General features: G+C 48.9%; 11 protein-coding genes across 11 annotated transcripts; 7 read left to right on the forward strand and 4 right to left on the reverse strand.

Annotated features, from left to right (window-relative positions):
• Positions 1-1,163: 1,163 nt before the first annotated feature.
• FTJAE_5242 (pre-mRNA-splicing factor SPP2) lies at positions 1,164-2,231 on the forward strand (the record flags this gene model as incomplete). Its single annotated transcript, XM_037351729.1, has 1 exon — positions 1,164-2,231. One exon carries the CDS (start codon positions 1,164-1,166, stop codon positions 2,229-2,231), a length of 1,068 nt encoding a protein of 355 aa, XP_037207655.1.
• Positions 2,232-2,574: 343 nt separating this feature from the next.
• Positions 2,575-6,036, reverse strand: FTJAE_5243 (sterol 3-beta-glucosyltransferase; the record flags this gene model as incomplete). The annotated part of the gene is made up of 1 exon (XM_037351730.1): positions 2,575-6,036. The coding sequence occupies one exon, from the start codon at positions 6,034-6,036 to the stop codon at positions 2,575-2,577; it is 3,462 nt and encodes a 1,153-aa protein (XP_037207656.1).
• A 1,499-nt stretch (positions 6,037-7,535) lies between these two features.
• On the reverse strand, positions 7,536-9,384 carry FTJAE_5244 (uncharacterized protein; the record flags this gene model as incomplete). The annotated part of the gene is made up of 2 exons (XM_037351731.1): positions 7,536-8,516; positions 8,566-9,384. 2 exons carry the CDS (start codon positions 9,382-9,384, stop codon positions 7,536-7,538), a joined length of 1,800 nt encoding a protein of 599 aa, XP_037207657.1.
• A 1,097-nt stretch (positions 9,385-10,481) lies between these two features.
• FTJAE_5245 (DNA polymerase gamma mitochondrial) lies at positions 10,482-13,951 on the reverse strand (the record flags this gene model as incomplete). The annotated part of the gene is made up of 2 exons (XM_037351732.1): positions 10,482-13,738; positions 13,789-13,951. 2 exons carry the CDS (start codon positions 13,949-13,951, stop codon positions 10,482-10,484), a joined length of 3,420 nt encoding a protein of 1,139 aa, XP_037207658.1.
• A 2,187-nt stretch (positions 13,952-16,138) lies between these two features.
• On the forward strand, positions 16,139-17,635 carry FTJAE_5246 (e3 ubiquitin ligase complex slx8-rfp subunit slx8; the record flags this gene model as incomplete). Its single annotated transcript, XM_037351733.1, has 2 exons — positions 16,139-17,378; positions 17,436-17,635. 2 exons carry the CDS (start codon positions 16,139-16,141, stop codon positions 17,633-17,635), a joined length of 1,440 nt encoding a protein of 479 aa, XP_037207659.1.
• A 901-nt stretch (positions 17,636-18,536) lies between these two features.
• On the reverse strand, positions 18,537-23,687 carry FTJAE_5247 (nucleoporin; the record flags this gene model as incomplete). Its single annotated transcript, XM_037351734.1, has 4 exons — positions 18,537-18,593; positions 18,649-19,070; positions 19,123-23,442; positions 23,498-23,687. 4 exons carry the CDS (start codon positions 23,685-23,687, stop codon positions 18,537-18,539), a joined length of 4,989 nt encoding a protein of 1,662 aa, XP_037207660.1.
• A 931-nt stretch (positions 23,688-24,618) lies between these two features.
• Positions 24,619-33,808, forward strand: FTJAE_5248 (serine threonine kinase TEL1; the record flags this gene model as incomplete). Its single annotated transcript, XM_037351735.1, has 9 exons — positions 24,619-24,658; positions 24,723-24,770; positions 24,826-24,868; positions 24,915-25,753; positions 25,808-26,339; positions 26,397-26,734; positions 26,780-31,244; positions 31,292-33,732; positions 33,789-33,808. 9 exons carry the CDS (start codon positions 24,619-24,621, stop codon positions 33,806-33,808), a joined length of 8,766 nt encoding a protein of 2,921 aa, XP_037207661.1.
• A 923-nt stretch (positions 33,809-34,731) lies between these two features.
• FTJAE_5249 (cullin 4A) lies at positions 34,732-37,225 on the forward strand (the record flags this gene model as incomplete). Its single annotated transcript, XM_037351736.1, has 3 exons — positions 34,732-35,151; positions 35,202-37,111; positions 37,168-37,225. 3 exons carry the CDS (start codon positions 34,732-34,734, stop codon positions 37,223-37,225), a joined length of 2,388 nt encoding a protein of 795 aa, XP_037207662.1.
• A 4,260-nt stretch (positions 37,226-41,485) lies between these two features.
• Positions 41,486-43,522, forward strand: FTJAE_5250 (uncharacterized protein; the record flags this gene model as incomplete). The annotated part of the gene is made up of 1 exon (XM_037351738.1): positions 41,486-43,522. One exon carries the CDS (start codon positions 41,486-41,488, stop codon positions 43,520-43,522), a length of 2,037 nt encoding a protein of 678 aa, XP_037207663.1.
• A 768-nt stretch (positions 43,523-44,290) lies between these two features.
• On the forward strand, positions 44,291-46,753 carry FTJAE_5251 (DNA repair and recombination pif1 mitochondrial; the record flags this gene model as incomplete). The annotated part of the gene is made up of 1 exon (XM_037351739.1): positions 44,291-46,753. The coding sequence occupies one exon, from the start codon at positions 44,291-44,293 to the stop codon at positions 46,751-46,753; it is 2,463 nt and encodes an 820-aa protein (XP_037207664.1).
• A 1,079-nt stretch (positions 46,754-47,832) lies between these two features.
• Positions 47,833-50,091, forward strand: FTJAE_5252 (uncharacterized protein; the record flags this gene model as incomplete). Its single annotated transcript, XM_037351740.1, has 3 exons — positions 47,833-47,950; positions 48,008-49,062; positions 49,132-50,091. The coding sequence occupies 3 exons, from the start codon at positions 47,833-47,835 to the stop codon at positions 50,089-50,091; spliced, it is 2,133 nt and encodes a 710-aa protein (XP_037207665.1).
• Between the last annotated feature and the right edge of the window lie 1,457 nt (positions 50,092-51,548).

The following is a 51,548-nucleotide window of genomic DNA, read 5'->3' on the forward strand; positions in this document are numbered from 1 at the left end:
GTGTCGGAGAGGGGGATATTGGTTAATGGTCCCGTCGGGCTTAGGGGGGGCAATCAAACAGGCGTCAGCGAATAGTGGGTGACGAGCCAGCGGTGGGTGGGAGAGGGAAGAGCAAGGTTTAGGATAAGGCCAAGATTAGAAAGAGGAGAGACAATTTGTTATCCCAGGAAATACCATGATTCGTGATCAATTGATAAGACTAATAACAGATTTCCTTACGCTTGCGGCGCCAACACGCTAGTGAGCATAACGCTAGTGAACAGAAAGGGGAATAGAATGGTAATGCACCCTTGTACATGAGGTGTGCAGTACCAACCCAACCCAGTTACGAGCCAACTACAGTACGAATAGAACCTAGCAGAAACCAGAGAGAGTGAGTGACGAGTCCTATACGTAACGAACCTACTACTCCGTACATGCTGCTCTTTATTATGTCTATGACAGTTATTTCATATAATAAAAATCCAAGTGTAAATGGAAGCGCAAACCTAGAGTCAGTTACACTTTGACACATCATTCTTCTCTTGTTAACATGATCACTCGGGGCTGAAATCTCTCCTCCTCTTCTTATTCAGTCACTGGTCTTGGACTTCGAATAAAAGGTGGCTATCCGACAAGTTCCGGAGGAGGAGGTCCTGGAAAGTCTCCTAATACGGCACTCTATTTGCAATGTGGAACACAAGTACCTTCAAAAAAACTTGAAGAATTGAAGACCTAGAAGTTTAAAACCAAAAGAAGTTTCTATATATACAAGACATCACTCATCCAGAAACATCTAATTCTCAATGATAATTATCTACGCTGTTTCCTGTTGGACGGGGTTATTGTATACATTGGTACAAATGATACACATGGTATGGAGAAAATGCAGAATTGTAGGTACAGGCTACGAGGAAAGAAAACTCAGGACCCCATTCTTGGTAGACAAAAATATCCCAGCGTCCCATTATTCAGATTGGGATACTTATTGCAAAGCTTATTTTGACATCCTACGTTAAGGTCTGCTGTTTTCTTACTCCCTTAGGTACTCCAGGGGCCGATCGGGCACCGCCACAAATATGGTGCGCCACAGTGTTGAGGGTGCCTGCGAGCTGACGTCTTTCAAAAATAATTCCGTCTCTTCAAATGAACTTACACATTCTCAAACAAAAACATCCGCCAAAATGTCCGAGCAGAGCAAACCTCCGGCTCCGCGCATAGCAATCAAGTTCGGCGCTACTTCGAGCAATAACAACTCGAAGAAAGCATCAAAACCAAATCCATCCTCGTCCCTAGGGAAGCGGCCACGGCCACACGCTTTGGGGGGCGCTTCCGACTCTGAGGATGATGATTATGAGCATCGAGGACGGCATGAGAAGATCACAGGCTTTGGGGTGGACGGAGCGGAGACGGAGCGCAAGGCCAAAGACTTGAGGACGGAAAAGAAGGAATATGTTTTGGCCAGGCAGCCAAATCACGACTGGAGATCAGAGGCCAGAGCCCAGAGGAAGAGCAAAAGTTCGCTACCCGAGGAGGCGAGAGCACAGCAAAACAACAGAACCATCGAGACGGAACCTGCAGATCAGGACAAGGGAATAAAATGGGGTCTGACGATCAAGGAAAAGGCTGAGGACGCCAACAAGGATGTTGGATCAGAGTCCAAGGAGAAGCCGATCTCCATTGATGACAACCTGAAAAAGCCACCGCCCAGACGAACAGCAGATGACGAAGCATTGGACGCTCTACTAGGCAACAAGGAAGACGACAAAAAGATCATCCATCCAACTGAAGAGGACGCCCACCGTCACGACATCCAAGGGGCAGGAGAGACTACGCTTGATGAATATGAAGCCATGCCAGTAGAAGAATTCGGCGCAGCTCTTCTCCGCGGTATGGGCTGGGACGGGAAAACTGGCGATAAAGTCAAGGAAGTAAAACGACGTCCGAACCGACTCGGTCTTGGTGGTACGGAGCTCAAAGGGGAAGAGGATCTCGGCGGATGGAATCAGGGCGGAAAGAAGAACAGACGACCACGCTTGGACGAGTATCGTCGAGAGGAGAGTAAACGAAAGGAGGGTCGCTCCCATGAGGACAGTTACAAGCGTGAGCGTGAGCGTGAGCGTGAACGCGAGAGGGATCGAGACAGCAGGCATGGACATCGTGACCGTGACCGTGACCGAGACCGCGACCGTGACCGGAACAGAGACTACGACCGGCATCGGAGTCATCGGGACTACGATCGACGACGGTAATTCAACCAGTCGCGACTTCGCTATGAAGGCTTACTACCGGCTTACCAAAACGACACAATAATACCTTTGCTATCTGGGAAAGGGATCAATTCTTTCCAGAGATGCATTTTTACGTAGACCAACAGTGATCCCAACTCAAAAGAAAACAAGAAGCAGGAGAAGAAGGACAAAGGAGATACTCAGACATTACAGACAAGTAAGAATGACGCTTTCATCACGAAATTATACAGTTCAATAAGCTTACAGTGTGACTATAGTCTAAAACAAAGATCCTTGGGTATAAGATATGCGTTCAAAGACCACAGCAACCCAACGCCGTGCACTTCCCCATGAGCAAACGATACTACCTTGCTGGCACGGTCAGTCTATCCATCTCAGCAGGTCCTTCATCTCCCCTGCCAGTCTTTGTGCTCTCCTCGGCATCAGCCAGCGATGTGAGGCGTTTTTCCTCCCTCGACTTCTTTGTCAAATTAAAGGATCTCCGGATCGACATGCTTCGGTTTCGCTCGGATTTTCCTCCATCACGACCTCGGTCTCGATCTGGGTCTACCACATCTTCTAGGGCCTTTCCCTGTTTGAGCGCTTCCAGAGATCTCTTGGCAACGTCCACGTCTTCGAAAATGACTTCCGTGTCAAGGAGAACTCGATCAATCTGTCCCGCTATGCCTCGTTGCTTCTCCAAATCCTGGATCTTCTCTCTCAACTCATCCATTATATGCCATCCCTCCATAACTTCCTTTTCTAACTGCTTTCGCTGGTCTTCTGGGAGCGCCTTATACTCCCTCTGCCCTTGGACAATGCGAGCCCGGCGGATGTATTTCTGAGGCGTCTTGGACCGCTCAGCCTGCTTCACAACGCCTTTGAGAGTGTATCCAATCGGGCCAACAATAGCAGAGAGGTTTTTGAGGACCAAGCCTGTCAATCCCATACCTGTGCCCTTGACGAATCCAATCGGTCCATTTTCTTTTGCTCCACGGAACGGCAGGCGAACTACTCCTGTGAAGCCATCGTAGACTCCATACGCAAACTCATGCCGGGCCGCCCGGAGGCCAGAATGGAAACCTGTCACTCGAATGGGACGTCGTACCGTATTGTCGCCATAGAGTCGAGGGGCATTGTGAAAACCTTGTGCGAGTGCCATCGAGAGGTCCACGGGCGCTTTGGCGATGGCAGTAGCTGTCCTTTCCACACCGCTCGCTATGTCGCCCACGTACTGACCTCCGGTGTCCCCAGCTGTCGTCTCAGTGTGCAACGAGGCAGCATCCACTGGGTCATCAGAGTCCGCCGGATTGTGTCGTGTTATGTTGTTGCCCGACTTCTTAGATTTCCTAGCATTCCTCTGATTCTTCTTCTTGCTGATCGTTCTTGTTCTTTTTGCCCAATGATAAGGAACGCTTGCAACGCCGTGAAATGCTTCACCGACTGTGCTAGCTATGGATCCGGCAATTCCTGTGACAGGTTCCCCGGGGCCTTCAAAGTCATTCCATTCCACATGCCTGAGAAGTCTCAGGCGCTTCCAGGTCAACAAGCCGTTGTCCACTAAGATGTCGGCAGCCAATGCACCCAGTTTAATATTGGTGTTTTTCAACTCCCAAACGGCTGTGTGATCTTTGAGGAGGGAGCATCGCAAGAGACTCGGGCTTCTTAAGTTCAGCTGCCTGTGAAACTCTTTGACGGCATTAACAGCGCCATCGCCCTCCTCTGCGATTCGTTTGGCGATTGCTCCAGCAGCATCCCTTGCCTTGTCAGTAAGACAAAATTCGATGCCTTCAGCAAGCTTTTCGGCATTCAGGTGCTTGTATGGCACTGGCTCCGGTCCAACATTTGCGTTGCTCACCATCTTACCCCAAAAGTTTTGGTCGCCGAAGAAGGGAACGATCATTGTAGGCTTGCCACATTTGAGCGCAATGGCTGTTGTTCCGGCGCCTCCGTGAATGACGCATGCTTTGACTCTCGGGAAAAGCCAGTCGTGAGGGGTGTTGTCGAGCATGAAGATATTCTCTGGAACATCGTCACCACCAAGTCCACCCCAGCCCTTAGATACCAGGGCACGAACTCCAGCCAGCTCGACAGCTTTGAAGATCATTTGTGTGAATTTGTCTGCATCATCAACAACAATCGATCCAAATCCAATATAGATTGGAGTCTCCCCAGCTGCTAGAAATTCCTCCAGTTCCTTCGGTGGCTCAAAGGTCGAAGCCAAGTCAAGAAATACGAAGCCAGCCACGTCAACCTCGCTTCCCCAGTCTTGTGGCTTCGGGACAAGACCCGGTGACCACAAGTATGTGAATGGCACATGCAGGCGATATGTTGCACCTGGAGCCCAGAGGGTCGAGACAGGATCTAGAGCTAAAGTCTTGACACGAAATTCGTTGACCAGATCTCCCAGACCTTGCCATACCATCATCTCGACTAGGGGATAAGAGATGAAGTTTGTATATCCAGGGTCCACATTGGAATTCTTGATGCTTGCCAAGGGATGAGGGAAAGCTTGTGTAGGTGTGTAAGGAAAGGTGAACATTAAATGAACAGGAATCCCAAGTGCTTCGGCGCAGTGAATATGTGCAAAGCTTGGAGGATTGGCAATAATGACGTCCGCGACAAAGGGGTCCTTTTCTCCCATCATCTTTAGGTTCTGGCGGTCCGATTCGTCGTCTGTGGCATTGATACATGCTCGCCAGAAACCATCAAACATGGTGGCCATTGCGGCTCGCCGTCTCCCAATATCTCCAGCCTTGACTGTCTCAAGTGTTGGGATCAGATCTGGATTCTTGACCATAAAAGCCATGAGCTCTGATGGATCACCCCCAACAGAGAAGAACTCAAGACCAGAATCTTTTTCGACAAATTCGCGAAACGCTGGGTGTGTAGCGATGCGTACTCGGTGCCCATAATCCTCTTTCAAAACCTTGCCTATCTTCAAGAAGGGTTGGGCATCTCCTCGTGAGCCAATGACCATGATCACAATGTTTAAGCGTGCTTGAGGTCTGGGATCCGCAACAGCTGTCGAAGAAGATGACCGGCGTGGGCTTTCGGGAATTTTGAGAGTTGACACCTTGTCCGCCTGTTCGGCCTTTGCGGGAGCGACCTTGTTGACAGCTGCACCCAAAGCCTTAGTTAAGTATCCAGTGCCTGCAGTCTCGTTGACCGTGATGCGCAAGCGACCATCCTTTTTGACCTTGCCGGATGTTTGGTAGTTCTGATTACCAATGTTGAAATGGCCGTATTTATCGTCATCATGGCTCGCCTTCCCGCCTGCTTTTTCGCCTGCTTTCTTCTTGTGCTCACTATAATGGGATTCCTGCTGGCTGGTTTGGAGTTCATCCTCGCCAGCTGATGCTACCGAACTATCACTTGAGCTGAGCCTCGGGTCCTCTGGTGCTTCCCAGATCGCCTTGTTCAAATATGATGTGCCAGCTCTGGCTGGGCCGGGACGAAAGTAGGAACGGTGGTGATGATCCCGCCGTGGTTGCTCAGTCTGCCAGGACTTGGTCGGTCTTGGTCGACTCTTTTGGGCTGGTGACTTCTTAGGTGAGACTGAATCGTTTGCGGATGGCAGATGTGCAGGCTCCGATTTGACTTGTGTTTGTTGAACACCGTCGCCAGGGTCGATGTTGTCCTGTGGGCTTCGCGGCGACTTGGGGCTTTCGGGGGACTGTACTGGGGGTGGGATAGGAGCAGGGTAGGCGACATCCCCATGTGTATCTGTGATTAGTGTTGTAGATTGCTGCCCATCGTCATTGCGATGGTGTTGCTCTGATACTTCAAGTTTGAGCCTGTTGGGGTCTTGTTGTTGAGAATCCATGGCGCTGTATGGGCAGTTCCTCCCGTCTTTCAAAGGTTTTGTGATGTATTTCTTGAGTTGTGCCAGAGGAAAAGTTGTTTGAATAGGGACAATTGAACGGTATATCGCGAAGTCTGCTGTGACGAACTGGCGTCGCTATCGTGTCACAGAAACGTAGAGTAGTGCGTCGTTGTTCGCAAACTTGGCGGTACGGTATGTTAGTTGCTACCGGAGTCGCGAATAACAGCCCATGATGTACAGGCATGCAGTGTAAAAAAGGGTGAAAGGGTAAAAGAAAGAAAGAAATGAAGAATCTATGATCAGGGCCAAGGCAGCGCGAAGTGTCATGAACAAATTTCCGAGCCGTCCCGTTCCATGAACTGAGGCGTCTCCCGTCGTCACGAGGTGACCTTACCTCACCTTATGGGCCTCTTTGATGTCCAATGTCAATGCTCCTTCCCCAAATTCTGGTTGAGAAGGATACAATGATGTCACTTGCCGTGTTATCCACAGCGGAACCCCTTGGCGTTCGGCGGTTTTAGGCCTTTTAGCTGCTTTTGCTCCGCAGGACTAAGGCTAAAAGAATTGATGGGGTCACACGAGGTCTCATTCAGAACAAGGAACAGGCGAAGAATCGTCGATGATGCACCGCTAATTTAGTCCTCTCGGGACAGATGCCGCGTTTCAAGCTTCAAAAGGGCTGCATTTATGCTTATGCGTTGCATCGCATCGCATCAATCGCATCGTCAAGTAGGTGTCTACAGGTAAGGTGCTTAGCTGGGTACGGTAATAACAAAGTCTTGTCTGCGTGCTCTGGCACCCAACCAGGTATGAATCGCCAACCAGCCAGCCTCTCTTGGTCGTGTGGCTCTAGCGAGTCAATGGCTTACACATCTCGATCTGGGCGTACAGCAACCAATGCTGTAACTTATCTTTCCGGTTCTAATAAACTCAACCAGTAGTGGCATGTTCACCTACCCAATAACCTGAACCAGCAATTGACCATCGTCATCCGACTACAGAGCACCTACCTACATCCCGTGGCGGCAGAACTAAAGACCCTCACTCAGTAGCAACATGGGCCAGAAACAAGGCTAATCTGCTTGTGCATCGTTGACCTGAGTCGTGGCTTGGCTTAGACGGACTATATGCTCCGGGCAGCTTAGCCTATTTTGCACTACCCTATAACTACATTTCTGAAACCCAAGATATCTTGTAAGACCTTGTAGAATTGAACTGAAGAGAACAGGTGATCTTTACTTTACCATACTAAGATAACTGTATTTATATGGATTTATATCAACTGAGTTTCTGAGTCACAACCCCAAAAAACCCAGACATGAAGAATATGCCGAGGCTGGTCATAGCGAAACGAAGTGCGCAATGTAAATAATGACATATTTACGTCTCTTGACCAGAAAAAACTACATACATCGCCATGTACTACGTATTTACAAATGCCGTACTCCAGTAGACCCGACCTCAGCTGCAACGCCCCTATAATCCATAGTCATCAAGCTCTACTGCAATGGGACACGCTCCAGGGTATCTGTTAGGATGCCAAGCTGCATCGAAACCTCTTCTTCTTGCCCTTGTCCATCAATCTCCTTCTTTTCTATTGCCTCTCTCAGGCGCTTGGAGGCTGCCAGTAAGGGACTTGCGTATCGATGCTCAACTGCTGAGGCCATTCCAGCAGGAACCAAGTGCTTGAAATCTTGACCACCAAACAAGAACAGAGCGAAGTTGGCAACCTGGAGGTGAAAGGGTGCGAACTGGACCCAAAACTCCCACAAGGCCTCCAAATCTGTCTCGGCGAGGGACTCGAGGTCCTCAAAAAGGGTATACTGAAGTGTGTCCAGGCAGTCTGGATCGGCAAAGCGGCCCGTTGAGCCAGCCTTGCGGGAGGCAATGATCTCTTCGCGTAGCCATGTCACTGCGCATGCTTTCAGTGACGAGAACATGCAGTTTTCCAACAAGTCTTCCAAAATACCCAATCTGTCTTCCTCGTGGGGATCTTCGTGAAGGATGTGACCCGCCAGCACAGTCGCTGCATTCCGTACCCGCAATGATGGATGGAAGACGGAAATGAGCGTAAGTAAATGATGGTATGACATAAAGGTTACGTCCTTGTCGTCGGTCCCTTTAGGTCCAATAATGCGCTTCTGGTCGTGGAGCCATAGTGCAATGACTAACAAGGCCTCGACGGTCCCAGGGTTGCTCTCTATCTGCGTCTGAGGGTCATCTCCGAGGAATCGTTTGAGCAAATTGTGATGCTCAGGAAAAATGTAAGCGTCAGGTTGTTCGTAGTCGGCATCAAAGATATCTGAAGCAAACATGCGATAAGCAGTCAAGCAAAGAAATCCACCAGTTGAGAGTTTGATGCCCTCGGGATTCTTAGGATCAGGCTCGACTTCAAGTGGATTCACTGCAAAAGGTGACTGCAAGGCCTTCTTGACCTCAGCTGACGGTAGCTTCGCTAGGCCCAGATCGCGAGCTACAGACTGAAAGAACATTAGTACCAAGATCTTCCCATTGGGGGTTGCCACTTACAACCAACTGTCCAACCAAAGCATCCTTAGCTTGGAGCTCGTCGACCTGCTTGAAAGCTTGCAACATAGTAGGTTTCCCCGGCACGATCCTCTCCGGATTGTAATACTCCAAGTGCCGTGCCGCCCACTCAAGCATATTTGAGTTGACATATGCTTCGAGGATACTCGTAACAAAAGACTGTAAGAGGCGCGATACTAGTTCATCCTCACCCTCGGCGGCCTGACCTGCATCAGCCTCAGGATCGGGTGCGCTCTTGGAGATGTCGCTGTCTTGAAACGGTGTTTCGAGCTTGGTGCTGGACTGGCGAGTGGGCAGCGGTGGTCGCTTTCTGCCAGAAAGAGACCGAGCGAGATCAATAACCGCGGCTGTAGTTTCGGCACCCTGGGGGTTGTATGCCCGGTAAACGGTCTGCAGTGTCGTATGTAGGAACCGTGATGGCGCCTTGACCTGCAGTCTTCTATGGAGGATGCCCAGCATGCCAACCAGAGTGATGAAACTTGCGCTCGCAGAGGCATCCCCGGCCTCAGAAGATTCGGCTTTGGAGTCAAGCACTTCAAGCACCTTGATAATGACCTCGCGGGGGTTCCCAAGGCGGGCAACGGTCTCGAGGCAACCTTGGCTACCAGGGACGGAGATTAGCATCTCCACGAGGTCCCAGCCAATATCGCGTGTAAGCTCAGCATCTTCGAGTATCTCCTCTAGAGTTGGAAGAACTTCGGGGGATAGATTCGTTTCGACTATGGTGAGGTATGTCAAGGCGTCTGTGGCGGGGGGCCGAGACTCCTTGAGCCTTTCAATAGCTTCGTCGACGGACACCATGATGCTGAATGAATAACAACTGTGCTTTGTTCTCTCCAGATGATTACTATATAGTGATCGATCGTATTCGTCTTGTGTATTGACTAGCTCGATCGAAACGGTCCGGGAGGTTTGACAAGCTATACCTAGTTACTGAGGGGTCGAATCGTTCGGCTCGTGACGGGTCTAGCGTGGTGAAGACAGCACAAGAAGTGAATGATGCTGGGGGCGCAAGAAAGATTGAGAAAAGCAAGTCAATGAGAGAAATAATCGAAAGGGGCAAACCTCCCCTGATCGATCCAAAGCTTCTTTGTGATCTCGTTGAAATGAGATTGATGAAGGAACACAGAAGGAAAGCCAAACATGCGATGAGGGATGACGAGGAGCCTTTAGTGGAGACCTTTCCCACTTAGCGCGGGACACTTTCGTCATCACACTTCTAGACATGAGCTTGTTTTCCACTCAATTTGGAGGCTCAAGACAGCAACATCACCACACACTCTCTGATTCAGGTGTATATGAATGAGGCCATTGTTTTTGACAATCATATCCAGACTGATGGATTTCTGAGAGAATTCAACTGGGAGTACGCCCAGTCCCTTTGTGCCTGGGTTAATCAAGCCAATACTAGTAATACACATCACTCAAAACGAGGCGCTTGATGTGCTACAGGGGTCAATCTTTGATCCTTCCATCGCCAAGCCTTCACCCGCTCACCTTATTAAAGTTTCATGTCGGCTTCCTTAGTCAGTGTCTACCTTCTGTAGCTTCGACATGAGTTGTCAGCAATCGATAAACATGGCGAAGCAACGTTCCAGTAAAGCAATCCATGGCATCAACCAATATGTCAATCAAAGGATAACACAAAGAGTTATTATATGGTTTGCAAATATACATAAGACAGCAGCCCCCGACCTTTTCGTTTTCGCTTTAACGCCCCCGAAACCCATCCCCAGACCCCCAACCAACACTAAACACCAGACCTAGATGCAATCATACATATTCATACAACGAAATAGACGTCTCCACGTGAGTAACTATAATACATCGCCAAACAAAGTGTACAAAAGAAATATACAACTACGCCCTCCTGAGTTGCCTTGAGGGCGTGGGTGGGTTTACATCCTCGAGTTTTGGCTCCAGCTCTTGCCGGAGTATTTCGGCCACGTCATTTTTCTGCTCTCGTAGGCATTGGGTTTGACTTTCAGGGCCTCAGATACAGAGACAGGCTCGTCCATGGGGACTAGTCTTGGGTATGCTCTGTAAGGCAACACGCTTTGCAATTCTCTCCTGCTCAACGGCTTGTCTTTCTTCGGCGCTGCAGCGAGTTTGGCTTTCTGGACGTCTTTGACAATCTCTCGAAGTTCCGTGTCGTCACTGACGATTTGGGCCTTGAGGAAGGGGATTGACTCTTGCGCTGACTCCTGAATACCCTGCATAATAGGCACTCGGGGGGTATAATCGATCTGATCTAGTTTGGGAGCATACTTTGCATCCGGAACGATATCAGGATCCAGCCTTGCAATTTCTCCCTTCTCCAGAAGTGTGCTAATATCGATACTTTCTCCAGGGGAAATAGGAGTTGGGTGGCTCGGTGTGACGCACTCCATGTCCACTTCTTTGCGCAACACATGGTCAATGTCCACAGCAGAAAAATAAGCACATGACTGAGGGAGGTCCTCAATGCCAACCTGCTGGGAGAACATGGCACGGGTCCACAGGTTGGCAACCTGTAGAGCAAGTGCAGTGCGGTATTTGTCCGTATCTTTGACCAAGTAGCGAATTTCGTCGTGGACTGTGATAGCAAGTCGAGCATCAATGTTGAACCTGCGGATCAGGTAGTCCATGGAAACGATGAGTAGATGGAGGTAGTCAACACCTGATGATTGGATAGCCCAGTTGATTCTCGATGTCAGATAACCACCTTTGCTGATGTATCGTCCCATAAGAGCTTCAGTGATGCCAGCTCCCAGTACTGGCGTTCTTGCCTTATCTTGCTCGGCGAATTCTTCCAGCTTGTTAAAGACAAATGATTCGGTGCCGCCTCTCCAAAAGGGTCGTTTGTAGAGCACCTTGCGGTTGGTCTTGGTGCCTTTAGTATTTGCGTATAGTTTCGAAGCCGTCTCCAATGTCTGTTTTTCCGACAGATTGGGGTTAAACTGCCGCAACAAAGTCGCTGCGAACTTCAAACCAGCGCCATAGATTCGACCATAATTGAAAACCTTGGCATCGTTTCTGGTAATGCCAAGAATCGATGCGGTTCGCGAATGAAGATCGGTGCCGGCAGCCTTTGTGCCTTCCAAGGTCATGAACCCAACAGCATTTCCGCCGTGAAGCTTGAAGGTTGCGTCGCCGACAAGGCTGGCAATCCAAAGCTCCTCCGAATCAACATCTGCCCCCACAAAGCAGTAGCCTTCAGGTGCCTTTACCATTGCCTTGAGCTCAGAGCCCACTCGATTCTTCTTGGCATTACTAGCAGTAAGCCAGGTATTCTCAACTGCTCTGCGAGTTATGGTACCCATTGGAATGATTTGTGGTAAGATAAAGCCGTTGGCGCTGGCCTCCCCGCCTTTGTGCCCAGTCTCAGCTTGTATGCCTTGATGCGAAAGGTCATCTTGATAGACAACCATTTGAGATTTGATGCGGTCCCTCGCACTGATCCAATAAGAACATGATGCGTTCATTTCCAAAGCCCCTTTGGCATATGAGTACTCAGAGGACAAAATACCGCTCTCAAAGTAAGCCAAATAGCCCTTTGCCATTGGATTCGCACAGCGAGCCGTCGGGCCATCCTTATGAGGGAGTTTGAAGTAGGTATGGGCATGGTCGTCGCGTAAATGGATCTCTTTCTCGTCGAATTTGCATTCGATCATTTGTTTGGCTGTATATTTCGAGGCTTCCGCTCGTGGTACGCGAAACGTCCAACCATATTTGTCAGACCAGAATAGCGGGTGCCCGTCCCAAGCTAGTCTTAGTAACAGAGGAGCGATTCGCGTTCGAACAGTGATGTTGATAGGGGCATTGTTGGTTTGGAAGAGGTCTTTGTACCATTTGGGCATACCAGGTTTCTTCTGCCTAGCTGCAGGTCTTGGGGGGTCGTCCTTCCGCTTGCCTTTGACCATTTTGACCATTTGTCCTGACCAGTCGAGTTGTTGCATCCAGGGGTCGTTTGTGTAGGCCTCAGGCTTATCCTTGATCTCCAACGCTTTATCAGTAAGACCAATAAGCCTTTCTTCAACGGCATCATTGAGCTTGTGGTATGTAGCTTCGGCATTGGTGATATACGCATCCCAGGACTTATCAACCGGAAGAATGACGGACGAAAGGTGCCGGAGGGCTGCGAAACTAACGGGGTGTGGGCATGTCTCTAGGAAGTTGGGGAGAACAATCTGGTAAATACGGTGAGTGACTGACACGTCGGCAGCACAATAGTCCAGAAGCTGGTCCAGCCTCTCCAGGATCTTTTCCCGGTCCAGTTCGCTAAAGTCGTCACGGAGAGCTTTATCAATCGAAATATTGAGGTGAAACTTGGCGACATCACGGAGAGAGTTGACGGAACTTCGTTCAACCCAGAGCTCTTCTTCATCATGCATGCCGCTGGTCATCAATACCGCTAAATCATTATCTGGGGTCTTGCTTGCAACTTGATCCCGTAGTTCTCGATTCTTTTTATGTCTCATCCAAGTAGGTCGCTGTTGAGAGCACATACCGTTCACAGCGACGTGGAGCGACATTGTGTCGATAAAGGCATTTCGAGTCTGCTTGACACTATACTCCTCCAACACCCGCGCTCGGTCGAAGCCAACGTTGTGTCCAACAATAATTTTGGCCTTATTCGGGTCGCCTAATGGAATCAATTGTCGATCATTGGTGGTCTCCATTAACAGCCACGGCGACAGCCACGCATACCAGGCAGTCGGACTGGAAGCGCAGGCCATCACAGCAAAAGGGCTGACTTTCCACATAACTTCAGTGTCAAATGACAACATTTCTTCATCAGGAGCCTCGACTTTTTCGGTCTGCCCATCGGGATAGTACTTCGTCCAACCGCTTTGATGTATCCATTTTCGAGGCTTTGGTGGTGGATTGGCGCGGGCGAACTCCTTTGCATATGCCAGATACGGCTCGGCGCAATCCACTCCGAGTTTGTGAAAATGTTCGTCAAGTGTGCGCCCTTGGAGAGGGGGAAGATCGAAAGCTATGGGTTCGGATTTATCGGTATTCTTTCCAAGCAAGTCATGGCGCCTTAGATGGTCTCTTGATAATTCGACCAGCTCTTGTGGCGGAGGTTTGACACCGTCAGGGAAAATCTGGTCAAATATGTGAGAGCTGAGTTGCTGGACGCCTATCTCGTTATATCGGGCTTCGGAGGGCACTGCGATAAAGTTAGTATGGTATGGTTGTGAATAATGCATCTTTTCTTACGCGCAAGTGTGCCCTTTGGGTTCGATTTGATGTTGTCGGCGACAGCAGCCAGCCATCGGACATGAGCGCGCAAAGCATGACGGCGAAAAGCCTGGTGTCGAGCAATTCGGATGAAGCTGGGCGTCGGACCGCGCAACGGCTGAGCAGCAGCCGATATGAGCATAATTAGGTGCAGCACGATAGCATCACGGCTTCTGATACTGTAGTTGATCCGCTAGGATGTATCGGTAATGTTTCGTCTATATCCGGGCTGTGGTTTGATAGAAGCAAGAGATAGCCCTAGATGATAGAGGCCAGGATGATGAATTTGGCATTTGAATGAATCTTGACCAAATTAGTGAGGTGACACCCCTGTTAAGTGGATGACGCCGTGCATTCTTGGTGGGTCTTTTCCCATGTGCTTCAGATAGGAGTGGGGAATGAGATGCAAAGGGTCTAAAAAGATGGAGGGGTATCGTAGTAGGGTTTGTAATAGAAGAGATAACTATGGCAGAATACATGATAACGTGTGGTATCTTGAAGTATGAGGCAGTGGCCAAAAAAGGGTGAGTTGCTACAAACGTCGTACATCTTGCAATCTTCAGTCCCCCAATCTACTAGGTAGGTACTGTAGTATGGGTAGTACGAAAAGTTATGCCTACTAATGTTAGACTTTAGTACTGGCTTCAATGTCCTTAAAGATACCTATTGGTCTTTATGTAAAGCCCGGAGTCGCTACTCAAGAGGGTTTGTCTGCTAATATGAGAGATCAATCTCGTGTGACGAATGCTTATAGGTATTTTCACGCTGTCTTGTAGTCAGACAATGCGGTGGTAAAACTCACATCAAGGCCCTCCACAAGACCTTGAAAGTGGCCTTTCAACCTACCCTTGTGTCCTCAAGATGATTGCTTAGCTTGAAAGCCAGGATTCGAAACTAAACACTAGAGGGAATCCCCGTTCATCCCTTGAAGGATTCCCTAGTTCAGCTAGCTATCCGTATAGGTTCCTGATGTTGGACAGAGTTTTGGTGGCGTCTGGACTCAGTCGTGTATCCCACTCCACGAAACAGATGGAAATTGCCATGAATACGGTTTGCACCACAGACCACCAGTTGTTATTGAGTTGTGTTGAATGGAAACATAGATTTGAGCAAACTCTGGTATTACTTGCGTATGGAATGTCTCGTCGAGGTCTATTGCGATATGCATCATGCAGGGACCCGAGCTTGTCCAAGGCAAACGCGAACGCCATCATCCGAGTGATGGTGGAATGATGACACTAGCAAAAAGTTGCATATCCGAGTCTCGATATCTAATGATATCACCATAGTCAGGTGCTGTGGCTGTCAACAGTTAATGGATTGCTACTATGCGGAGGTTGGGTTGAGTGGACAAAGAATAGAGGGAATGATGTTTGTTCTGTTACAGTTCATATACTCGGTAGGTAGACAACAGTGAATGGGCAAGATAAGGTAAAGTTAGGTAGGTACATACGTACCTCAGTAGGTATCAATTCAGGGTTGCTCAGCAGGCATGGGTTGGATGTTTTCTGGCAATAAGAGGCTTCCTGCTGGCAGAGCCGAGACCCCTCGTTGGCTCACACTCACTTCCATTCGCATCAATCAGCTCGGCTCAGCTCCCGCAGTCGGTTATTTGATTCCGAATGAGTTATTATGTGTTTATTGCTATATGAATGTTATTTCTCATACTGTCTGCATCCTTTTGGTGTCCCCGACTTCTTTACCCTTCCATACTCAGCCCTTTTGCGATACAAAGAGCCCTTGTTGCTCTCCCTGCTCTTGATATATCGCGCGTCTTTGTGTCGTTCTCAGTATTGACCTGGGCTGTTTCATCCCTTCTTCCACTCTCAACCAGCCAGGGCAAGCTTCTGGTTTCAACTCACATCCGATTCGTACAGCCCGAGTCCAAGCTCAAGTCAACCCTGCCCAAGACCAAGGCGGCCCGCCCAAAGCCAGGCCGGGTTCAGTGGGCTGTTTGGTTTAAAGAGTGGTGCATCTCCACGCTATTTGTACCATTTCTTCCCTTCCCGTGACATTTGACGCCCACCAACAATGGAGCAAGAATTCTTGTATATGGATTCTCTCCTCTCTTATATGTTGCAAGGTTAGAGATTCAAAATTTATCTTCACTTCTCTACCCGTATCTTGGACATTATTTCCTTGCCTTTGCCTTTGCCTTTGCCTTTGTCCCTTCTTGCTTCTGCCACGCTCTAGCCGAATCCAATGTCCCCACGTATTCCACGGTAGCAAGTCAACTCCTGACGTTCCTTTGTAACCGATTGAAATAGGCAACGCGGACTTGTTTTTGAACTCAGCAAGCGACTATTACTCTCCTCCGATAACAATCTCCATGTCAACCACCACGAGGATAGTGTCACCTCCTGATTTTGCTGGGACTGGAGCTCCACACTCAAATACACAACCGCGTTCGCGTGCTCAAAGGACAGTCGACTTGGAGATTGATGGAATCAGTGCCAGTGCCAGTGGCAGCAGTGGCAATAGCAGCAACAGCAGAAGCAGCAGCAGCAGTGGTGGTGGTGTGAGCCGCTCCCACATTCGCCAGACAACAACATCATCGTCTTTACCTCTCACGTACCTCTCTTTGCCACCATTGATTTCCAACTCTCGCCCCCGTCCTAACCGAACACCAAGCCCGTTAACAACCACCCAACGGCCGAGGCCATCCCACTCTCCTCCACCCCAGAATATCCAAACATCACTTTGGGGAGAACCAGCGAGCACATCATCAACACACTTTGAGCTTCCGCCAATAGGTTCCTGGGAAAATGATCATTCCGAGTCTTTGCATAACGCCGATTTAGAGAATTCACTGCTCGCTTCCGAAATCGAGGACGATTTCCTCGCCGACCTTGCTGATGGTGATTTTTCGTCGCCCTCATCGTACCCACCGTTCACGAACCCCGATTCACGGCCGAGTCAGTCCCATAGCGTAAGCCTTCAATCAACCGTTCAGGCTCCCACGCCGCATCGTGCATTCCGCAACACCACCGCATCCGCCAACGCCACCACAAATACAACGGCCCCAGAACTATCGTCCACCAACTGTATCCTCCACCCTTTTGGCCCTGAGCGAACAACAACACAGCTCTCCTCGGCTAGCAACTCTACTGGCGAATCTCAAGCATCGTTGCCTGTTTTCGACTCCCTCGAGGAGAACGACTTCTTCTTCGATAGTCCTGCAAGCTCCTTCTCCGAAGCTATGCCACCCGCAACTCGGCAGAGAACCACAGCTGCGGCTGCTCGAACTGGTTCAGTACACGCGAATAAACGACGAAGAACATCAACGACTGCTGCACCCGTGCCCCCCCCGCGGCCCCGGCCCACGTCGAGACAGAGAAAGTCACCCGCAACCAGCAAAGATATGAATGCTGAACTATTCGGCAAAAGCCCAACTCGGTCCCCTATCGACGTTGAAGCCAAAGCCGAATTCGACACCATCGATCTGACCGAGACCAACGAAGTGTTCGAGGAAGCTCGAAAGCCAGAAAAGGATGATCGTGTCAAGCTTGCTGCCTTTCAATGTGTCATCTGTATGGACGACTGCTCTAACCTCACAGTCACACATTGTGGTAAGTGATTCCGGTTCTGGGTTTGAAGATTCATGCCAGATTCTAACACAGCCCCAGGTCATCTATATTGCGCTTCCTGCTTGCATCAGTCTCTTAATGTCGATGTTACCAAGGGAAAATGTCCCATGTGCCGTCAAAGACTCGACCTGAAACCTCGAGAGAGCTATAACAGCAAGACCAAAGGATACTGGCCCCTTGAACTGAAGCTCATGACTGCCACACGGAAAGGAAAGCGCAAGGCCAATACACTGTCTTGATGTGATCGACAACCATCTACGATGGGCGACTGCTGCGATTCTCTGGACTCATAGCGCAGTTGAGCACTAGGTTCAGAGTTTGATGGCTGACTCTAATGCACCGTCGTTCTTGATACGTGGCACTCCGTTTAATCGACTTAATCGACATCTGCAGATACTTGCAACTCGTCACAGGTACGGGGTTGTGCTAGGCGCCACACGCCTCGTGGCTTATATAGTATTTTCTTCTTTAACGTTACGGTGGGCGGGTCACTTTGGGGCGTCAGATAAAGATACCCAGCATTTACATGGATAAGGGGAACATAGGACTGCATTGTGCATTGATTTAATACGCAACTACGGTTGTTGCGTCGCTCAGGAAATGGCGCACTCGGAGTAACTACTAAGGTAGGCGAGGGATATACGTATCATGCCGTACCCATGGAAAGGACACAGAGACTCACTCATCCATCGGGTTGACCGTTTGGTGTTTAGGCAACAGTATATGGCGCATAGACTTTAGACCTTTGATACAATTTGATTTGCTTTGTGCCGATCCCAGTTGTCGAATATTTGAAGCAGTGATTATGAACCGAGATGTAAAATGTCAAGAGTATGTGAAAGCATGCCCATCCCAATTGCGTACCACATGAAGAGTAGAAGACCCCGTGTTTCTCTTCTCACTATGGCCTCGAGCTCGCAACTGGTGAAATCAGCACGAGGGTCGCTTTCCATGCCTCGTCTTGGCACTAACGTGATTGATTATTTCACCTATACAGACTAAACCACACTCAACGCATGTTCCATTCCACGCTATCCTGCCAACGCCGCCTAACTCTACAGCTTATATCCCATCTTGACACGCATTCCTTCATGTCATTGCAAATTATATCTAGGTCATCTCTCCTTCTCTTAGACTGGCTTAGTGGAAGAGACCGTGGCTCTGCTGCTTCGGCTCAGGAAGGACTTCATTCTCGAACTGCAAGTTTGTTAGTTGCTTGGTTGTGTTATCTGAGGGAGTGAGCAAGCGTTACCTCTAGGAACCGTGTCGCCGCGATGATAACCATCAGCCCTTCAGCCAACTCTTCAATATTTTGATCCAGGCCTTCATCCGCGTTGCCGCTCCCGATACCTGCGCTTCGTTTAAGGGTATGCGTAACGAGCATCCGATGCTCGGTAAGGAATTTGCGGCCCTGCACCACGTTGTGGCTACCCCGAGCGACAAGGGCGGCACCGATAATGCGCACGACTTGAGCAAGAAGGCCATAATGTTGCTCAAGAGCACGAGGGTTGGTGTTGTTGATTTGAAGCTCGGGATCTGCTCCGAAGAGACCTGAATCCTCAAGTGACCGGAAAAGGTTGGAATGGATGATATACTTGGCTCCAGATCGTGTCTGCGCAAGCTCAAGGAGCAGAGCAAGGCGAGCATTCTGGTAATTCTGCTGCTCAGAGGTGCCTGAAAAAAAAGAGTCAGCAGTAGTTTGGCAAGGAAGCAAACAAAAACGTACCTGATGTGAAGACTTCATGCCACTCTTGCATGATATTTCGTAAAGAATCCACCATGATGCCAATGAAATTAAGTCGGTTGAGAGTCTCTACGACATGGTCATCGCTCTCCTGGCGACCTAGGCTGATGAGAGCGTTGAGTAGGATCAGTGCCGCTGTCTGGCATTGAGCTTCACCCCCATAGGCATCATCACAGATAACATTTATCAAGCGCTCACCATACACTTGGATCGTCTTGATAGTCTTGGGGCGATTCGAGATCAGAGATCCTTGATCAGCCATGCCAGTCAGGTACCGATAGCAGATACCATAGTAAACGGATCTCAACTCCGGGGTTCCAGCCCACTTGCCGATAGCTTGCAAGCAGATCTGGAAAAGTTGAAAGAGTTTGTCACTCACGAGATTGCCGATGGCCGAGCCTTTCTTGTCGTCTGCTGATGCTGAGAGGTCAAGCTTGAAGAGCAATACCTTGGCCAGCCGTGCAAGCTCGAAAGCCTCATCTGGCCGTTCAGAAGCAAATGCTTCTAAACTGGGTAGAATCGATTGTAGGGCCTGCAGAAAGAAAGAAGTTTGTGCTGAGCCCTTGAAATCATTCGACTCGATCATAACGAGTAAAAGTTTTGTCCATGTCTTCAGCACCTTGAGGCTCTGTGTCGTGAGCTGCTTCTGTCGATTTGAAGAGATAAGGTATTCTATTATCATGCCTTCTTCGCGTTCGATAGCGGCCAGATCTTGAGCTGCAACCAATGCCCCCGATCCTTGAGCCTCACCTCGTTTCAAAAGCAGAACTTCTTTGACTCGCTCGAGGTTGTAAATTGGGTTGGAGTCTGCGTCGTTCTCAAGACAGGCCGAGAGATCGATATTTTTATAGTATTGAAGAGGGGGCAATGGGATCTCCCAAAGGCCCTCTGGGAGGAGGAAGTCGTAGAGGTCGAAAATAGTTGGAATCGGTATAGGTGTGTTTCCCTCTCCAATAATCTGACCATTCAGAGCCTCAAAGATGCGACGCTTCACGCTGGGCATACGATTCTGAGCTATACTACAAAGCTCCATAGCAATGTATTCCAAGCCCATGCTTCGGAGAGACAAGAAATCGATTAAAGCCACAGCACCATCTGTCACAGGGAACTGCACCATGGCGACATTCTCACCTTCCCAAGGGAGGTCAGGATTGATGACTGTTTCGCGCAATAAAAGGTGAAAGAGGATCTCATTCTCACGAAGTTCCTCGACCACAACAGGTGCAGATAGGGGCGAACTCCAAAGGATGTGTAGAATGCGCATCACACGTGATTTGATAGCGATGAGCCACTGCCGCATTCCTTGGGCATCGCCAGAGGGAGCCTCCAGGAGTAGTCGTAATAATGTGTGGAAGAGGGAAGTTCTCGAAGCGAAAGCGCCCTTAGCATCCACTGACAGAGAGTCAATGCCGCACTTGAAGCCGAGGAGCAAGTGTGCAATCGTAGGCTTGCGGGGCGTCTCTTGTAGGCATTGATATAGGAAGTCGAGGATGTAAATTTTGGTGACATAAGCTGGGGAGTCTGCTTCACGCCCAGTTTCAAGAGGGGTTATCAGTTCCGAGACAAATGATCGGGATATGGCTTCGTGTTCACCGTTCGCCTCCAAGGCAACAATAGCCTTGTTGCGGTGCATTTGACGATTAGAGCCTGACCAGACAGCAGTAATTTTCGACGAAGAAGACATCTTCTCGAGCAACTTAAGGCATGCAAGAGTAAGGTCTGGGTGTCCGATGCCACAATAGTTGCCTAGATCGACAACAAGATTCAATCGAGTTACTAGGCCATCTTCAAATGAGGCAAACGCGGCGTTCGATACAGGAGGTCGGCGCTGGTTTGATTGGAGTTTGATGATGGGCCGAACAAGGTCGAGATAGGTGGCTTGGAGGTCAAGGACCATGCTAATAACCTCGACGGCACGTAAGATGCCAAGAATAAGGGGCGAGTCTGGTGCAGCATTCCCAACATCTACAGGCTCTTGATGAATCGTGTTGAATAGAGCGGCCATGACTTTGTCGTTAAACATCCATTCCATCACCCTGGCAAAAGGATGCATGCGGACATAGGTGGCTAGGTCGGTAGTTGCGATGACTCCATCGACGTTGATGTTTGTTTCATTAGCCATGATGATAAGATCCTCGTTGAATGTGTTGAGGCAGACCAAGATGAACTCTAGGCAGCTTAGGCGAAGAACGCGAGTTTGGTTTACATCTTGAAGGTCATTTGCCTTGGTAGCAAAAACCAGTCCCATCACGAAATCGACATAAACCTCGATACCAGGCATGCGGGAAGCTGAGCCGAGATTTTCAGGGAACGGCAATCCATCATTGAGGGGACTGCTATCGATGGCTGGAGATATAAGAGAAAGTATGAGTTGGATAAAAGACTCGGGGTCTTCAAAACCATTGCTAATTTCATCAAAGATACGGTCCATGGAGACAATCGGTGATTGCTGAGCTTGGCGAGTGATTGGATGAGAAGCGTACCCTCCTGTGATCCAGGTATCAAGGCAATTCCACATGAGAATGCCCTCCTGAAGCGACTTTCGTGCCATCAAAGCTCGTAGAGCCATAAAGGTACAGCCGCGTAAACGCGGGGGAATGGGACTGCTTGCGAGTTCATATAATGTTTCGACCAGGCTATAATTGGGATTGTGAAGGAGAAACTGTCTGGTTGTCTCGCTTTCGCTGGCCAGCTTTGACATTAATCGGAGGTAGCATTCAAGCATCATGGCCGACTCTGGTTCGGTCTCTGCCTGATCACTGCTCATCTTTTCATTTCGATAACGAATTGTCTGGGGCGGTGTTGGCTTCTGCCTGATCTTGGCAGAGAAGAAGTCGAGCTCCCTAAAGATTTGAGCCCATGTTAAAGACTGCGATTTTCTCATCTTCCCGGATGAATGATGGCCCTCATCCATCAAGAACTCGTGTGCAGCAGAAGCGCACTCCTCGTTCTCCGAAATAGCCTGGAGCATCTCGCAGAAAGCTGTTACCAGAGGCGTTGAGGCTCTACGAGAAGCCCAATGCATGAAGCCAGCCAGGTTACTGTCGGGATCGGACCAAAAATTCATAGCAGCATCGGGTCGGCCCTCATAAGCGTACGCGATGACCAACAAGAATCTTTCGAGATCAAGATCCTGCTCGTGAGTCTGGCTGGATTGACGTTGCTCATCCTCCTCAACCCGAAGTTTTCGTAGGACATCGGGAAGGTTAGAGATGAAGCCATCGACAAATACTTCAAGCTGGAGCATCAGAGTCAATTGAAAGAAGTCGGCGAACGGTATCGCATCTGGTGCTAATGCGGGAGACTTTCGCTGGAGCCATTTGCGCATGCCTGCTCTCACAGGATCGTGCCAGTCAGGAGACTTAACATCAGCAGCGATAGAAAGAAGAAAGTCAAAGGATCCGTCCTTCAAAGACTCCAGGAAAGCTTTTGATCGTTGTCGATCCTCCTCATCTAAGTCGGTGTTGGGGGGGATTGCAGCCTCCGGAGGATCATCCACATAAAAACCACTATACTCAGCGAGCCACCAAGCACGGAACGCAGCCTGTAGCTGAGACAAAGGCCACAGAGGACTATCTGCAGGAAAGAGTTTGCCATTCAGCTCACGAGCCTTGATGAGGTCATATCCTCCTTCCGCAGACCCGAACACCGAAATGTACGCTCCAATTGATGGTATAAGGTGAACCAGCAGAGCATCGTACCTATCAACTTTCTGGAGAACCGAAACGAAGTCAAGAAAGTCTTGTGTTGACCCTTGTCTCATTTCAATGCTCCGGCAGAGGATGACACCCAGTAGCTCGTGTTGTTGCATCAGGCTGACTCTGGAGAACTCGATCGTCTCCATCTGTTCAGAGATGCCCCCTGTTGTAGTTTGACCAAGAGTCTGGGCGGCAGCGATCTTGTCTCCTATCTTCTGAAGCCAGGCCTTAATCTCCTTCATGGAAGCCATGCACCTAGGTACTATCCGTTTTGTAGCATCTGCCCCCATGCTTGGCTGAAGCAAACGCTCTGCCACGTAGAGCTTGACGCTCTCGAGAGCTTCGGTGTCGGCAAGATCATCGTCGAGGCCTTCTAGCTCGAGGAGAAGTCTAACAATGTCCAACACGTATTTTCGCTGTTGGTGGAATCGGATAATGGCACATTCGAGAAGGGATCGGCCCAGCGTGTCGGGGTCTTCTTGGGATTCAAGTAAACACCGGGTAGATTCGAGCTCGTCGAGTTCTACCTCGTCAGAAAATGTGAGAACGTCTTGCTGGAAGTTGTCGTTTATTGAGTACTCGTCACCGTCAATGACGACCTTGCCTGTGTGATCAGTTAGATGAGAGAGAACCTTTAGTTGCGCCAACAAACTCCTTACCAGACTTGACAGCATTTCTATTGTCCCCTTTCCTTGCTGGTTTGTCCCACAACTTCCCTAATTCTGTCTCAAAGACTTGGACAAGAAATTCGTTGCCCAGTGCCTCTGCGCCCTCCACGCGACCTTCGCGTAATGATAGAAGCCCTTGATGGAAAGCTTGGAGGGCATCTAAAGCGGTGATCTCGGCCATTTTTATGGTTCAGTACTGTCGCATGTTGATCAAAGAGGCGACAGCGAGTGTAGGATACAAGCTGCGAGATTTGCACCGTGGTGCGTAACGTGTCGCAAATGTTGAATCTTTTTGTCGATGGTTGTTAGTGGTCGCGGTTTTGAGATTCTTCACTTTGAGCCTTGTTGACTTCCCCAGTAGGTGAGCTCATCGAGCTTTTTGATTGGTTGGCTTCTTAGTGGTTTAGGCGGTGAGAAGCTTTCTGCCGCCTGAAAGCTCCAGGAGCTCTCAGCCCAGGTATGCCGTAAAAAATAGGTACGCCTCAGGCCTGTTAATCTTCTGTCAATGATTTATGACCTCAAGTAAAAATAGCACAGAGTCGACATTAGAAAATTATATTGTCGTTTAAGAAGTTAAAGATAGGAATGCTATGTTTTGCTAGATTTACCACCAAGAAACCGAATTGACAGCTCTACATAAGCATAGAGCGTTTCTGAACCATGCATGTCCCTCTAACGTTAGCAACGGTGAGTTGGTATAAATCGTCCATGGGTACGATGCTGAAGGGTGCCTATTTTCTGTAGCTGCAGCTTATTCCGCGTTCACAGAAGTGCTCCTGTTTGCAGTCTTTTTGCGATTCTTCTCTCCATAGTCATTCACTACTTCGGTTTATCCTGTGATTTTGTTCTTCTTGTTCTACTCATACCTAAGTACCTTACCCAAGGTATTATACGGCCTCCACTGTCCCTTGGTTGTCGAGCAAACAAGCTCAGACCACGGATATTTGCATAATACCTACAGCAGGCACAATCTTCAGTCGCGCTTTCTGGCGGATTTGTGCATCACCTGTATATTTCACCTCATTCTTACCTACCTTAGCTCCGATGACGATTTGATATTTCAATGAAGGAACAGGAATTCTCTGTGGCGGTCATATTCAATCGCGCTCATTATGGCTTCGTCTCATGGATTCAATGTTATGAATCTAGCGCGTTCGTAACCCATGGATACTGATGCTTTCTGAATGGTTGCAACTACTAACACGTCCGATTCTAGGTGATGTGAAGGCCGGTGCAGTCAGAGATAGAGAAAAAGCTGTAGACGGTATGTCTGTCTGTCTTTGGTTTTTCTGGACTCGGAGAGCTTACATTCATCTTAGAACTGGCGCATCTTCTTAACCCACGGAATCGAGCTACAAATCTGTAAGCATAGAGCCAACCCTTCTTTCGACCACTCTAACAAGAAAAGCTCCGATCTCGGTGACAAGAGTTACCATGAGATCTTTGAAGCTATTTTCAGTTTCGTTCTTCGGGAGAAACCTATTTTCTATGACAAGAAGAAATCTCAAACAACAATAAATGCTACGACATCTCGGCTATCAAAATGTGCCGATGCTGTACGTATGACAGTGGGACGTGGCAACCCAAAGATTGGACGAAAGACACTGCTCGCTATCGTGGACCACATCACTCAAGTTCTTCCAGGGCCTAATGACGATTACGTGCCCCCTTTACTCCAGGACTACATCAAAGCTTTGACTGAGGTGCTTTCCAGGCCGGCTCACGTGGAGATTCTCGCCAGGAAGGAAGGCCACCCATGGGAGCTATGTGTTGGGTTCTTCCTCGGTGTTGCTCAGTTCTTGCTTCCCAACGAAGGAGATGTTTCGACCCTCGCATTGGCCCGAGCATCTCCAGCTTTGGTCCGATCATCACCAGCGCCAGGATCAGCAGGATATGGCCGATCTGGCGGACGATCAACTCCGTCGACCCAAAGTCAGAGACGAGCTGCCCCTGGCGAGGGTGGCTTACTGAAAGATGTCTTAGAAGGACTGTACTATCTTGTTGTTGGTGGAAATGCACCACTACTTCGGCAGTTCAAAGATATCACGCCAGTAGTTCTCAGAGTCTTGAGCCTCAAGCAAGTCAGCCTTGGCTCTTTGCAAACTCTGGCATTCGCTATCCTCAATGCTATTTTCTCTGCTACCCATGCTGATGATTTGGAGCACGCCAGCTCTCTGGTGCAAACACTGGTGCCGCTCATGAGCTACTGGTGGAGATCAGAGAAAGTATCTCAGGATGAAGTCATCCGTGCGTTAAGAATAGAGATCTCTAGAAGTATACTCTTGACACACCTCCACATAGAGCACTTGGCTCTCAGGTCATCTGATGAAACCATACGTCTGGACTTGGAAGATTTGGTAGAGAACATCTGGTCTGAATATTCGAGGCGTGGTGAAGCATTCCGCCTCCAAATGAGCGATATCACATTTGCCTTATCATCGTTGCCCGCATATGGCCTACAACTGGATATTTTTGGCCTCCGACCACATAATGTTTATGGCGAGGGACATTGGGCTATCGTCCAGAATTTGGCATTCCTCGAAGGTATCACGGCGCTGACTCGTCTGAAAAGACAAGGAGATGATAATGGTGAACAAGATGAGCAACCGCGCAAAAGACGGCGAACTCGTCAAGACAATTCAAGTCGCATCCGCCTCAAGCTGAAGGCTGTCGATGTCTCGATCTGCAGGACTGCCCTGCAGTTGATCCCTTTTCTTCTAGCTCATAATTTATTGAGCCGCGAAGAACTTCTCGACTTGCTACCGGATTTGATATCATTGGCGAATGATAAGAACCCAGTTACAGCTTCTTGGGCCCTCGTTGCTTCTGCAAGGTAAGATCACCCGTTCTCTGAACACTATCCGACAGCGCATAATGCTAACATCATCAGCTGTATTGCGTACTCGGAAGGGTGCCATGATCAGGTGGACATGTGGCATCAGCTCTGGCGGTTTGCCATACGATCTGTCAGTCTGCCAGGAACGAGCCGAGCAGCCGCTGTGCTTCTGCACCAGCTGCTCGAAGCAGACGTCCTGCCTTATCACACCATTTCGCAGGACATTAATAACATGGTGACAACTGCCGATGTCAGTGGACCTAGCACCTTGAGTGATGCCTCTATCAGCTTGATGTTCCATGTTCTTCATCTGCGGAACGCGAAGGTCCCGAGCGCAAGCCAAAGTACATGTCATCATATCATTCGATGGGTATTTCTAAGATGGAACCCAAGTGAGCTTCTTGTCCTCAACTCAAATACGTTTTAACACCCTATAGATGAATCTGCTTTCGCATCCTATAACTCGTTGCACGTTCAGCCAATTCACTTAGTGAACCTCATTCGAACATGTTGCGGAACAACAACTCTGGAGTTGACCTCCCACCCGGCAGCTCCAGGAGGCCCATTGACAGAGACCTGGAGTTCATTCAAAGAGATCGAGTCTTTCACGCGGTATATACTCCTTTCGGAAGATGCACCCAACAGTCCCGCAACAGCCGGGAGTTGCAGTTTTTCAAAGCCCACAAACTCATCACCATTGGCGGATGCCAACACACGTTATGCTTCTCAGAAACTCACCCTCGAACTCTTTTACCCTAAGTTGGGTGAACTGATGGAGCTTTGTACGTCGTGGACAAAGAAGATGAATGAAGGCGGTATACAAATCTCTTTTGATCGCTTCCAAAGTCTTGCCTCAGCCTGTTTGGCGGGCACATTGTTGCTACCATTGTTTATCGGTATTAACTCGACTCAGTCTTCGTCTGTTGAGTCAACCCTCAAAGAAATTCTAGAGAAAGGAATGAACTCTGCGTTGACATCCGTCGAGCCCAATGCATTTGTCGATTCAATCCTGCGAGCCGTCCGACCCATTATGCCTGATTTAAATACGACGAGTCTTAACAGGGCTCTTGCAAACAATCCTGCCCTTCTGCAACTCTTCTCTCGATTGTGGACCCTACTTGGAGAACAAAAGGATCAGACACATCATGACAACAGCATAGACCTAATGGACATTGACGAGGACTTTGACTCACAAAGTAGCAGAGCAAGTTCGATTCATGCGCCAACGGTAGTCCCACGCTTCGACATTCAGATGAAGTTGGATACGCAGGCTTTCTATACAGAAACGAGGACGCGGCTGCATTTTTTGTCTATAATAAATGACGACGTGGGGCAGATTGGCCTCATCCCTGATATCTACGTGGAACATCTCATCAACTTGCCGGACGATGATTTACTCATGTGCCAAGACTTGCTGTTAGACATTTTTACCTCTGATCTCGTTGTTACTCCAGACAACGCGCTCGCCATCATCGAAAGACTTGGGGAGTATATTGGCCAGCCTGATTATCAGTGTGCCGAAGTTGTGTTAAGCACCTGTATCGGAGTGATCGATGGACTTCACCCCATTTGGTTAAACGATAAACGACATCTTTCAGAACGAGTGGGCGATCTTTATTATCACTTCATCAAGGTCTGTCTCACATCGAACATATTCTCGCCAAGGGCCCAAACTTCAATGGTTCGATTATTGTTTACCCTACTCCGAACCAACACAGAGTATGGTAAAGATCAGGGGCTTGATTCACCTCGGACATGTTTACTTTACATCCTGAAGAAAGGCCCAATGTTGGTCAAATTCGCTATCTCCCAGAAGATCGCTAGTGTTTTCGATCTCTTTGTTCTCAAGCTTCATGATGAAGTTTTTGTGGATGTGCTGGACAGTTTACCAACCAACCCTCTCGATACTACTGGCATCGCATTCCGCTTGCTAGTCTTGTCAAATCTCGCGTGCCGATGGTCGACGTTGCTTCGGAGATGCACATATCACATCTTTGAAACCCCTGGAAAGATATTGGACTCAACTCAGTATGCAACTCGATGCTTGATCAATGTGTCAAATACGCTGAAATTGGAATCTCCAAAAGCCTTGTTCCGCCTGTTCTCCCGCCAACTCTTGTATACTTGGTTGGAATGCGATCCGATTGAGGATATCCCGTTCTCCATCTTTGGCTTCGCGACACTCGGAGATCTCCTCAAGTCAGCCCAGTCCGAAGCCATTGGCTTGACAGTAATGAGAGGACAAGACGACGCCTTTACAGAAGTGTGCCGCAACCTAGGAAGTTCTGAAAGCGACCTTGTTCGTCAAAATTTCACTACTGCCATTGCATATAGCATGATCTTTGGTGACTCCAATGGGGGCGAGGGCAAGGAGCGAGGCGAGGCACATATCAAAAAGTTGCTCGGAAGTCAAGTGTACATGGACTCTATTTATATCAACCTTGTTGATATAGCGGCCCTCTTCTTTGACCTCATTGACCAAGAAAATTCTCTAGAGAGGGTATTTGCCAGGTACAAACTTGACTACGCTGGCGAGATCATGGGTGCTGTAAAAGCCATTTCTCATTCGCCTGCTGAGCTACCAGCGAACCAACAGCCTATGTTCAAGGCTAAATATCTCATCCATGAACTTTACAGGCTCTGTCAAAACACGGAATTCCAATTTCACGACCTATGGACGCCACCCGTGGTTGTCTCGATCGCCCGGAAGCTTCTCAATACGGTACATCCGGCTTTAGGTCCCTTGCATGCATGCTCTGTTCTTCGAAAGGTTCGAGTCTTAATTTCCCTTGCTGGGCCAGTCGCTTGGGATTCTTATCCCCTGGAGATGCTCCTGAACGCAACCCGTAAGTTTATCACGGACTCAGAGTGTGCAGATGATGCACTTGGAATTAGCCAGTATCTCCTGGGTCAGGGTGCCAAGCATCTCAGCAACGTGCCATCGTTTCTCGCTGGTTATGCCCTGTCTACCCTCGCGTCGCTTCGAGTCTTCCTGGAATCAAGCCAGTCGAGCACTACCCAGGAGAGTCAGTTCAAAGCAACTATGAGCAAGGCAGAAAAGTTTCATGGATGGTTCAGCAAGTACCTCGAGGAGTATGACTCACCAGCGTTCAAGGATCTTGCGCAAAGAAATGCCTTCAAGTCCATAACACAATCTGCTGCTCGTATTCGAGCTTCTGGAAATGCTGAGAGAGGTACTGCAGAGAGCAAACTATTGCTGGATATCTTGGACGACGGTGGCGCAGATCACCAGCTTCTCAACGATTCTTCTCGACAGCTAGCTCTCGGTCTTCTTTGTGGCGACTTTTGCATTCCTGCGTTGATCAAGGACGACATTATCGAGTCTGATCATGATGCTGTACAGCATTCTACGGCTGTATGGAAGAGCTGCGATACAGAAAACCTGAGTGAAGAGTATCTAGCATGGGCAGGGCGAGTCGTTGGGCGAGCCTTTTCGGCTTCCGGGGAGATTCCAGTCAATGTTCTACGCGAATCACATCTTACTCGCTACCAACAAATAGCTCCAGGGTCAAATGGCTCAGAGATGGGAATACTTTACCTGCTTCAGGACCTCACTTCAAATCCCGATTCTGTCACGGCTGGTCTTGCCGAAGCTGCTCTACGGTCCATTGTCTCGGATGCCGCTATACTCGAAGATGAACCACTAACTGTAGCTTGTCAGAAGAGTCTAACGGAGTCTCTCTTAATAACTTCCCAATGGGGCTCGCACAGATCTCCCCCGTCTGACAAAGCCCCTATCACTCCTACTTCTTCACCAGACCAGCAGGACGTGTGGTCTATGGAAATCACTTCGAAAGAATGGCTCCCGAGCCTGAGCGCACACCTTGCCCAGTGTGTTCCAGAGTCGATCATTCTCTCAGTCTTGGCCCCTATTCTTGCTAGAGTTGAGCACTTTGCGGAGAGCGCGTTTCCCTTCGTTGCTCATCTAGCGCTCTACTTTCCGATAAACCAGCAACACTCCCCTAAGCGCCCATTTTCTGTGGCGATCAAGAGCTGGCTGAAATGCACTGATCCTGCAGCCAAAGAAAATCTAAAGCTGCTCATCAACATGCTTCTGTATCTCAGGACACAGCAGTACCCCAAAGAATCTTCAATAGCTGACCGATCTTATTGGCTCGAGGTGGATTCCGCGATGGTTGCATCAACGGCGTCGCGATGCGGAATGTATAAGACCGCTTTGCTTTTCGCTGAGTATGTTACTCCTGAAACCTCGCGGTCCTCAAGAAGGTCCTCAGCCGCAAAGGAGGTGGATATGAGCGACACTCTCCTTACAATCTTTGAGAACATTGATGATCCAGATGCATACTATGGTCTACCCGAAGAACCCAGCCTTTCTAATGTTGTTTCTCGCGTAGAATATGAGAATGATGGCCCCAGAAGTCTTGCATTCCGAGGCGCCATGTACGACAACCACATATTCTACGGAGATCCAATGACTCAGTCAGACGAACAAGCTTTAGTTAGAGCCCTAGGTACACTTGGCTTGTCAGGACTCTCGAACTCACTTCTTCAGACACAACAAAACATGGAGTCATCCCCGGCTGCTCTCGAGGATACTTTCAATACTGCTAGGAAATTAGGGATTTGGAACCTTCCTGCTCCCTCAAGTGATCATCATGCGGTCACAGTATACAAAGCGTATCAAAGTATTTCTCAGGCAGCCGATATTACGAATATCCGAACGGCTGTGCATGAGGGATTCAGTCGCACAATGAGGAGCTTGGCTGCCCTCGACCTGAATGCAACTTCATTGAGGAAACGACTTGGGGCGTTGGCATCCTTAACAGAACTTGATGACGTTATAGGAGTTTCTGACACCGCAGAGATGGATGGTCTCATCGAAAAATTTAAAACTCGAAGCGATTGGATGCGGAGCGGACTGTGAGTATCCGTCATAATTCTTAGAGCAAGCTACTAACCATCATCAGGTACGGTAGTGTCAGCCAGATTTTGTCTTGCCGTGCATCTACGATGAGTATGGTCAGTCAGCATAATACTCTTCGAACAAATATCAAGCTTTCCGCAGCTGCTGCACGGCATATGGAGGTAGAGGCAATGATCACCGCATCTCAGATCTATCGTTATCACCAAGCGACACAAGAGAGTCTCAGAATATCCACTGGGCTCACCAAGCTCATCCCAACATGCGCCGCCTTAGACATTCATGTTGACGCAGCGGTCAACATCGAGACAGCCAATTCTCTTTGGGATTATGGTCAGATGAGCACATCGATCCGCATGCTTCAAGGCATAGATAGAGATGCTTCCCTCAACAAACAAACTCTGCCGGTCAGCCGATCTGACTTGCTTTCGAAGATTGGGTATCAGGTCTCTGTCGCTCGCCTTGAAGAGCCACATGACATTCAGAAAAACTACCTGGAACCTGCACTCAAGGAACTCAAAGGCAAAGGCCAAGGGCGGCAAGCAGGTGCTGTATTCCACCAGTTTGCCATGTTCTGTGATCAACAACTGCAGGACCCAGATGGCCTGGAAGACTTGAAAAGACTTCAAAGTCTAAAGAAGGCCAAGGGCGATGAAGTGGCAGAACTGAAAACCCTAGTCAGCGGTACAAAGGATACTCAGCTGAAAACCAGATATTCACATGTCTTGAACAAGGAGAAGCAATGGCTAGATCTTGATGAGCAGGAACTGCGACGAGTCGAGCAGACTCGCAGTGAATTCGTTCGGCTGAGTCTCGAGAACTACCTCCTATCTCTTATTGCCTCTGATGAACACAACAACGACGCCCTTCGTTTCACGGCTCTTTGGCTAGAGCGATCAGAAGAGGAGACTACTAATAAGGCGGTTATGCGACATTTGTCCGACGTGCCGACGAGGAAATTTGCTGGTCTCACCAATCAACTGACATCCCGACTGCAAGACCAGGACACTTCATTCCAGAAATTGCTGCTGGAGCTGGTCTACAAAATCTGTGTAGACCATCCTTATCACGGGATGTATCAGATCTGGTCTGGAACCAAGGCAAAAGCACAGCAGAAGGACGACGTAGCTGTTCTTCGTGTCAGAGCAACAGATCGTATTGCGAAACGACTTGCTGAGACGCAATCTGTTGCCAACATTTGGCTCTCGATCGACAAGACAAGCAAATACTATCACGCTCTTGCTATGGACCGGAACCCAAATAGGTACAAGTCGGGTGCGAAGATCCCGCTCAAAGAGTCTTCGCCGGGGCACAACCTCATCAACTGCTTGATCAAATACCGAATTCCATCTCCAACTATGCACATCGAACTCTCCCATACAAAAGATTACTCAAAGGTCCCGATCATCTCCAAATTAGAACCCACCATGACCATTGCTTCGGGCGTCAGTGCTCCCAAAATCATTACTGCCATTGGAAGCGATGGTGTGCGATACAAACAGCTTGTCAAAGGAGGACACGACGACTTGCGACAGGATGCTATCATGGAACAGGTCTTTTCGGCCGTATCGTCTCTGCTGAAGCTTCATAGGACGACTCAGCAGCGCAACCTAGGAATCAGGACATACAAGGTATTACCACTCACTGCATCTTCGGGCTTGATTGAATTTGTCCCCAATACAATTCCACTTCACGAGTTCTTGATGCCCGCCCATGAAAGGCACTACCCAAGGGACTTGAAGGGCTCCCAATGTCGTAAGGAAATATTTGGGGTCCAAAATCGGACGGTGGAAACTCGAATCAGCACCTATCGCAAGGTCACGGAGAAATTCCATCCAGTCATGAGATACTTCTTTATGGAACACTTCATGGATCCAGATGAGTGGTTTCTGAAAAGACTAGCATACACAAGAAGCACTGCGGCTATATCGATGCTGGGACACGTTCTCGGTTTAGGAGACCGACATGGGCACAACATTCTCCTGGACCACAAGACAGGAGAAGTTGTCCACATTGACTTGGGTGTTGCATTTGAGGCTGGCCGTATTCTGCCAGTACCAGAGTTGGTCCCCTTCAGACTGACAAGAGACATTGTGGATGGAATGGGAATCACAAAGACAGAAGGCGTCTTCCGGAGATGCTGTGAGTTTACGCTAGATGCTCTAAGAGAAGAGCAGTACTCGATTATGACAATCTTGGATGTGTTGCGGTTTGATCCGCTGTATACGTGGTCGATCTCACCACTCCGACTTGCCAAACTCCAAAAGGCGAGACACAACGACGAAACCCCAATGGACGATGAACAAAGCGAGGCAGAGACGAAGAAGGGCAAAAAGGCTGCAGGCCATGTCAATGAACCATCTGAAGCTGACAGAGCTTTGGAGATTGTGAGGAAGAAGCTCTCGAAAACGTTGAGTGTGACTGCAACAGTAAACAAATTGATCAACCAAGCCACGGATGAGCGAAATTTGGCAGTGTTGTATTCTGGTAAGCTAATCGGATGTCGTCGACTTGATTCACAGCTAACATGCCTCTTTTCCTAGGATGGGCAGCATATGCCTAAGATGTCTGGCCAAGGCCGGCTTGGGGTGGAGGGATATGTAATACCTGATGATTATGTAGTTGGCTACATACGGAGGACTGATTCATAATAGACGGCACAGCGTAGGCATTCATACATAGGTAGCTCAAGGTTCAGCTCAGGGCGTCAATTGCATTTCAATGTTACCAGTGTATGGTTGGAGATACAGAGATCAATTAATAATGATATCATGAATGCTTGCTATCACGTAGGGAAGAAGACCAAGCGATCAACACGTACATGTAAGTCGGAAGTTGCTAATACCCAATGATTACCCTAAATAAGCTTGCAAAGTTCCTATACAGAATTAAAGCAAGAGCTCGGAGAGATGGAGTTGATTCAGAGAAGGCTTCAATGGAACTAGAATACCAATCTTGTGTTCTTCTTGTCTTGTAAGATTATTATGTGTAGGATGCAAGTTGTTGCTTTGTTTTTGTCATACAAACCGATGACGCTCTTTGAGCCGGAGATAGATGGTGGTAGCTCCAGTTTCTTATCTTATCATGGATTCAATCACCTTCAATCAATGAATCAATCAACACCCACCTCATAGTTATTCAGACTTGCCATCATCTTCGAAAGCATTGCCTTGACGTTTCTTCAAGTTTGTCCATTTACGTTTGATTCTAATCGCGAAATACTCTGTTACTTCACTTGCCATCTCCGTCTGCTCACCATCGAATACTGCAAACCAAACACCGGACAGTCCGAGAAACCGAGGCCTGCGCGACAGCTCTTTGTACGGTTGTTCCAGGCCTCGTTCTTTTGTTGATATATCGCCTGGGATACACTCCATGCAACCGTTGGCGTCGGAAACAACCTCTCCCTCCCGGCGAAGGCCGCGGTTAGATTCATCATCCTCAGCATCACCTCCCCTTGCCACCTCCAAGCGAGCGCGCTTCGAAATGACCACCGCTAAAGCGCGGGGCAAGCTCCCCGAGACCATCGACCTGACGCAGACACCTTCTGCGTTCAAGCCTTATTCTGGCTCCAAGAAGCTTGTTATCAAGAATCTGCGAGCGCCCACGAGCCGAGATACCCAGGTCGCCGAGTACTATAAACGGACCGAGAAGGAGCTCGAGGATTCCCTGGAGGCTGTCTTTGCGGGACGGGCACCCAACGTCCCCTTGGAGAGGCTGTACAGGGGGGTTGAGGATGTCTGTCGAAAGGGGGATCCCGCCAAGGTGTACCAAATGCTCAAAGAGAGAATTGACGTACACCTGCAACGGATTGTGCTACCCAGAATCCAGAAGAATGGGCATGCTTCGAACCTCGATACCGTGAAGAGCACACTAGCAGAATGGAAGACTTGGAATACACAAACGGTAGGCTGGATGTTTCTATATGGGCTTGAGATGCTAAGAACCACTTGCAGATATTGATCAGATCAACATTCAGCTACCTCGATCGAACGTATTTACTACAGAAGAACCTTGCGTCTATAAACGATATGGCGATTCAGCAGTTCAGAAAGATGGCATTCCCATCCCAGAGTCAAGCCTATAGAAACTCCGTCGGCGTGAAGCTGATCGCAGGTGTTTGCGATTTGGTTGAGCACGATCGAAGAGGCATCGACCAAATCGAACCTGCATTACTGAAAGACTCCATCATGATGCTCTATGTTTTGGAGGTCTATGTCAAGCACTTTGAGCCCTACTTCTTAGAGCAGTCTGAGAGATACTTTAAAGAATTTGGCGAAGCTTGGAGCACATCAAGTCTCAAGGACTACATTTTGGTTTGCGAGAAGTTACTGAAAAAGGAAGACTATCGCTGCATCCAATTCAACCTCGATAGTACGACAGAGAAGCAACTTATGGACTCTGCGCACGCCCATCTCATCACCAACTACTCAGAAAAGCTTCTCAACGGCGGTAACCTGGCGAAGCTGCTGGCTGATAGAGAAGTTGGGTCAATGAAGGCTTTGTATGACTTGCTTCGGTTATCAGGGATTCAAAAGAAGATGAAAGATCCATGGTGCGACTACATTCGATCAACTGGTTCGGCAATCATCAGCGACAAAGACAAGGGTGACCAAATGGTTTTGCGCTTATTAGAGCTGCGCCGATCACTCGACTTGATGATTCGAGACGCTTTCAATAAGGACGAAGACTTCCTTTGGGGCATGAGAGACTCTTTCGGCAAGTTCATGAACGACCGCAAAGCTGCCTCTTGCTGGGACACGGGAACATCCAAAATCGGTGAGATGATCGCCAAATACATCGACATGCTTCTGCGAGGCGGCTTGAAGTCACTACCAAAAGATCTTCTGTCAGATGTGAAAGATCGAGCGACAGCTGAGAAGGAAGGCCAAGCGAGCACAGGTGACGAAGATGCTGAGCTTGATAGACAGCTTGACCAGGCTCTCGAGCTGTTCCGCTTTATCGAGGGCAAGGACGCCTTCGAGGCATTTTACAAGAAAGACTTGGCTCGGAGATTGCTCATGGGACGAAGCGCCAGTCAAGACGCTGAGCGCAACATGTTAACAAAGCTTCGAGGAGAGTGCGGTGCAAACTTTACACATAATCTGGAACAGATGTTCAAGGATCAGGAACTCGGCAAGGATGAAATGGAGTCTTTCAAGCAATGGCGCCAAGGAAGTGCTGAGCGCAAGAATTCTCTGGACCTTTCCGTCATGATTTTGTCCGCTGCTGCATGGCCAACTTATCCAGATGTTCGTCTCAACCTGCCGGATGAGGTTGCTACTCAGATTGAGAGGTTTGACAAGTATTACAAGAGTAAGCATACAGGACGAGCTTTGACGTGGAAGCACTCATTAGCCCACTGCTCCCTCAAGGGCATCTTCGCCAAGGGGCCCAAGGAGCTTCTTGTATCTGCATACCAGGCTGTGGTTCTGATGATGTTCAACAGCGTGCCGGCTGATGGATTCTTGGCTTATGAACAGATCGCCACGGGGACTGGTCTTTCAGGTGGTGATCTTGATCGCACACTTCAGTCGCTCGCTTGTGGCAAAGCGCGAGTGCTGACCAAGCACCCGAAAGGCCGTGATGTCAAGCCTACTGATACGTTTACTTTTAACAAAACATTTACGGATCCCAAGTACAGAGTCAAGATTAATCAGATCCAGCTGAAGGAGACAAAGGAGGAGAACAAGGCTACACACGAGAGGATCGCGCAAGACCGGCGCTTTGAGACACAGGCAGCCATCGTGAGAATAATGAAAAGTCGCAAGAGCATGGGTCACAGTGACCTGGTGGCAGAGGTTATCAACCTGACAAAGAAAAGAGGCAGTGTTGAGCCGGCGGCGATCAAGAAGGAGATCGAAAGGTATGTGATACAATACGTTGATGATAGTGTCCAGAGTTGGCTAACGGTAGATGCAGTCTTATTGAGAAGGATTACATCGAAAGAGAGGGCAATTCCTACGTGTACCTGGCATAAGGCTTGGATAGTAATGAAGATTGGTGAGGCAAGGCTATCACGCTCAACGCCCAAGACGGCAGTGGAATGATGTATAGGTATAAGGCAACTGAATGCTACAACGACGAGGACATGTATGTACCCATATCAATGAAATTTGATTCCTATATGAAAATATGACTACCTTGGAGCAATAGACGGAATCCGGGAGTCGAACATGGACCAAAAAGAAACGAAGCAAGGGGGGGACTATAGTCGGCAAGGTAAGTATGATTGAGTAACATAATGTTAACTGACTGAGCTACTTCGCTGAAAGAGTAGACCACTACTTTGATATATAAACAGGGGGGTTCATGTCTACAAACAGCCGTTGATTGGTGAGATGGGTGCGTTGGGATTGATGGGGCGTTGGTGCCTAGAGGGCTGAAGTGAGATCCTTGCTGTTTGCGAGCTTCATCAGTTCTCACAAGCTGTCTCAGATTGTTTTGAGCTTAAGTGGTTTCCTTAGGTAACAGCTTTGGTTTCCGGACGTGGAAAAACGTCAATGAGTTGGGTATTGTAGACTTGTCTAATCTTAAAGATCTTGAGATGGAAATATGTATCTCCTTACAAGCTCCGAGTCGCGTTGAGACTTGTAGCCTGACATGAAATGAGCAGCGTCTCTGTATGAGCCCGCCCGTTCTTCAATATTTCAGAGCCAAGGGGCTTCAAAAGGCCTTGGACAACATGATGATGCTGCATACTTCCGTGCCGTTGCCATATTTGAAGAAGGTCATTTGATATCTGGACATCGTGGGAGAGGAGGAACTTGACTATCATTACACACGCAAAAGATTGCTCTGTATGGCAGGGGAGGAAAAGTCAAAGAGCAAGTGTAGTTTAACAGTGCGAATCTATCATGATGAACCTTTACCAGCACAATGAGCCTTGCCCTCTGAAATGTAAGAGTTATATAAGAAGATCAACGCTGATGGACGTATCGCAATCGTAATACCGAGAATTCTTGATAAATCTAGGCTAATTACTCTATAATATTATGAGAATGATTAAAAGTCTTTCGATATGTTCCCCTGCTCTAAACAGATGTGCTCTCCCCGTTGCTGGCTTGAGCAGCTCATTAAAGGTGCCTCATCTATCTATGGCATCGATACCTCGGAAGATCAAGAAGTGCGATTTCAAAACTGGAAAAACAGACTGAAAATAGAAACCGAGCCCTAGAAGTGGCATTTATGGCCTCTTACAGAGAAGATAGGACCAACGCGTTCTATCAGGCTAACAAATTCGGCCTCGAATAAGAATGGTAAGGCCAGAGACTCACCGACAGCATTGAAAGGGATGAGAAGGAGAGTCTAGACTTGACACAGCATTCTCCTGGCATGTCACCGGTCATACAATGTTCTAAAGACAACAAGTCTTAGTATCTATTCCCTTCTCTAAACCAACACATAGTAATTGCAGGCTTAGTGACCCCATATGACATTAGGAAGACGCTATATCACTCGAAATCTTGATGCTTTACATCGGGCGTGTTTAAGACGATATGCAATTAATTCCTGAATCTCTACCGACCAACTTAGTCACGGAGATAGATATTGGATGATGTGGGTGTATCGATGCTCTGATTCTTGGTGAAGTATTCTGAAGGCAAATGATGGTATCGGCCATTGACGAATGTTGCTGGTGGAAATCTACAACCCAGACTTGCTTACACTCGTATTAACAAAAAGAGTAATCGGTCGCCTTCAGAACAAGAAAAAAGAAAACGGAAAAGAAAAGCAGCCAAAGTAAAGTAATCAACCCCTCACGAGGCATCCACGAGGCAACCATGCTTGGGCGCCCGGCCAAAGTTAGCAGACACGAACTGAGGGTGTGAAGGAGAACGAACGCCCTGAAGATTCCGTCGCAAAAGATACTGTAGAAGAGACAGACAGACACGCCCGTTCAGAGTTGAATCAATCCTCAAGTGTAACCTCAGTTGACAGGCGGCCAGTTGCCTGATCATCGACGGTTGTATCGCCATCGGGAAGAATTGATATATTGAACCCTCTTGACAGGTCACACGGCCACGCGGTAGACACGCCTTTGTGCCATCGCCAACTGTATTATTGTGTTGCCCGTGCCGTGCTGTGTTGTGCTGTAATATGCTAGCCATGCTATGCTTTGCTGTCTCAAATCAAGACTGATAGAACCCGTATTCATGTCTCAGAATCCAGACACAATTCATAACGACCAAAACATGAAACATGTTCACTTTCGCCTCATTTTTGTTCGTCGGATTGCATCTCGACGTATAGAAACCCTCACAGGCCATCCATCATCAACAGCCTGCGCCGCACATGCACTTCTAGACTAAGTCATTCTACCTCCGCATCATACAGAATATGTTCGACATATGTACTCACATAGTCTAGAGTTATTAGTTACCGCATAATTAGGGCGCTTTTCGACCAAACTGCTGACTCTATCGTGCATAAGATGGGATGGGCCGTGACGCGGTGTAAATGAGTTGCGTTACCACCATCTACCAAGTATCTTACACTTTAGACACACTCACCTCCAAGGCAATCAAGGCTGATTGAGTCATTATGCCTCAATATCACTTTACGCGCATTTTCAACCGTGTTAATCCCAACTGCCGCTGACTTGGCGAACCAACAGAGCCAGTATCTAGACCCGTAATATGCACTTGAGCACAACTGTCTGTCTGCCTTGCGAGAGATCCAAGGTAATCAATGACTATATCAACCAAATATGCACATCATTCAGCTCGCTACTGTACATTCTCTGCCATCACTTGCATACCCGACCTTCCCGCGAAGCTATTCCTTAGTGCAAGCAAAGTCTCAACTTGTTTCACCGATTCCTCGATATGTCCGACCTGGACCTGTCGCTCTCACTTTTCGTGGCATGGCGGACAAGGCCTAATTCCACGATGGACTACACTTCTCGATTGTGGCGATACTCTGTGTCTGTGTCTGCGTCCGCGTCCGCGTCCGAGTCTGCCCTCTCGTCCTCAGTAGCACAAGCTTCGGACATATCGAACGACATCAACGCCCAACGACTTCGTGGTGATTTTTTGAGTCCAGCCATGGTGTATCCGAGGTAATTATCTGATTCAACAGTACAGCAATGCAGGGCCTTTCTCAACTCGAACAAATGGTTACGCAGCGTAAAAGATCTCCAGATCATCGTGTTAAACTCTCACCGGGCGACCGAGGGCCGCAGAGTAACACACCTAGATAGACACTTAGTATAGCATACCTAGCTAGCTAGCATGAGATGTTGTATCTTAGAAACGGCGATCGCCTTCCTGCATATCTGGGCGTCGACAGAACGGGCTGTCGGTGTCGGGTCACAAATCGTCTCGCGTCAGCCTCTCGGCAACTTGCCTCATCGTTCATCGTCGGTCGCCATATCGAGACAACATGAGGTAACACACAATGGAGGCGCCGGTTGAAAGGACTATCTTGAGTCGTTGGACTCTGCCGATTGCCTCATGCAAGTCAGTCTGGCCGCGTCGACCAGGCGAATGATGCCGTATCTCAGCAGAGGTCGGCCGGCAAGGAATGCATTTGCCGATTACTAGGTCACTTCGGCTGAGAGTCCTATTGTAGGCTTGTTCATGATATCGCCATCAATGTGCGTAGTTGGCTTGCGCCAAGCTGATGTGCTGTTGGTGGAGGTTAACGGGCGAACCGCCAACTCGTGCGCAGAACAACCAATGCATGGTTCGCCTTTAACAACAACCTTCAGTTTCTCAGTAACACAAAAAAGGCTTTCATCATCAAGAGTACTCATAACTGCCGTTTTGTGTCGGAATACCAGATAAAGCAACCAATGCCAATACGTACTTATCTTGAGTAATGGTTGTCCAAGTTCAAATAGACCATCACTCGCCCTCGAGTTTCCCACAGAAATCCAGAGACACTCCCAATTCAGCCAACAAACAGATATCCCTTTCCTCATATCTTCAAAGCAAACAAGACTTTCTCCAATTGCTTGACACATCTGCCTCAACAAGGCTGTACTGCGCCCCTCCTTAGTCCTCAACCTTCCATCCCCCCTCCATCTTCTCACTAGGACGCATCCCTTTGCTATCTCGCCAGCCTCACTTTTTATTTGCACAAGTCTTTAGATGCAGGAGCTTTCGAATCCCTCCCAAGCTGCGCCCACCCAAGCTCTCCATCTCCAGTCGTATATATCATAGCCCTATTCTGCCTCTCCAGCGCATCAATCCCAGAATTGGAATTCCCCATTCACCTAGCAAATACCAATCACACCATGGCTGGTGTTCCTCCTGTCGGGGCTATGCCTCAAAATATCCCAGCACCAATGCATCATACTCAAGCTCCCCAAACACGACCTTCAATGCCCCAGCAGAACGGAGCCCCTGCAGGGCTCTCTGCATTCATGCCTGCCAATACCCGGCCCTATAGCCATCCTCCCCAGCCTCCCAGGGATCTGCGGCTGCAAGATTCCGATGAGAATAAAAATGTCCGAAGTAGGGAGCTTCCTATGTACAGAGCTCTCCGCCTCGAAAAGACCCCTGTGGCCTCCAGTGGTGGCAAGGCACGGGATACAGAGTATGACTGGGAGATCATCACTCGTACAGAGAAGAGCATGTCTCAATCAAGGATCAAAGAGAGGATCGAGCACTTGGATAGAACCACAAGATCTGTCTCAAAGAAGAAGCAAGACAAGAACGAGACTATCCAACTTCAGCTCGACAGGGCTCAAGCTGATTTAACCAAAGAGGACCGTGACTTTCGGTTCTACTATAAGCTGGCCCAGATCGAATCAGAATGGCGGGCGGCAGATGATTCCAGACACCGGGATGACAGGAGTGTGCGAAGCTCCAGAAAGCATAGAAGCCACTCGAAGCGGAGCAAATCTCCTAGGCTCGAGAGAGTGGCAATCAATGCATATTTCCAGAGGATGCCCGCCTCTGGTCGCCATACCTCCAGAACCCTCGATACACATGTATCGATGAGACAGCCAAGGCAAATCCAACAAACACCTACCCAGCCACGCATGGGAGGGTTACCGCCTGTCACCCTTCCCCAAGGATTTGTGCCCCCTCATCCTACTGCTGCTCCTGCTGCTGCTGCCCCTGTCAGGCCAGCGCCTCCTCCTGTGACTGATCCACGATTGAACGGTCAACTCAGGCCTCCTATGGGGGAACAAAACGTCCCTCGTATGCCCCCAGCCCAATCCCCTCGACAGGGCCCATTCAACAATGCACCGCAAAGTGGCATGCCACCTGCAAAGCCAGGAAATGTGGTCTTTCATAATGCAGGTGCCGTGCCACATGTACCAGTACCAGTACCAGCATCAGCATCAGCATCGGCACCAGCACCAGCACAAGGACAGGTTCCAGCTGTACCACCCCCGAGGCTACCAGCGATCAATATCCCCATCAACCGACCACCACACGGGCCAATGCCAGGGCCCAAGGGTCCTCCACAGATGCCCTCATCAGGTCCCGGTGCACCTAAGGCTCCATTTGAGGCAGGCAATCGCCCCCCAAAGAAAACGGCACCAGTGCCAGGGTTCGATTTTGGAGATGGAGTCAAGGTTGTTGATAACTCAGGCCGAAGTTCCTCGCTATCTGATGGTGACAGTGACGAGTGGTCAGAAGATGAAAGCGAGGATACAAGGCCGTCGTCCGTTGATTCCGGTAGCAGTCCGCAAAGGGGTCGAGGGCGTAGCCCGAACCCGAAGCGTATGCCTTCCAATCATCACGAAAACATTATCGTCCAGGGTCCTCGTAACCTCAGAAAGGATGCTGAATATATAGCTGACGACCGTTCCTCTCGACATTCTGATCGGCAGCATGTACGGTTCAATTCACCCGGCCGTCGCTACCGTGACGAAAGTTGTTCGCCTAGAGGCGGTTATCCTTCTCCCCGAGAACAGCCTTGGAGAGGAGAGCCGCCACGAATTATCCAGGCAGCAAGACCTAGTGTACGTCATGTTTGCGGCACCGCGCCCCGACGAGATGAGTCTTATGATATCAGACCCAGTCGCACCGACAAGCCCCTTGAGCGAGCAAGATTAGACGACGGCCATCGTGAGCGTGACGTTCGAAGAGACAATGATCGCTTCAAACAACATCTTGAAGAGGATCTTCGACGGCTTCGTGAGCTTAAGGAGAGGCGAGAAGATCGAAGACCCGATGACTACAAGTGCGTTGATCGTGAACCTCGCTGGAGTGATCGACGGGCTCGAGAGTTTATGAGCCACAGGGAGCCACGCTATTCACGACAACATCATGAAGATCGTGGGGATTTTAGGGGATACAGTGGCCGACGAGACTGATAGCATGAGTCGGCAGTCTTCTTTGTTGCAATTACTGTGCTTTTACGCAATGTTTGAATAGGATCAGTTCGTGTTACTGACATATGCAATCGAGTATATAACACCAAGGTTTGGGAGTGGCGTTTTATCGTTTCAAAGGGATGAGGATGAGTTGATATTTCAGTATCGTACTTATCTTGAGCAAAACATGAGTATTATAATGACAAACAATTTCAATGTTAATAATTGATTGTGCATATAGTTCATTATGCCTTGTTTAACGTCAAGCGTGAGTTGTATGCATGAACGGCAAATTATAGACCACGTGACTAAGCGAATACCGGTAGTGCATTAAGTGAGGGGTGTCGCGCCTGGAACGCGTCGGGCAGAGACCTACTGCATTCATGTGAAGACTTCATTCGTCGTACCTGACTGACCAGGTTCGGGGCCGAGACGCGTCCTTATCTTGCAGGAAATCACAATCGGCTTCTACTTAATATGACAGGACCGTGGGGTACGGATACTTCCTCGATAATCTCGTCTTCCTCCAATTGAGCCTTGCAGCTTCCTGCTTCGTTTTTTTCCCGTTCCCCCCTCCTCCCTCGTTTTCCTACCTGCTCAAGGTAACCTTCAGCGGTCGCCACTTCACGATATTTTATGAAGGTTGGTATCAACCACCTTCCTTTTCGTTCCTCGCCGGCACGGGCGTCCCTTCTTCGACAAGCTTTGCCACAGCAACGAGTTCAGGTGCACTCAGCTGGTCCGATATATTCACCAAACCCCGACGCAATGCTACAGCGTGCAAATAGCCAATACGAGGCCAATGGCCCTCCTCCCCAACAAAGGAGCCAGCCCAGAAGCCAATCGTTTCTTCCTTCCAGCCCAAGTACTCATAATGCCGATATTCGACAACAACTAAAGAAGCCAAGTGCCCCTGCTGTGTCGGCGAGGACCATGCCACCATTCTCCAGACCTCTTCAAAACCGACCTTCTAACATGAACCAACTCTCAAACAATTCTCGGCCGCCAAACTGTGTTGGCGGTGGATCACTGGCTTCTATCTGTGGAGGTTCAAACTCATTCATCGGCCAAGCAGATGTTGTTGATCTCACTGGACCTGAAGCTCACGCAAAGGCCCAAGCAGCGGTCTTCTTTACGGAAGACGACTTTTGTGACGACGACGACCTAGATCTGGATTTCCAAGCCCCTTCAGCACTACCACCATTTCCTGCAAATACTCCATCCAAGCGCATCACCAGGGAGAACATGCCACCCCCGCCGCCAACCTCAACACAGACAGACAAGGCTATACCTTGGTCTTCGTCACCGCCCTCACATTTCCTGCCACCGTCCCACAATACATCTGTCACTTCAACGATGGCCAATATTTCCATGAAGCGCGATTCTTCTGGTGACCAAGATGACTTCGATGTTCCGGTCCCTAAAAAGGCCAAGAAACGCGTATTGCCTCAAAGTTTCAAGCAGGAAGAACCCGATGATGAGAGTGATTTTCACCCACAGGTCGCCCAAACACCGAATAACAAGCGGAATGATTTTCTTAATCCCACAGCGAGCGCTGTCAAGGAACAGAAAAAACAATTTCGAACTCAGCGTCAGCAAGAGCAACCATCGGCCAGCACTGATCTTTCCATGGATGAGATCAAAGAAGTCACCGCTTCGCATTCCAAGGGCAATTTTGCCATATCGCTCAGCGAAGAACAGAGACACGTCTTGGATCTGGTAGTGAACAAGAACCAGAGTGTCTTCTTCACTGGTGCGGCCGGAACTGGCAAATCTGTCCTCATGCGAGCCATCATCACGGAATTGAAGAAGAAGCATGCCAAAGACCCAGAACGAGTTGCCGTTACTGCCTCCACGGGACTTGCTGCATGCAATATCGGAGGCATTACGCTTCATAGCTTCTCTGGTATTGGACTTGGCAAAGAGGATGCCCCATCACTAATCAAGAAAATCCGAAGGAATCCCAAGGCAAAGAACCGCTGGCTGAGAACTAAATGCCTTGTCATTGATGAGATTTCCATGGTTGACGGAGATTTGTTTGACAAACTGTCTACAATTGGAAGAACGATTCGAAACAACGGGAGACCGTGGGGCGGCATTCAACTCATTATCACCGGTGATTTTTTCCAGCTTCCACCAGTCCCAGAACAGGGTGCGAAGCGCGAGACCAAGTTTGCCTTTGATGCTTCAACTTGGGCTACCTCCATAGACCACACTATTGGACTTACGCAGGTCTTCCGTCAGCGAGACCCAGTATTTGCCAACATGCTCAACGAGATGCGCCTCGGTCGCATAACGGAAGACACTGTTCGGGCCTTCAAAAAGCTGGAGCGACCGCTCAATTTCAATGATGGACTGGGAACCGCAGAGTTGTTTTCCACCCGGAATGAAGTCGAGATGTCAAATGAAAGAAGGTTGAGAGAACTTCCTGGCACGATCAGGCGGTACGAGGCTCAAGATACTGGCAAAGAAGAGATTCGGGACAAACTACTGATGAACATGATGGCACCCAAGAGTATCGATCTGAAGATCAACGCTCAAGTAATGCTGATCAAGAACCTTGATGAATCACTTGTGAACGGATCTTTAGGTAAGGTGATAGGGTTCTCTGATGAAAAGACGTTCGACATGGAGCCAATTGATGAATTCGACGAGGAAGAGAGAATGGCCAAAGCTCGAAAGAAACTACTCAATACATTCAAGCGCGAATCCGATTCAGGTTCCAGTGGGACTAAATTCCCGGTGGTACAGTTCATGGCAACAGATGGCACATCACGCGTGATCCTCTGCCAGCCTGAGGAATGGAAGGTCGAATTGCCCAATGGCGAGCTCCAGGCGAAGCGAACTCAGCTGCCCCTGATCCTGGCATGGTCATTGTCCATCCATAAGGCCCAAGGTCAAACTCTCGAACGTGTCAAAGTCAATCTCGGACGTGTGTTTGAAAAGGGACAGGCTTATGTTGCTCTCAGTCGAGCGACTACACAGGATGGCCTGCAGGTTCTGGGCTTTCAAAAGTCCAAGGTCATGGCACATCCTCGAGTCATAGACTTTTACAACAAACTCTACAGTGCCGAGGAGGCACTCGGAAAACCCAAGGCTCAATCTATCACCAGTTTTGTATCCAATCGTATTGGAGCGGCGCCCTCGAAAGCACCAGCGCCCAAGAAGTCAGCCCACCAGGTGATAGATTTAGACGATGAGGAAGAGGCGATGGCTTCTATGGGATACTGAGTTTTCGAGCTGGTGGGGTTTCATTTAGATGCCAAAGAGCTTACCATCTATTGATACCATTGTATGATACTGGAGACACAGTCGAAACGCCGAGTTTCGATAGATGCGAATAACCATGGGAAAGGCGTTAAGGTGTCAAAGGGGCAATTGGTCGGGTTAGACACACCAAAGGCCCAGTAGATATTGAGACTTGTATGCACCAAGTTATGATAATACAAATGATGAACCGCTCTGTTTAATTTTATGACATCTGCTCTGACCACTGGGCCTATCATAGTGACGAAACGTTTGCTCGGTTTGGCTTTTGATTCAGCACAGATAAGTTTACTCATGAGTCTGAGCATACCTAGCTCTAGTAAGGAAAGAGAACTAATTTCATTATAAGCAATCCGATGAAGCCATGATTACCGTGGTTGCAAAGACAAAGACAAACATAAGAGACTACTAACCTATAAAAGGTAAGGTACTAGCAGAAGGGACCTTACGTAGGTACCTTAGCAAAGTTGTGACGCACACCGAGGGAACCACCATGTTATCGATAACAAGATTGGCAACTTTGTTCCCACGCGAACTTCCCTAGCTTGCCCCATGTTGAAATGGAAGTTCTCCCACCAAGAACAGGCCCGCATCACACAACATCAAATCGCAATACGAAAACTCGCCGAAACACCTGCAGCAGTACCTTATCGGATACGGCATAAAAGTCGGAGAGCTCCAGCTTTGCAGCTGCCACCTTTCGAACCTCGCACCATTTCCTCACTGGGCTCCAAGTCTCGATCTCCCCTCGTTTTGCCCCATCCCGCCGCTTCGAAACTCGCCTGTAATCAGTCACTCCGTCGACGAGCCCAACCACCCGGTCCTCTCGTCTCTATTTCGACACAAAAGCAGTACTTGTCCACTCAACAAAGTAACACATAAAGCTTAGGGTCTCGATTCTGCGCGACTGGGGATTGGTCTTCAAAAGCTTGTCAAAGGACGTTAATGACATCTGGACTCTGCCGATCTGCCATATCCAATAATTTGTGCCGAGAAATACAACATTTTTCCAATCACATATAAATCGCGAGATCTTACCAATCATGGCAACCCAGTTCATCGGCTTGCATATGCGGGTGGTGTTGAGGGACCCTCCCGGGAGCGAACTGACGGGGACAGTTGGCAATGTTCAGGCAGGGAGCGGCTTAACATTGACTAACGGTATGCACAGAATTCTAGCCCTACACATTCCAAGACAGATGCTAATTCCTGCTGCAGTGTTCGTTTCGGATACCAAACAATGGCTTCCTCACTTGCAGGTCCACGCCACTAACATCGCCGATCTTGCTGAAGTGAAGAACGACAGGCCAGCGACATATGCGCCTCCTCCAGCCGAACCCATCGCTGCGCCTTTCATTTCGCAACCACCACCGCAACCTGCTTTTGTAGACCCTGCGATCCTAAGTCTGGGAAGACCCCCGGCAGCGTTAACGCCGGCAGGCTCCGACTCAAAAGGACCATTGGAGGATGTGAGAGCTGAACTACAAGTCGCTCCTGCGGATGCCGCTCTCTCAACGCCAGGGAGACCCACCCCTGATCACGATCTGACTGGTTCTGTCAGTAATTTGGCCATCAACGAAGCGGTCCAAGAAATGGACAATGGCCAGCCAATTGAGGCACAGGCTCCACGATCCGCCAAGAAGAAAAACAACAATAACCGACGCTCTCGACAGTCCAAGCAAGGAAAGGGCCAGCGTGTTGAGGATGATGGTCAAGTGATTGAGGGCTCACCCGCCAGTGGCCGAGGCAAGGGGTGGAGGCAGACACCAATCTTGCAGAGTACATCGTCTTTCCAACCATTCCATTCTCTGAAAAAGAGCTCCAAGGGGCGCAAAGGCCTCCTCGATAACGGCTGGGCATCCGAAGATGTCACAGAAGAGATGGGCGAGTTCGATTTTGAAAACAACCTGGCCAAGTTTGATAAACGCACCATTTTTGATCAGATGAGGAAAGAGGATCAAATCGACGATGCCAGCCGATTAGTGTCTCACAATCGAAAGCCAAAGCCTGGCACAGCTGGCGGAAAGAACCTGCATTACACGGAAAATGTACTGGACCTGCCGTCCTCAACTAAGAAGGATGCAGACTTCTGGAACAGTGAGGCAGATGATGGGTTGAACGAGGCTGAGAGGCTTTCTGGACGGGAAGTTAGGAGTGGCCAAGGTAACAGGAGGGCTGATAGCAAATCGGCTCCCTCACGAAGATCACAGTCACGCAAGGCGAGTGCTGTTGCAGTATCTGGCGGCCTTCCGCTAAGCCGCGTCAATTCTGGCGTACGTGCAAGCCACTTGTCTCGGTTGTCGATCTCTCGACCAGAATCTCGCAGTACTAACAGTAGACAGCAAGGTCACCCGCCTGGCTTATACCTCGTCCCTTCGCATAAGCGTCTTGAAACCGTCTCAGCCCTACAGATGCTTAATCTTGAAAACATAGCAGCGAACGAGATCGGCTTGACAGAACACCTTATGGCCGAGAATGGAGGGCGAGGTATTGCTGAGGTTGCTCTGGTAGCCCTTTCAGATCCTGCTATCAAAGTACGGTTCGGCCTTGCTGGTGCAAATCCCTCTTCCAGTGCTACATTGACGAGTCCGGTGGTGGTGATCCTGGCTGGAAATAACAAATCGGGTATCCGAGCTATTGCTGCTGCTCGCCATCTACGGAACAAAAACGTCAACATGCTCGTATGCCTAGTGGGTATCGAGCGTGAGAAAGACTTGCTCGAAGACCTGCGGCAACAAATTCAACTTTATCGAGCCTTTGGTGGTAAAATTCTCAGCAAGGCAGATCTGTTTGAGCATTTGCGCAAGGCATCATCATCAGGATCACCTGTCTCAGTATCACTCATCATTGATGCTCTTCTGGGATTGACGATATCGTTTGAAGAACTGCGAACTGGCGACCAGGCAGCTGTGTATGAGTTGATGGAGTGGGCGAACCGAAACGAAGCGTTCGTGCTATCGGTCGATGTGCCAACAGGTATCGACCCAACTTCCGGTAAAGTGGCAGTGATAGATGGTAGCCGCCTATTTGTTAAGCCTCGATACGTTGTTGCAATGGGTGCCCCAAAGCGAGGCTTGCTTGAAGCCGTGACACCACCCGATGAGGACGACCCTCAGAACATGAACAACGCCGGACACGAAGAGGAATGGCGTCTATTTATTGCGGACATTGGCCTGGGAAGTGCCGTCTGGAGGAAGGCCGGAACCAAGATTCGAAGAGGTATCGACTTTGATGAGAAGTGGTTACTGGAGATGAAGTATCGGGATGGACAGCAGGACGGAAGCGACTCAGATGAGGAATAATGTACCGCACGAAACCAGCGAGAACATGGATTCATGACCTGGGGAAGGGGAAGAAGAAACGGGAGAGAGCAAAAAGGGGAGCCAATGTTTTGCCTGTTGCATGGGAAACGGCCAGTGGGAAGATGCATTTTCGGCAATATTTGGCGTTTGGTGGGTTTTTATCTATTTTGGCGCTTAAGAGGGAGGGTGCATTATTACATTTGAGGTCAAAAGGGGACCAAATACCCAGGAGTTGAGTCAAAATAAGATGCTCTTTATATGTATATAGCCTTTGTCCGATGGCTTCACTATTGCTGTTGTAGCTACTGTGAGAATACCTTACCTATCCATAGCTGCGGTGGTTATTTTGTGTTTTGATCGAAGCCAAGTTCGCCAAGAGTATGGAGAAGGTTGCACAGAGGCCAAGTTTAAGTTAATTTAGTAAGCTACGGGGAGAAAACTAAGCTTTGCCAAGCATATTGTGAACTCGTTGTGCATGTGCAGGCTTGGCACTTTATAAAAGCTTGATTGGGTTTATGCCAATGCTGTTATATGACGTGAGAAACAGTGAAAGGGGATGTCACGTCAACGAGCAGGTTTATCTTGAGACACTGCGATGGCTCAATCACCTGTAGTATAGTGCCTACTAGGCAGACTGATGTGTTGTGGAAACAGAGTAAATAGTCCGACATTGGGTTTATGGTTGCATCAATCAATAGATAGCTTGAGAATAGGGAGTCTAGCGCTTCTGGTTTTGATTGCCGGGGCAGTGGCCGATTGATTGGCTCCAGTTGGGAAGACAGCACGAGGCCGGAGAATTCCTGGAGCCTAGTCTGATTTTAGGTTTGATTTTAGGTTTGGGTTCGTCGGCTGAGCCGACAAGAAGCTGATAATCAAAGGGATCAGTAGATAGATAGATATGCAAGAGTGAAGACGCTTTGGCAGTTATAACCAAAGGTTGCCATGTATTTTGGTCAACTTCTTTCACATCAACTGCCTGTCTCTCTCTCTGGTCATTGATTGGCCGTTTCATGCTCTCAAAGGATCACACTATCGAGAGTCAATCTTGATATTTTGTGGGAAATCCGGGTGATGTTTTCCGTACTTATTCCCCAGAGTGCACAGTGCGGATGGCTGAGGCTATCATCTGCACTTGTTAATGTGGGCATTCGATGTTGAAAACAGCAGACACTTTCTGTCCAGAACAACAAGGATTTGATAGTTGCAGTCATTCATTCAGTCTCTATTTATTATCAATTATACTATAGCGAGTCCTTGTGAGCTTTTCTTTTTCTTTTCTATTCATCACATCGGAAAATAAGCATATCTGATCTTGTCAGCACCCTGACTCCTTTGACATAAAGAGGGGTCACATTGGTTTGACCATTGACTGAGAGAATTGGGATGAGACGAAAGGGGATAAACAGAGTGCACATCAGGGTATTGATTGCGTTTTGGGGGCTGGACGAAGGTGGGGG

This window comes from Fusarium tjaetaba, assembly GCF_013396195.1.
Source record: "Fusarium tjaetaba strain NRRL 66243 chromosome Unknown NRRL66243_c0000100, whole genome shotgun sequence".
Classification (NCBI taxonomy): domain Eukaryota; kingdom Fungi; phylum Ascomycota; class Sordariomycetes; order Hypocreales; family Nectriaceae; genus Fusarium; species Fusarium tjaetaba.